The sequence below is a fragment of the Pristiophorus japonicus genome, chromosome 3 (genome assembly GCF_044704955.1).
Source record: "Pristiophorus japonicus isolate sPriJap1 chromosome 3, sPriJap1.hap1, whole genome shotgun sequence".
NCBI lineage: Eukaryota > Metazoa > Chordata > Chondrichthyes > Pristiophoridae > Pristiophorus > Pristiophorus japonicus.
In genome coordinates, this window is record NC_091979.1 from 40,751,736 (window position 1) to 40,823,824 (window position 72,089).

Here is a 72,089-nt window from a genome sequence, read left to right on the forward strand (position 1 = left end):
AACATTGACCACAAGGGGGTGAACTTGTGGGAGACATTCCTAAACTGGACTTTCAGGTATAAAAGGGGAAGCTCCACCCACCTTCATCACTTGAGGTCTTGGTAATAAAGGTAACCGGTCACAGAGTGATCTTTTCTCAAGTATGGGCCTCGTGTGCATTTATATTGTATAGTAAGGACGAGAAACTGGGATTTGAACCACGCGAGCATGGCCACTAGCAGCACAGAAAAGAGGTACTGTGTTGGTGATGATTGGGACAACTTTATTGAGAGACTACAGCAAAGTTTTGTCACTAAGGAATGGCTGGGACAGGATTCGGCCGACAAACGCAGGGCTCATCTCCTGACGGTTTGTGGATCCAGAACGTACTCCCTGATGAAGGACCTTCTAGCGCCAGAGAAGCTGGCGGACAAGACATTCAAAGAGCTCAGTAAGTTGATCGGGGAACACCTTAAACCGGCGAGCAGCATCCACATGGTGAGACACCGGTTTTACACGCAACGGCGGCAAGAAGGGCAAAGCGTTCCAGACTTTGTGGCAGATCTCCGGCGACTGGCGAGCCTATGCAAGTTTCCAGGTGCATGCAGAGCAGAGATGCTGCGAGACTTTTTTATTGAGGGCATCGGGCAGGCTGGGGTTTTCAGGAAACTGATTGAGACAAAAGACTTGACCTTGGAAGCGGCGCCTCTGATAGCCCAGACATTTATCTCAGGGGAGGAAGAGACCAGAATGATGTATGACAAAAATCTTGGCTCAAATGCGGCAAACGACCAGGGAGTCAACATTGTTAACACGGCACACAGTTCTCCAGGCAGACAAGGGCAATCGGACATGCCCCAGCATGTAGTCGAACCCAAAGGGGGAATTCAACAGAGACAATGGCTAGCTGAACGGCGATTCATGCCATCGCAATGGACAATACGGCCAGTAATGGGGCCATCAACACTTGTTAATGGTGCGCTTAAGGACAGTCACAGAGACAGTCAGAGATGATCGACTGGTAATGGACCTTTTGTTTCCAACAATGGGGCCTCCAGCTCATGCTGGAGGTGTGGAGGCAAACACCCAGCCAGAGCTTGCAGGTATCAGCAACATACCTGCAGAAACTGCAACGTCAGCGGTCACTTGGCGCATATGTGCAGGAAGCCTGCAGCCAGGTTGATGTACGAGGAGGACGGGCCCGATGTAAGCCCTACGAGGCCAAAAGAATACTGGGGGAAATCGCTGGAAGCTGAAGTTCAGCGAGTTCATGTGGAGCACATATACAGTTCATATACAAGGACGCCACCGATAATGATGAAAGAGCTCCTCAATGGCATCCCAGTATTAATGGAGCTAGATACGGGGGTCAACCAGTCCCTGATGAGTACCAAACAGTTCGAAAGGTTGTGGGTGTCCAAGGCCAGGAGGCCAAAATTATTGCCGATTGACGCACAGCTACGGACATATACAAAGGAAATCATTCCGGTGCTAGGCAACGCCACGGTAGTCGTGACCCACAAAGATTCGGAGAACAGGTTACCACTCTGGATTGTCCCAGGGGATGGTCCCGCACTACTGGGGAGGAGTTGGCTTGCTGTCATGAACTGGAAATGGGGCGACGTCAATGCAATTTCTTCTGTGGAGCGAGTATAATGCTCACAGGTCCTGGACAAATTTGACTCATTATTTCAACCCGGCATCGGCACTTTCATGGGGGCCAAGGTAGTGATTTACATAAACCCAGACGCCAGGCCAGTACACCACAAGGCCAGAGCAGTGTCGTACGTGATGCGGGAAACGATAGAATGTGAATTGGACCGCCTGCTGAGGGAAGGCATCATCTCGCCAGTCAAATTCAGTGACTGGGCGAGCCTGATCATGCCGGTGCTCAAGGCGGATGGGTCGGTCAGGATATGTGCCGATTACAAGGCCACCATCAATCGGGTGTCACTTCAAGACCAGTACCCGCTACTGAGAGCGGAACACCTCTGCGATGCTATCCAGTGGCAAACTTTTTTCAAAATTGGACCTGACCTCAGCTTACATGACCCACGAGCTGGCGAGTGAGCTGAAGAAGCTGACCACCATCACGACACACAAGGGGTTGTTTGAGTATAATAGATGTCCGTTCGAGATTCGTTCGGCCGCCGTGATCTTTCATCGAAATATGGAAAGCCTCCTCAAGTCGATTCCAAGGACGGTAGTTTTTCAAGATGACATCCTCATCACGGGTCGCGATACTGAAGAACACCTCCACAACCTGGAGGAGGTGCTACGCAGACTGGACCGGGTAGGGCTGCGACTGAAAAAGGCAAATTGCGTCTTCTTAGCTCTAGAGGTAGAATTCCTGGGGAGGAGAGTAGCAGCAGACGGGATCAGACCCACTGCCTCCAAAATGGAAGCGATCCAGAGAGCACCCAGACCCCGTAACACGATGGAGCTGCGTTCGTTCTTGGGGCTCCTGAACTATTTTGGTAACTTTTTTCACAAATTGAGCACGCTGTTAGAACCGCTACACGTGCTCCGACGCAAAGGTCGCGATTGGATCTGGGGGGACAGCCAGGAAAGGGCTTTTGATAGAGCACACAATTTGTTATGCTCCAACAAACTGTTAACGTTATATGACCTGTGTAAGAAACTTGTTTTAATGTGTTATGCGTCGTCCTATGGGGTCAGGTGTGTGTTGCAGCAAGTGAATGCCAATGGTCAGTTACAGCCGGTAGCTTATGCCTCCAGAAGTCTGTCCCAGGCAGAAAGGGGCTATGGGATGGTAGAAAAGGAAGCGCTAACATGTGTATATGCAGTAAAAAAAATGCACCAGTACCTGTTTGGCAGGAAATTTGAGCTGGAGACAGATCACAAACCCCTAACGCCCCTTTTGGCCGACAACAAGGCCATAAATGCGAATGCATCAGCCCGCATACAGAGGTGGGCACTCACGTTAGCCACCTCTAACACGGCACAGCCGTGCACTGAAAACTGTGCCGATGCACTCAGCAGGCTCCCACTAGCCACCACTGAGGGGGCAACTGAGCATGATGCTGAGATGGTCATGGCTGTTGAAGCTTTCGAAAGCGAAGGCTCACTTGTGACAGTCTGTCAGATTAAATTCTGGACAAATAAAGACCCGCTACTGTCTTTAGTTAAGAAATGTGTCCTTAATGGGGACTGGGCAGCCACGTATGGGGCATGCCCTGAGGAATTTAAACCGTTTCATAGGCGCAAGGATGAACTCTTGTTTCAGGCCGATTGCCTACTGTGGGGAAACCCAGATGGGCAGAGAGGTGTTTATCAGAGAACTTCACAATGCACCCGGGCATTGTCAAGATGAAGGCAATTGCCAGGTCACACGTTTAGTGGCCAGGGATAGATGCAGGTGCAACACGTGTGCTCAGCTCGGCAACGCACCCACCAAGCCATGGTCATGCATCCATGTGGACTATGCAGGTCCTTTCATGGGAAAAATGTTTTTGGTTGTAGTAGACGCCTACTCCAAATGGATTGAGTGTGCTATTTTAAATTCAAGCACATCCTCTGCCACGGTAGAAAGTCTACGGGCAATGTTCGCCGCCCATGGTCTACCGGATGTCTTGGTCAGTGGCAATGGCCCGTGCTTCACAAGCACTGAATTCCAGGACTTCATAGCAGGCAATGGAATCAACCATGCCAGAACGGCACCATTCATGCCGGCCTCAAACGGCCAGGTGTAATGGTTGTAAAATCATGTGTGGCATACATGCGGCAACGTCTCGACATACGTCGTTGGCAAACGAGGCAAGCAGCACAAACAGGGAATGCTACATATGTATCACTGGTAAATATGGTGCTGGTTAGCCTAAAGTACAGTAACTCGGTGCAGCACTGAGTGAAAGATGTAGGTTCCAGATTGTGAAGAACGCAAACCATGTATTTCATTGGGCTGTTTGCACGAGAAAGTAGTGTTTGAAAAAATCCTGAATTGCAACAACGGGATGATGTTAACAGCAAAGAGGCAGCCCTAAGTTGGCAAAGATAAATGAGGCATTAGTATTGCTAGGAACGATGAGTGAGATTCCTGCTACATAGTGATAGAAGCATTTCCTGTTAGCATCCTTGAATGGAAGCCAAGGTTACGATGCTAAATACTTTTTAAGGCAAGATGGATGATCCATTAGTCTTTTTCACCCCAAGGTAAGTTGCCTCGCTGAAATCTTTAATAATGTATATTAGTGTGTCGACAAGTCCAGGGACTCAATCTGCAACCACAGCACTGTACCTGCAACATTATTGGTCTGCTGGGCTTTCCTCTTGGTGTGATTAAACTACGGTACTGTAATCACTGAAAGAGTCCATTCAGTTCTGATTATCTGGAATATTACCTCACAGTGGAAATGGAAAATGAATTAAAATTTGGCTTCAGTGGGATTCTATCCCCGACAGTCAGCTCTACCTGGGAGAAGACTTGCTCTGTGAATATTGTATATGTGTCAAGTAAATAAAAATGCAAATGGAGGAAACATTTTCTTGCTCCATTCATTGCACTCACTCCTGTTAACTTAAAAAAATAATCTGTAAAATCTTTTGCAGCAATTTTCTTTTGACACAGATACTATTTTGTCATGTTTCCTACATTACAACAGTGACTACGCTTTTAAAATATTTTGTTGGTTGTAAAGCACTTTGGGACGTACTGAGGTCCTGAAAGACGCTATATAAATGCAAGTCTTTCTTTATGGTTAGAGTTCAATAAAGTCATGTTCTGAATATTGTCTTTATGTTCTACCTACAGCAGGTAATAAAGTTAACAGTGATTTTAAACCATCTACATTTCAGAGAACTACTGTTGGAAATATATTGTAACAAAACTATAGGGTGACGTCACAAAATATATGTATTTTTCTGAATTATGTTTTTTTAAATGGCTATACCCCAGCATGAGTCAATAGGAATGATTCCTCACTCCCAATGGGGAAGTCACATTCACAGGGAGCATTGGTTGGGAATTGGGATTACAATTCCACTATTGGGAAATTGCAATCACCCAACCTGCCCATTAACTATAATGGATGGAAAAGATGTGCACCCAGTGTGCAACGGGTGCAAAGCAATGGAATCTTCACTCCATTGTAGTCGCTTTTCTGCATAGAATTGCATAGAATGTACAGCACAGGAACAGACCTTTCGACCCAACTAGTCCATACAGGTGTTAATGCTCCACATGAGCCTCCTCCCACCACTCTTCATCTAACCTTCATTGGCAGTAAAGTGCTTTGGGGTGTCCTGAGGTCGTGAAAGGTGCTATATAAATGCAAGTCTTTCTTTCTTTAACCTTATCAGCACATCCTTCTATTCCTTTCTCTCTCATGTGTTTATCCAACTTTCCTTAAATGCATCTATGCTATTCGCCTCAACTACTCCTCCGAGATTCACATTCTAACCACTCTCTGGGTAAAGAGGTTTCTCCTGACTTACCTATTGGATTTATTAGTGACCATCTTATATTTATGGATGTAATTCTGCACTCCCCCACAAGTGGAAACATTTTGTCTACATCTACCCTATCAAACTCCTTCATCACCTTAAAGATCTCAATTAGGTCACCTCTCAGCCTTCTCTTTTCTAGAGTAAAGAGCTCCAGCCTCTTCAGTCTTTCCTGATAATGATAACATTTCAGTTCTAGTATCATCTAGTATGATTCTCCAATTTACGCTACTCCCAAGGACAAGTGTCGATCGCAGGATCACCCCAATTATCTTCAGAAGAGGAGAGATCAAACAGAGTTCTTGATCCCAAATGTTCACAAGAGACTCCTGCTGGAAGCGACATGTGTACAGATGTTGGATAACTACAGGATCAAGCTTGACTGTGATGCCCCTCTTACCTGCAATGATTGACCTGCCTGTGTTACGTCTAGACTCACATGTGAAGGATAGTCACTTGGATGAGATACAGGGACAGTAGCTGGTCAACAAAGAACTTGCATTAATGAAGCACCTTTCACATCTTTAGGACATCCCAAAGCACTTTACAGCCAATAAATTACTTTTGAAGTGCAGTCAATGTTATGTAGGCAAATGCTGCAGCCAATTTGCACACAGCAAGGTCCCACAGATGATCCCACAAAAAGATAAAGGGCTGTATTTTCGGGTTTTTGGGCTTTTGGAATTTGCGGTGGATTCAAAAATTTAATGCCAGGATAATGTTAGCGCCACAGCACACAACTTTCGCCAAATAATACTTCACAAGGAGCATTCGCGTTAACTCCGACGTTGCACCACACAATTTGTGTGCCAGAGTCAAAAGTACCGGCGCTGAAAAAAAATCGTCCGTTCTGCGCATATGCAATTTTTTTTTTCTTCCCGTGCTTCTGGTCTGCTGTCCGATAGCAAATGCTAATGCAGCGCATGGCCCCGCACATGTGCAGTACACCCGGGGCTGAATCAGCCATTTAACTTTGGGATTCTGATTATATTATCTGAATGGTGACAGATTAGGAAAAGGGGAGGTGCAACGAGACCTGGGTGTCATGGTCCATCAGTCATTGAAAGTTGGCATGCAGGTACAGCAGGTGGTGAAGGCGGCAAATGGCATGTTGGCCTTCATAGCAAGAGGATTTGAGTATAGGGGCAGGGAGTTTTACTGCAGTTGTACAGGGTCTTGGTGAGGCCACACCTTGAATATTGTGTACAGTTTTGGTCTCCTAATCTGAGGAAGAATATTCTTGCTATTGAGAAAGTGCAGCGAAGGGTCACCAGACTGATTCTCAGGATGACAGGACTGACATATGAAGAAAGACTGGATCAACTAGGCTTATATTCACTGGAATTTAGAAGAATGAGAGGGGATCTCATAGATACCATATAAAATTCTGATGGGATTGGACAGGTTAGATACAGGAAGAATGTTCCCAATGTTGGGGAAGTCCAGAACCAGGGGTCACAGTCTAAGGATAAGGGGTAAGCCATTTAGGACCGAGATGAGGAGAAACTTCTTCACTCAGAGAATTGTGAACCTGTGGAATTCTCTACCACAGAAAGTTGTTGAGGCCAGTTCGTTAGGTATATTCAAAAGGGAGTTAGGCCGTTACTGCTAAAGGGATCAAGGGGTATGGAGAGAAAGCAGGAATGGGGTACTGAAGTTGCATGATCAGCCATGATCATATTGAATGGTGGTACAGGCTCGAAGGGCCAAATGGCCTACTCCTGCACCTAGTTTCTATGTTTTCTATGTTGTTAATGTTGTTAAAAAATTAACTGCATCCGGCAGAGTGATCAATGTAATTTTATTAAAGTTTCATAATTAAGTTTACAAAGTTGTCAAAGTTTACAATATTTAATTATTATTTTGTTCACCATAACCATTCCTGTGTAGTGTCTCATTTGCAGAATAAGAGGGGGAATAGTCAAGTGGTGGGATAGAGTGGCCAGGCAATGGTCAAACGTGCCGTTCACTCTTCAAGCAAAGTGTTCAATTATGAACTGCTGACGTAAAACTTTTGAAGCAGAGAAATATCCACAATGCCTCCCCTGTGGTTGTGGTGGTGGTGGTAGTGGTGGTGGCATGGGTTCCTCACCAAGCTCCTCTTCCTCGTCTTCCTCCTCCTTCCCCCCTCTCTCCTGCAATCCCCATTGGCAATTCCTGTCCCCTCATGATGGGTAAGTTGTGTAGCATGCAGCACACCACAATGAACTCAGAGACCTGCGGAGGGGAGTATTGCAGGCAGCCTCCAGAGTGGTCCAGGCATCGGAAGTGCTGCTTGACAATGTTGCGTGTGGCTGCCTGGCTCTCAGTATAGCGGTGCACGGCTTCTGACTGAGTGCTCCGGAGGGGAGTCATGAGCTAAGTGGTGAGGCTGTAACCTTTGTTCCCCAGCATCCAGCTCTGGCCTAGTGGTTGACGCTGGAACATACGTGAGACACAGCTCTCATGCAAGATGAAAGCATCATGGATGCTTCCTGGATATTGGACATTGACTGCTATGATGCGCTGAGTATGGTCGCAGACGAAGTGAAATCCCTTTCAGTTTTGGTAAACCTCTGGAGTGTGTAAAGGTGCTCGCAGGATGATGTTCATATAGTCAAAGGCACCCTGAACCTTGGGGAAGTCAGCCCTCTCATTTTGGGTCTCCTTGATCATTGAGAAGATTATGAAGTCTACACTGCAGTAGCCACCTGGCGAATGCAACAATGTGTAGCATGCTGCGAGATTGAGCATATCTCCCGCTGATACCTGAAAGGAGCCGGAGGCATAGAAGGCAAGTGCCACAGTCACCTTCACCTTGACGGGCAGTGCAGTCCTGTTGCCACTGGAGGTCTGCCTGTATGAGCTGGCATATCTCAGTGACCACCTCTTTTCAGAAGCGCAGCCTTCTAACACACTGTGCCTCAGAGAGCTGGAGGTATGAGCGATGTTCCCTGTAAACTCATGTGGGGTAAGGCCTCCTCCTCATATGTCTGTGACCTCTTCGATTACGTTGAAAAAGATCATCAATAAGCCTTCTTCCAGCTCGACACCATATGAATATAGCAGCCAGAATTACTGGCTCCCGACATAGCATGGCCCCCATCTTTTAAAATGTCCTTGAAAACAAACTAGAAACTCACATAAACTTCACAATCTAAAGTATGCAGTAACACAGCGTTCTTTTCCCAAAGCTTTTAATCACTCACAACTGCGACTTCCTCCTCCGTTTTCAAGATGGCGCCGTTAGCACTTAGTGCACCCTGGGTCCGACTGGTTTTTCTTGGCGGGTTCTCGGGCGGACGTTAAATCGAGCAAAATGCTTGACAGTTCCGCCCGGGGCGCCAGCGCAGCGATTCAAGATGAGTTATGTCATCCAGACGGTCAAAACAGCGGTGGGCGCTAAGTTTTGGTGCCGCCGCGAAAACAGTGCCGAAACTTCTGCCCGGGCGCAAAATCTTGTGTACCTCGTTTCACACCCAAAAAATCATTTTTGCGTCCCGCCGAGGCATTAACTGAGGCGCAAATGAGCCGAAAATCCAGCCCAAAAGATCATTAACCTGTTTTTTTTATAGGTAATGTTAGTCAACCCCCTTGCTCTTGTTCTCTCGCCTCCTGCTTTTTGTGCTTGACCTTCGCGTGCACCCAGCGAAGAGACTCAAAGTGTTCGGTGCCTTCTCGGATGCTCCTCTTCCACTTTGAGCGGTCTTGGGCCAGGGATTCCCAAGAGTCGGTGGGGATGTTGCATTTTTTTTTAAGGAGGATTTGAGGGTGTCCTTGAAGCATTTTCTTTGCCTTTCTGTGGCTCGCCTGCCGTGACGGAGCTCGGAGTAGAGTGCTTGTTTCGGGAGTCTAGCGTCGGGCATGCGGAAGATGTGGCCCGCCCACCAGAGCTGTTTGAGCGTGGTCAATGCCTCGATGCTGGGGATGTTGGCCTGAGAGAGAACACTGATGTTGGTGCGTCTATCCTGCCAATGAATTTGGATTTTGCGGAGGCAGTGTTGGTAGTACTTCTCCAGTGCTTTGAGGTGCCTACTGTACATAGTCCATGTCTCTGAAGCATATAGGTGGGCAAGTATCACTACTGCTCTGTAGACCATAAGCTTGGTGCCGGGTTTAAGATCCTGCTTTTTGAAAATTCTTTTCCTCAGGCAGCCGAAGGCTACACTGGCACTCTGAAAGCGGTGTTGGACTTAGTCATCGATGTCTGTCCTTGCTGATAGTAGGCTCCCAAGGTATGGGATGTGGTCCACATTGTCTCATCGTGGCTCTTGATAACGGGGAGTAGTACTGTGTGGCAGGGCAGGTTGGTAGAGGACCTTTTTCTTACTGATGTTTAGTGTGAGGCCCAGACTCTCGGAGGCTTCAGTGAAGGTGTCAACGAAGGTTTGGAGTTCGGACTCCGAATGTGTACAAACGCAAGTGTCATCCGCATATTGTAATTCAAAGACAGAGGTTGGAGCAACCTTGGATCAGGACTGGAGGCGTCGGAGGTTGAACAATTTCCCGCTTGTCCTGTAGATTAACTCCCCAGCGGGGAGCTTGTTAAGGGTGAGATGAAGCATTGTAGCGAGGAACATTGAGAAGAGCGTTGGTGTGATGACACAGCCTTGCTTGACCCCGGTCTATACTTGTATTGGGTCTGTGGTGGATCCGTTTGTAAGAATCACGGCTTGCATGCCATCTGAAAGACATCACCTCCAACAATGCGGCATACTCTCAATTACTGCACTGAAGTGTCAAGCCTAGTTTCTGTGGTCAAATCCTGCAGTGGGGCTTAAACCTACAAGCTTCTGACCCAGAAGAGAGAGTGTTACAAACTGAGCCAAGGATAACACTTAGTAACTATAGCCATTCATTCATTCATTCATAGGCAACACCTCGAAATCGAGGAAGACTTGCTTCCACTCCTAAAGTGAGTTCTTTGGTGGCTGAACAGTCCAACACGAGAGCCACAGACCCTGTCACAGGTGGGACAGATATTTGTTGGGGGAAGTAGGGTAGCACTGATTCGCCACATGCTCCTTCCGCTGCCTGTGCCTGACCTCTTCATGCTCGTAGTGTTGAGATTCGAAGAACTCAACGCCCTCCCGGATGTACTTTCTCCACCTTGGGCAGTCTTTGGCCAGGGTCTCCCAGGTGTCAGTGGTGATGTCGCACTTCACCAGGGAGACTTTGAGAGTGTCCTTGTAACGTTTCCGCTGCCCACCTTTGGCTCGTTTGCCATGAAGGAGCTCCATGTAGAGCAATTGCTTAGGGAGTCTCGTGTCTGGCATGCGAACTAAGTGGCCTGCCCAACAAAGCTGATCGAGAGTGCTTGGGATGTTAGCCTGGGCGAGGACACTGATGTTGGTGCGTCTGTCCTCCCAGGGGATTTGCAGGATCTTGCAGAGACATCGTTGGCGATATATCTCCAGCGACTTGATGTGTCTTCTGTACATCGTCCATGCCTCTGATCCACACAGGAGGGCAGCCCTCCTACAGCCCTGTAGACCATGAGCTTGGTGGTAGGTTTGAGGGCCTGGTCTTCGAACGCTCTTTTCCTCAGGCGACCATTCCTGCTGACTATTTCCAGATTCTCTCTGTTCTGAGTAGAAAGAAAGAAAGACTTGCATTTATGTCGCGTCTTTCGTGACCACCGGATGTCCCCAAAGCGCTGACAGCCAATTAAGTACTTTTTGAAATGTAGTCACTGTTGTGATGTGTTTGAGTGATGTTAATTGAGGGTATATCATTGGCCAGGACACCAGGGATAACTCCCCTCCTCTTCTTCGAAATAGTGCCATGGGATCTTTTATGTTGACCTGAGAGGGCAAATGGGGCCTTGGTTTAACGACTCATTTGGTTTAACAGTGGAGGTGCCACCTTTCTGATGAGACGTTAAACCGAGCACTCCCTCAGTACTGCACTCCCTCAGTACTGCACTATCAGCCTAGAGTTTTGAGCTCAAATCTCTGGAGTGGGAGGTACAACCACAACCTTCTGACTCAGAAGCGAGGGTGCTAACAACTGAGCTACGGCTGACACTGAGATTGGAGTAACTTGAATTATGAGAGAAAGGCCACCATTAACCCTGTTAACCTCTATTCACCTTTATACGTAATATAATTAATATAACCTTATTAAAGCAATTATAAATTTATCCCATGGGATTCAACAATTTAGCCAACAGGGTAGAAAATAATTATTAGATGTTAAAAATTCCCTAATCTTTTAGTTAATTATTGGACAAACACTTGAAAAAGAAGCATTATACCCTTTGGGGAAAACTTACTTACTTTAATGGAAATTAATTTTCAGTTCTCTTCCCTTTTTTATGACAGTTAAAGAGCAGCGTTAATGAGCCGTGACTTGGGGGCTGAACTGATCTAAATGCCTTGTTGAAACTGTGACTTCCACAACAACTAAAATGCACCAGTGAATAATTTCCCTGGGAGGCTTAGATTATCATTTTTAAGGTTTCCAAGCTGCCATCATTTCCTTCCATTCCCACTCCCAGCATCAGTAAGCTCAATACAGTGTGATTTACTTTTATTTTCTTCCTAATTCCTCCCCACTCATCTAATCATAGAGTCTTACAGCACAGAAGGAGGCCATTCGGCCCATCGTGCCCATGCCTGCTCTTTGAAAGAGCTGTCCAATCAGTCCCATGTCCCTGCTTTTTCCCCATAGCTCTGTGAATTCCTCCCCTTCAAGTATTGATCCAATTCCCTTTTGAAAGTTACTATTGAATCTGTTTCCTCCACCCTTTCAGGCAGTGCAGTCCAGATCATAGCAACTCGCTGCATAAAAGAAAAATTCTTCTCATCTCACCTCTGGCTCTCTTGTCAGTTTACCTTAAAATTGCTCCCATTTTCAATTTCTCCTTTCATTCCAGGTTCTTGCCTATCCTCCCTTTTTTCTCCCATCCCATTCACCAATGGCTGAGAAGCCAGGCTGGCAGTCCTAAAAGAAAGAAAGACTTACATTTATATAGTGTCTTTCACGACCACCAGACATCGCAAAGCGCTTTACAGTCAATGAAATACTTTTGAAGTGCAGTCATTGTTGTAATGTGGGAAGCGCGTCTGCCAATATGCGCACAGCAAGCTGCCACAAACAGCAGTGTGATAATGACCAGATAATCTGCTTTGGTGATGTCGGTTGAGTGATAAATATTGGCCAGGACACCAGGGATAGCTCCCCTGCTCTTCTTTGAAATCATGCCATGGGATCTTTTACATCTCATCTGAAAGACAGCACCTCCAACAGAGCAGCACTCCCTCAGCACTGCACTGGAGTGTCAGCCTAGATTTATGTGTTCAAGTTCCTGGAGTGGGACTTGAACCCACAACCTTCTGACTCAGAGGCAAGCGTGCTACCCACTGAGCCACAGCTGACACTGCAGTGACACTAAGTCACTCCCTGGAAGCAGGCCTAGGTTGATGTTAGCTGTTGCTTTGTCCTCCCTATTAATGATTAATGATTTAGACGAGGGGATTAAATGTAGTATCTCCAAATTTGCGGATGACACTAAGTTGGGTGGCAGTGTGAGCTGCGAGGAGGATGCTATGAGGCTGCAGAGCGACTTGCATAGGTTAGGTGAGTGGGCAAATGCATGGCAGATGAAGTATAATGTGGATAAATGTGAGGTTATCCACTTTGGTGGTAAAAACAGAGAGACAGACTATTATCTGAATGGTGACAGATTAGGAAAAGGGGAGGTGCAAAGAGACCTGGGTGTCATGGTACATCAGTCATTGAAGGTTGGCATGCAGGTACAGCAGGCGGTTAAGAAAGCAAATGGCATGTTGGCCTTCATAGCGAGGGGATTTGAGTACAGGGGCAGGGAGGTGTTGCTACAATTGTACAGGGCCTTGGTGAGGCCACACCTGGAGTATTGTGTACAGTTTTGGTCTCCTAACCTGAGGAAGGACATTTTTGCTATTGAGGGAGTGCAGCGAAGGTTCACCAGACTGATTCCCGGGATGGCGGGACTGACCTATCAAGAAAGACTGGATCAACTGGGCTTGTATTCACTGGAGTTCAGAAGAATGAGAGGGGACCTCATAGAAATGTTTAAAATTCTGACGGGGTTAGACAGGTTAGATGCAGGAAGACTGTTCCCAATGCTGGGGAAGTCCAGAACCAGGGGACACAGTCTAAGGATAAGGGGGAAGCCATTTAGGACCGAGATGAGGAGGAATTTCTTCACCCAGAGAGTGGTGAACCTGTGGAATTCTCTACCACAGAAAGTTGTTGAGGCCAATTCACTAAATATATTCAAAAAGGAGTTAGATGAAGTCCTTACTACTAGGGGAATCAAGGGGTATGGTGAGAAAGCAGGAATGGAGTACTGAAGTTGCATGTTCAGCCATGAACTCATTGAATGGCGGTGCAGGCTAGAAGGGCCGAATGGCCTACTCCTGCACCTATTTTCTATGTTTCTATGTTTCTATGCTTCTATGAGGAAGTGCCTAAACTTAAAGCCTCCTCTGAGGTCAGGGCCATAATCTGGAATTCATCCTATGGGTAATTGTGGGAGTGGACTGATATATTTCTGTGTCACAGTATCTTAGACCTCCAATGTGATATGCCCCCGCACTGCAATTCTGATAGTGAAATGTTGGTGAGAATTTTCCGTGGCGTGATCTATTGAATATTTTTTTGTCTCCCCACCTCTTTTGGAGTTGCTGTCACAGGCATGGATTATGGTTATATCCTGGAGTTCAGCCTCAGAATGTGCGCAGACACAGGCATCATCCGTGTACTGCAGTTCAACAACAGAGGTTTGGGTGATCTTGGACTTTTCCTGGAGGTGGCGTAGGTTAAGCAGCTTCCCACTGGTTCTGTAGTTTAGTTCCACTCCAGCGGGGAGCTTGTCGTCAGTGAGGTGGAGCATGGCAGCGAGGAAGATTGAGAAGAGGGTTGGAGCGATGACACAGGCCTCACGCTTAACATCCGTAAGACAAACGTCTTCCACCAGCCTGTCCTCACTGCACAGCACTGCCTCCCAGTCATCAGGATTCACGGCGCGGCCCTCAACAATGTGGACCACTTCCCATACCTCGGGAGCCTCTTGTCAACAAAGGCAGACATTGATGAGAAGATTCAACACCGCCTCCAGTGCGCCATGACATGATGATGATTTGTTCCTCAGTCACGACCAGAGTACCTAAACATCAATTATTTGGGGCAGGAGTGTGTTTTTGCTGAAGTACTGGAAAATCAACTGACGTTGTGGGTTGAGAGTCCAGCACACAGCTGTCGGTTTTCCATAACATGCTTGTTTCAAGTCACCTCAATGAAAACAGGCCCCATTGGGAGGCACGTACCTGCTGTGCCTTTCATCTATGCCCAGGTAGTTTATTTACAGAAGAACATTGTTATCAGGCTACAGTACAGTCAACCCACCTGTTGGAACTCAGGTTCATACCATGAAGCCACATCTCTCAACTGCCCCTTTTAAAATTGGGACGTCCCAACATTAGACGGCACTGCAGAGAAAAGCAGCATCAACACACACGACTCCTAAAACTGGCAAACTCAGCTGATTCCCACAGAAAACCGCAGTCCTGCCCGACTGTTGACCTAGATTCTCATTCTTTCAACATAATGACAGGTATGCAGCGGAGGTCAGAGGCTAAGGGAATGGGTTGATCCAAAATGAAACCGATTTAGTAATAAACTGTAAGACCAACTGTTTATTATTTTCAGACCTGGATAGAGAGAGAATGAGGAGCGTTGTGTTAACTTGTGAATATCAAAGCACAAGTACTTTTATAGTGATGCATAATATCTGTTGGACAGCAAGATCATACACCGGAGAAAGCATGCAGCAAGTCACTGTAGGGGAAACATTCCACCGATTCTTTGTAAGTCGGTTACATTCCACTTGGCTACACCAGAGAATCAGGTAGATTCACATGTTTGAGGTTGTATCCGAAGGTTATCTCAGGACAAGAGAAATGTTCTAAATCAGGACACTTTGGCCATCTGTCTCTAACTGTCAGATATATGCAAGAGATCAATTCATAAAATTACATCATGTTATAGCATAGAAAGAGACCATTGGCTCATTAAGTCTGGGCCTATCTCTCCTCAAAAGACTTATTTGAATCCTATTTTCCCCCCACACTCTCCAAGTCCTTTAATATTCCTATTTTCAAGTGACTAATTCAGTTTTGAAGGATTTTATGGACTCTGCCTCAACAACAAATTGAGACGGAAATAACATTATTGTAATCGCCCTAATACTACAATATCTGATATACACTATTAAAGTTCCTTAGTACTACAAAATACATATAAAGCATACATTTTATGGGTTCCCGTATGCCTCAGTGGGTAAATGCGCTACCTAGTGTGACAATGAACATTATGGTGTCTATGTTGGATCAATGATAGCACCTTTGCCTCGGAGTTAGAAAATGATAGATCAAGGTCCATTCCAGAGACTTGAGCATATATACTTGAAGGCAGTACTTAGGGAGTGCTGCATTGTTCAAGGTGCTCTTTCACTTGAGATATTAAACTGAAGCCGTGTTTGCCTGTTCAGATGGATATAAAAGATCGTAGCAATATTTGAAGAGGAACAGGCGAGTTCAATTGTCTTGCTCAACATCTATCCCTCGATCAACATCACCAAAACACTATGGGCTCAATTTTCCCCAGTGATTTTTGCCGTTTTTTTGGAACAGGCTGCTCTTTTTGGCCTAAGTTGAAAAATCAGAGTTTCCCCAATCAATTTGCAGCAGCGTAACTCACTTAGTTACGATTTTTTTCGGTCAGTTTTTATTTCAGCCAAAGGGGGCGTAACCAGCCACCTGCGCCAATTCTGGTCATTTATCGAAGTTTGGCCAGCTGAGAATTACGCCAGTTCTGCTTAGGCCACCATATGTGGCCTCTCCAGAAAACCCTGGGGAGAGTTAAATAAATTGGCACAAGTAAGGAAATCGACGCAGCAAAAGAATTGAAAAACACATAGCAGCAACTTATCTCCAACCCTGCCCAAAGGCTGTCCAGTCCCATTCTACGTCCCCATTCTCCTGTTCCGGTTCCATTCTAGGTCCCCGGTTCACACACACACACACGAGAGAGATGTTGATGGGAGAGAGAGAGAGAGAGAGAGAGAGGACCAAGGCCAGCAAGCCCTTCAGGCCGGGGTTGGAGGTCATTGCAAGTTGCTGTTATGTGTTTTTCAATTCTTTTAATGTGTTGGGAGCTGGCTGTATGCTTCACTTTGCAGCCTCAGTTCACATTGTGTCCTTGGTTACCATGGCAGCCTGAGCTTTTTGGCGCAGATCAAGGCTCCACCCCCAAAACTAAAGGACAGGTTAGGCCACGGCAAAATGAAGATATCCAACGGGGAAACTTAAAACATTTTTTTTTTGGAGTACTTGGGCCCCCCAAAAAATCGGGCGTAACTCTTCAAGTACGCCAAAAAAAAGCTTTAGAGAAAATTGAGCCCATTGTCTGGTCATTTATCTCTTTGTTGTTTGTGGGACCTTGCTGTGTACAGATTTGCTGCTGTGTTTGCCTGAATTACAACAGTGGCTATACTTCATTGGCTGTGAAGTGCTTTGGGACATCCTCAGGTAGTGAAAGGTGCCATGTAAAGAAGGTTTCCTGCCCTTGGCCTCTATCCAGTGGCTGCTGCTGGAAAGTGCACATATACGGATGCCAGGGTGAGGATAGGAATAGGCTCAGAAACCTACTACAGTCAAATATCCTAACAGCCACCCAATGTCTAGGCTCATATATGAAGAATGGGAAAGGTATTTGTGGGCTGCTTAACAAGAGTCACAACCTTCAGGAGAGGAGGTACAAGAGCACTGAACCAAGCCGTCACATTTTACAGGCTCTAAATGGAAACCCACCTTCCATGACCGAATCATCTGTCGGTCCAGTAAAAAGGTCACGCCCAGATTGGTAATCTTTCTTTTTCAAAAGCGGGTAGACCTGCTATTCATTTCAACCACTTTCTGTTTTTTATTTCAGAATTGCATCATTCACAGCTTTCTGTTTAACTGCTCCTGTCCAGTAAAATTTCACTTCCTGAATTTCTTCAGTCTTCTTCTTCTTCTTCTTCGGCAGTCCCCCGGAGTCGAGGATGACTTGCTTCCACACTAAAATGAGTTTGAAGGTGACTGATGAGGCCAATGAGGGCCTGATGTTCCAGGTCCTGAACTTCAAATTGAAGGATGGAAGATGCGTGTGCATGATTTTTTTTTAACGTGGGGTGGTCTTTGCACACCAGCTACCACACAAACTTGACAGAGCAAGGTCTTGGTCCAATGGCAAGGGGATTCAAGATGATTGGAGACCAGGTTCTGCTGCATGGGCCTAGCACACACACACACACACACACACACAACACATAGACACACACACACGCTCCTACTGACCCCCTCCTTCCCTCTTCATTTTCTTCAGTAAAGATAATGTGCTGACAGTTTTATCACAAAATAACCTATAGAGAGCCAGAGGGAGGGGAGAGGTTAAAAGGCGTCATTTCTGACTCGTCAAGCTAATTAAACCAATTACTGTAAAAAAAAACATGCTTTGACTTGATAATTTAACTTAGTATGTCACCAAACAAGATCATCATATCTTTACCATATCTGTACATGGTTTGAGCCTACAAATCGAAAGACATAAATTCATCATTCTTAACCTTCTCAAATAAAGCAAGAACTGAGCTGTCTGCTGTCAGCCATTGCACCTGCTACAGGCATAAAACATAGAATGAAACCACCTTGCTACGAATTCCTTTTTATCTATTATATTGACTAACATAATTTAGAATGTGTTACAAGGGATAAATTGACTATACTTCAAAAAAGTACTTTGTTGGCTGTAAAGCGCTTTGGGACATCCTAAGATTGTGAAAGGCGCTATATAAATGCAAGTCTTTCTTTTCTTTAACACGTCTCAAGACTCAGATGATATTGAGAACTGATTGGTTGGGATTAAAAGGATTGGAAGCTACAGGGATAGGCCTGGCGATGATTCATTGCTACAAGGAGCATGATGGTTCATACGATGTTGGGGTCAGTGAAGTTAGAGGGAACTAGGCCAGGATTCAGTAATGGGGATGGGGAATGGATGTGTATTCAGCAGTTCTGCTTAGCTATCTTTGAGGGATCAGAGAATATTCCCATTTAATTGGGTTGCATATGTTGATCAAAGGAGGGAATAGCCTTGATGGGCCAAACTGCTTTCTCTCATTCGATGCTTTTTTATGCCCTTATAAAGGTTTGCTATTGTGATTTATGGGATCACCTGAGTTCCTTAATGCGTCACCAACTTGTCACGCTGTGTGATATCCTATACGTATGCAATGTGAAAGTTAATGATCTTCCCATAGAGTAACTCTGCATGAAAGAACTATGAAATAGCACTGTTGTATGAAAAGAAAATCATATTAATAAGAGAATGAACAGCCAGTGTCACATCAGACAGATAGCTTGAAATATCCAAATCTCTTTCACTTGCCCTTCATTCCTCTTTCACTTATTTTAAAGTTCACTTCTGATCCTTTTGTTTTACTTTTTAGTTCCCATCGCTGTCCTTATTTAGAAAGCACACGCAAATGATCTGGAAACTATTGCCTTGAAATTGCACTGTGCAAATAGCAGTACACTAATGCTTAAAATAAAGTAAAACAAGTTAATGACGGTTAAAAGAGGAGACAAAGGAATTGCATTAGGGATTTATGCACTGATATTCCATAGTGCAATTTCGAGACCAATAAGACAGGTGTTCATTCCTTTAAATGTAACCAGGGAAAGCAGATTGATTCCGAAACACTGATCCAACATTTTATGTCTTCCCAAGAAAGCACAATACAACAAAGAGCGCAGAATGAAGCTGTGAGAAGCAGAGTCGCCAATCACCGGTGGGATTTCTTCAGTGTCGCGTGTCATGGGAATGTAAGTTGTGAGGAGGACGCAAAGAGGCTTCAAGAGGATATAGACAGACTAAGTGAGTGGGCAAGAACATGGCAAATGGAATATAATGTGGAGAAATGTGAAGTTATCCACTTTGGTAGGAAGAATAGAAAAACAGAGTATTTTTTTAAATGGTGAGAGATTGGAAAGTGTTGGTGTTCAGAGGGACCTGGATGTCCTTGTACACACATCATTGAAAGTTAACATACAGGTACAGCAAGCAATTAAGAAAACAAATGGTATAGTGACCTTTATTATAAGAGGATTTGAGTACAAGAGTAAAGGCGTCTTACTGCAATTATACAGGACCTGGTGAGACCGCACCTGGAGTACTGTGTACAGTTTTGGTCTACTTACCTAAGGAAGGATATACTTTCTAGACAGATTCCTGGGATGGGGAGATTGTCCTATGAGGAGAGATTGAGTAGACTAGACTATATTCTCTAGAGTTTAGAAGAATAAGAGGTGATCTCATTGTAACATTCTTACAGGCTTGACAGGATAGATGCAGGGAGGATGTTTCCCCTGTCTGGGGAGTCTAGAACCAGGGGTCACAGTCTCAGAATAAGGAGTCGGCCATTTAGAACTGAGATGAGGAGAAATTTCTTCACTCAGAGGGTGGTGAATCTTTGCAATTTTCTACCCCAGAGGGCTGTGGAGGCTCAGTCGTTGAGTATATTCAAGACAGAGATCTGTAGATTTTTGGATATTAAGGGAATCAAGGGATATGGGGATAGTGCAGGAAAGTGGAGTTGAGGTAGAAGATCAGCCATGATCTTATTGAAGGGTGGAGCAGGCTCGATTGGCCAAATGGCCTACTCCTGCTCCTATTTCTTATATTCTTATGTTCTTCTCTGTGTTATTTGCCTCTTCGTTCCACACCTTACTGATAGCTCATCTCCACACAGCACAGCCAGGAGACAGCGATCTAGTGAAACACAGAGGGTCATTTTAACCAAACCCGCCTGTCGGGAAACCCACCCATCGGGTGGGACGATGGTTTTACACCTCGCCCAATATTACTCCCCACTGACTCTAATAAAGAGCAAAATCGGGCAGGGTGTAAAACCACCAATTGCTGGGATATGGGGAAAGAGAGGGGGAATGGAACTAACTGGATTGCTCTTCGAAAGAGCGGCACAGACTCGATGGACCGATTCAGTCAGTTTCCCGATGGGCAGGATAGGTTAAAATTGTCTGCCATAATGTGAGATATGGTAAAAACAATTAAAATTATTCTAATGCAGGGCTGAATCTTGATATCGCCAAATAACGGTTGAGGAGAAAAGGGATAAGGGTATAAATTCATAGCTAAAATGCATTTGCTTTGCAATTCATAACACAAAAACACCTTTCCAAATAATCTGATTTATTTTGCTCCCAGTGCCCTCCTCTAACTCACTGTATCGTCTCTTTCATGGTGCGTCATAAAACTAGACACAAACTTTCACCCTATTTTTCAGGTGATGCCAGCATCAGTATATATACAAAAGCAAAATACTGCAGATGCTGGAATCTGGAATACAAACCGAAAATGCTGGCAATCTCAGCAGGTCAGGCAGCATCTGTGGAGAGGAAGCAGAGTTAACGTTTCGGGTCAATGACCCTTCGTCAGTATGCTGTTCTATATTCCTCACTCCTTTATAATGACTCTTCTCAAACAGACTTTAAAAAAAAACAGATTGGTCATTCGTGTCACCTGGGAGAAACTACGGTTGTTCTCCTTCGAGCAGAGAAAGCTAAGTGGAGATTTGATAGAGGAGTCTAAAACCATGAAGGATTTAGATAGAGTAAATAAAGAGAAATTATTTCCAAGGGCTGAAAAGTCGATAACCAGAGGGCACAGATTTAAGGTGATTGGCAAAAGAACCAGAGGCGACATGAGGAAAAACTTTTTTACGAAACGAGCGGTTAAGATTTGGAATGCAGTGCCTGATAGGGTGGTGGAAACAGATTCAATAGTAGCTCTCGAAAGCGAATTGGATAAATACTTGAAGGAGAAAAAATTGCAAGGATATAAGGAAAGAGCGGGGGAGTGGGGCTAACTGGATTGCTTTTCAAAAGAGCCAGTGCAGACTTGGTGGGCCGAATGGCCTCTTTCTGTGCTGTACTATTCTATGATTCTATGGTCACGTGTCAGAAACGTTGACTTTGCATAGAGTTTAATTTTAATATTTTTTGCCCCCACCCACAATTTTCCCTCCTGAAGGGACAGGCTCCTCTGTTGGGGGGCCAGTTTCTCAGGGGCAGCTGACCTCCAATACCCCAGGTCATTCTTCATGTCTGAGTTCAGACAGTAGGGGTCAATGGGATAGTTGGCCATTGGGAGCATCATAACCGGGCATGATCCAGCCCTCAATGGGGGGTGCATTTCCAAATCAGCAAAGCTCAGATTCTGTTTATTTTAGAAACATAGAAACATAGAAAATAGCTGCAGGAGTAGGCCATTCGGCCCTTCGAGCCTGCACCACCATTCAACAAGATCATGGGGGTCTTGTCTTGCATCATCACGTCCTACATTTGTTCCAGCGCCATTTTAAGGGGGTTAATACCTGCCCAAAAATGGCGCTGGAACAAATGTAAGACGAGCACACTAAGTGGTCAGACCCAAACTTTGCCGGTCAGAAGATATGCGCTCTGTTGTGCTGGAGAGCAATCAGCAATGGTAAACCCTGGCTGATTTTCCCCTCCTGAGCAGTGAGCCTGCCCATTGCTCCCCAGCTCACATCAGATAACTGGCCACAGAAGGGAGCTTGTTAAAAGAAATAAGAGTTTAATTTTTAATCTCCCAGGAAAGAAATGCTCTTAACATTGATCTTTCACCATACCCTTCCCAATCCTCCTCCAGTGCACAGCAGCAAAATTGTGCCGCAAATTGATTTTAACGAGCTCATCAATATTGATTCGGTAGCACGAAATAGAGCATTGCGGCAACGGATATGTAACAGAAAACAGGGCCTCAGGGCACAGGGCATTAGCATACACAGGCAGCATAGGCATGACAAATAGAATCCTATCCGCAGGGCACAAAGTGGCAAGGACAAGGGGCTACTTTAAGAAGGTTTTTTTTAATTTCAAAATATACTTTATTCATATAAAAATTTGTACAGTACATTCAGAAGCAGTTCAGTACATTTAGCTGCGGTCAGCAATCCCATACACTACATTTGGGTGCTGACGGCAGTTCCGTTCGATACATTTCCTTGCTTTTCAGTTCAAGTACAATTCGGTACAATACGGGCTACTTTAAGAAGGTAGTTTTTTTTTAATTCGTTGCCAATCTTTCCAATTCTTTGTCAAATCACAAACGCCAGAGGTCACCCTGCACCTGTCAAGGATCACTCTGCGCCAATGCTCTTAGCCAAAAGGCCTAGAGCCACTGCACCGTTCCTGGAAGTACTGCAATACCAGGTTCGTGCCATGGAGGTGGGTGTGTACCCCCCCACCCACCTCCATGGAGATGGATGGGTCAAGCCACCCCACCCACCTCCTATTTCCAAAAAGCATAGGAGAACCACCTTCCTGATCCAGGGAGAACCACTTTCTGGTCATGGTTACTCCCCTGTCAGGTCAGTTACACATGATCTTAGCCAAAAGGTTAAGAAGGTAGTTTATCTTAGGCAGGAACTATTTTAAATGAGCTATTCTTTTTCCCATGGCAAATGCAGGTTTTTGAAGATTTGATTCCATTTCCAAGTTAACAGGGGGATGGGGGTGGGGGAGGTGTACTGTGAACACACATGTCAGACTCTGGAGTTAGAAGATAATAATGGACTGTACACGGGTGTGAAAAGTTCAAGTTGAAAGAATAAGTAACGTGAGAATTGATAATAAAAATTAAATAACATGTTAATTAGTTGAAAAGAGCTGAAGCTCTCAACAAAGCAAGTGATAGTAACAGAGGCAAAATGAACAGAGACTACCTTAACAAAAATGTTGGTGTGAATTTGAAATCGTGGCCTAGAAATTGGCTCACTTACCGCCACGAGTTTCCGCCGCGATTCGGTCTAAAAATGGGGGCTGCCACTCTGGCACCCTTCAGTGGCACGGGACTCGGCAGCCACCATTTTGGTGAAGACTGTAGCACTGCCGATTGCAGCGCTCACCCTGGAAATGCAAATTAAGAGAGGGTGACGTCAGTGAGGCAGCAACATCGACTTAACATTACCTCAGCGAACTTTGACCTTCGCATTGAGTTCAGCGCTGAGTTAAGCTCGCCATGAAAACCCAGCGTTCAGCAGACTGACAGAGACGCTGTCAGCACCTCTTAAAGGGACACACACATCTTTCAGGTATGTTTACATTTAAACTTTTAGACAAGATTTTTAAAATGTTATTGCAGTAGTGCAATGCAAGTTAAAGTTTTTTGAATGTGCAAGGAGTGCAGGGTGTGCTGCTGGAAGCATGCAAGGCCACAGATGTTAAAGGAAGGCCTTTGAAAAGACAGAAAATGCTGGAAATACATCCATGGAGAGAGTAATAGAGTTCATGTCTCAGGTCAAGATGCTGCCTAACCAGCTGAGTATTTCCAGCATTTTCTGCTTTTATTTCGGATTTCCAGCATCCGCTCACAGAGGGAAGAGGAAGATGCAGAAGGGGAGGAAGCCGAAGAGGAAGAAACAGAAGAGTAGGATACAACCCAGACAGTCTCTTTCTGTCCAGGATATCCAGGATGGAATCACCTGCCTGCGGTCCCAGTGACCATAACTCCATTTCCCCTTTCAACATTAGTCCCACACCTTACCTTCCCTCTGTTACTGACCATCACACCATCCTTTAGGACACAGTGCTGAAATTAAAGCTACCACAAAGCAAATGTTGCAATCCAACTTTAACATCTATCCATCTAATACGATGTCAAGAAATCAACTCATTACCCTTATGCATTCCTTTAGTCACTGTCTTGTGTGTGCCTTTGTCTATCCGACTGATGTCATGCAGTGCTACCCCTGTAGCTGCAACATGGCTGGTGGAAGGTTGCTGACTTTCAGTGGGGAACACTGAAATGGCTTTGTTGGTCGACCTTGAGGAGCTGGTGGCTGGGAGTGTCAAATCAAGTGATGGGTATTGTTTTTTTGTTGTTGTTTATTTCTTCTTCTTTCCTCTCCCTCTTCTCTCTCTCCTCTCCCTCTTCTGGTCATCCCTAGGTTGGGCAGGCTGCATTTCTTTGGTGTGTGAAATGAGGAAAGTGTAAGGGTGGAGTTGTGGTGAGGGAAGGGCGGGAAAGCAAGAGGTGCATGCGAGAAGGAGGATAACATATGAGGATACCAGCATCTTGTATCCTTTCATATATTCAATGAACCAGCCTCTGGCTCTCTGGGGCAGAGAATTCCACAGATATACGACCCTCTAAGAGAAGAAATTCCTCCTCATCTCAGTTCTAAATGGGCGGCCCCTTATTCTGAGACTATACCCCATAATTCTAGATTCCCCCATGAGTGGAAGCATCCTCTCTGCATCTACCTTGTTGAGCCCCCTCAGTATCTTATATGTTTCGATATGATTACCTTTCATTCCTCTAAACTCCAATGAGTATAAGACCAACCTGCTCAACCTTTCTTCATAAGTCAACCACTTCATCTCAGGAATCAACCACCTTGGGAACCTTCTCTGAACTGCCTCCAATGCAAGTATATCCCTCCTTAAATAAGAAGATCAAAACTGTGGTCTCACCAATACCCTGTACAGTTGTAGCAGGACTTCTCTGCTTTTATACTCCATCCCCCTTGCAATAAAGGCCAACATTCCATTTGCCTTTCTGATTACTTGTTGTACCTGCATACTAACTTTTTTTGTTTCATGCCTCAGCTCCCTCTCTTCTGCAGCATTTTGTAATCTCTCTCCATTTAAATCATAATTTGCTTTTTTATTTTTCCTATTAAAGTGGATAACCTCCTACTTTCCCACATTATACTCCATCTGCCAAATGTTTTCCCACTCACTTAGCCTGTCTGTATCACGTTGCAGATTTTGTGTCCTCCTCACAACTTGCTTTCCCATCCATCTTTGTATCAGCAGCAAACTTGGCTACATTACACTCGGTCCCTTCATCCAAGTCATTAATATAGATTGTAAATAGTTGAGGACCCAGCACCGATCCCTGCGGCACCCCATTAGTCACTGTTTGCCAACCGGAAAATTACCCATTTATCCCGACTTGCTGTTTTCTGTTCGTTATCCATGCTAATATATTACCCCCAACCCCGTAAGCTCTTATCTTAGAAACATAGAAACATAGAAAGAGGCCATTTCGGCCCATCGAGTCCGCGTCAGCTGATAAAGAGCCACATGGCCTTCAGTCAGCAGCCCTGAAGGATACATGTAAACCTATGAACAATGAACAATGGCGGACAGGTAAAGAGCACCCGACCCAACCAGTTCGCCCCACATAACTGCGATACCCCATGTATCGCAACATTTTACACTCCACGCCACCCAGAGCCATACGATCTCCTGGGAGAGGCAAAAAAACAGGTAAAAACCCAGGAAAACCAAATAAAAATCTTGTGCAGTAACCTTTTATGTGGCACCTTATCGAATGCCTTCTGGAAATCCAAATACACCACATCCACTGGTTTCCCCCTTATCCATTCTGCTCGTTACATCTTCAAAGAACTCCAGCAAATTTGTCAAACACAATTTCCCTTTCATAAAACCATGCTGACTCTGCTTGACTGCATTATGATTTTCCAAATGTCCTGCTACTGCTTCCTTAATAATGGACTCCAGCATTTACCTAATGACAGTTGTTAGGCTAAATGGTCTATAGTTTCCTGTTTCTGACCCCCTCCTTTTTTAAAATAGGGGTGTTACATTTGCAGTTTTCCAATCTGCTGGGACCTCGCCAGACTCCGGGGATTTTTGGCAGATTGCAACCAATGATCCACTAACTTTGCAGCCACTTCTTTTAAGACTTTAGGATGCAGGCCATCAGGTCCAGGGGACTTGTCCACCTTTTGTTACTTTATTTTACCGAGTACTTTTTCTTTAGTGATAGTGATTGTATTGAGTCACCCCCTGCACCCCCCCCCCCCCCCGCCCCTTACAATAGCCCCTTGATTATCCATTATTGAGATGTTTTTAGTGTCTTCTGCTGTGAAGATCGATATAAAATATTTGTTCAAAGTCTGCCATTTCCCTGTTCCCCATTATTAATTCCCCAGTCTCATCCTCCTGGGGACCAACGTTTATTTTAGCTACCCTCTTCCTTTTCATATACCTGTTGAAACTCTTACTATCTGTTTTTATATTTCTTGCTAGTTTACTCTCATAAACTATCTTCCCTTTCTTTATTATATTTTTAGTCGTCCCTTGCTGGGTTTTTTTAAATTCCCAATCCTCTGGCCTTCCACTAATCTTGGCTACAATGTATGCCATTGCTTTCAATTTGATACTATCCTTTACTTCCTTAGTTAGCCACAGATGGTCCCTTCTCTTAAAGTCTTTCCTTCTTATTGGAATATATTTTTGTTGAGAGTTATGAAATATCTCCTTAAATGTCCACCATTGCTCATCTATTTTTCCAGTCCACTTTAGCCAACTCTGCCTTCATACCTTTGCAAGCGCCTTTATTTAAGATCAGGACACTGGTTTGAGACCCAAATTTCTCATCCTCCAACTGAATTTGAAATTCAACCTTGCTATGATCACTCTTTCCTAAAGGATCCTTTACTAGGAGATCATTTATTAAACCTGTCTCATTTCACATTACCAGATCTAAGATAGCCTACTCTCTGGTTGGTTCCACAATGTACTGCTCAAGAAAACCATCTCGGATACACTCTATGAACTCATTCTCAAGGCTACCTTGGCCAATTTGATTTGTCAAATCAATATGAAGATTAAAATGGCCCATGATTATTGCCATACCTTTCTTACAAGCCTCCATTATTTCTTGATTTATACTCTGTCCAACAGTGTAGTTACTGTTAGGGGGCCAATAGACTATGCCCACCAGTGACTTCTTCCCCTTATTACCTCTTATCTCCATCCAAACTGATTCTGCATCTTGATCTTCTAAGACAATATAATTTCTCACTATTGCACTGATCTCATACTTTATTAACAGAGTTACCCCACCTCCTTTTCCTTTCTGTCTATCCTTCCAAATTGTCAAATACCTCTGAATATTCAGTTCCCAGCCTTGATCACCTTGCACCCACATCTCTGTAATGGCTATCAGATCATACCCATACATATCTATTTGTGTTGTCAACTCATCTATCTTGTTACGAATGCTGTGTGCATTCAGATACAGAGCTTTTAATTTTGTCTTTTTACCATTTTTTCCTGCTTTGACCCCACTTTCTGATACACTCTTATTTTTATACATTCTGTCCCTTCCTGTCACGCTCTGGTTATCATTTCCCCCAGGCTACCCTGCTCTATTGCCTTCTCCTTGCTCTTTGACTTTTTAAATTTCCGCTCATCTGAACCCTCCCCTCCCCCACTATTTAGTTTAAAGCCCTCTGCAGCCCAAGCTATTCGATTCGCCAGGACACTAGCCCCAGCACGGTTCAAGTGAAGCCTGTCCCAACGGAATAGCTCCCTCTTACCCCAGTACTGGTGTCAGTACGCCAGGAATCGCAACTCATTTCTCCCACACCAGTCTTCAAGCCACGTGTTCATCTCTCTGATCTTATTGACCCTATGCCAATTTACTCGTGACTCAGGTAGTAATCCAGAGATTATTACCTTTGTGGTTCTGCTTTTTAATTTAGCCCCTAGCTACTCATACTCGCTCAGCAGAACATCTTTCTTTGTTCTACCTATGTTGTTGGTCCAGGCCAACATCCCCAGCATTGAAGCACTGACCACACTTGATCAGCTCCGTTGGGCAGGCCACGTAGTTCGCATGCCAGACACAAGACTCCCAAAGCAAGCGCTCTACTCAGAACTCGTCCACGGCAAACGAGCCAAAGGCGGGCAGAGGAAACATTACAAGGACACCCTCAAAGCCTCGCTGATAAAGTGCGACATCCCCACTGACACCTGGGAGTCCCTGGCCATAGACCGCCCTAAGTGGGGGAAGTGCATTCGGGAGGGTGCTGAGCTCCTCGAGTATCGTCGCCGAGAGCATGCAGAAATCAAGCGCAGGCAGCGGAAGGAGCGTGTGGCAAACCAGGTTCCCTGCCCACCCTTTCCCTCAACGACTATCTGTCCCACCTGTGACAGAAACTGTGGTTCTCATATTGGACTGTTCAGTCACCTAAGAACTCATGCTAAGAGTGGAAGCAAGTCTTCCTCGATTCCAAGGGACTGCCTATGATGATGATATGTTGTTGGTACCTACGTGGACCACGACAACTAGATCTTCCCCCTCCCACTCCAAGTTCCTCTCCAGCCCAGAGGAGATGTCCTTAGCCCCGTCCAGCCGCATAACAAATGAAAACTGTCAGGTTCTACAGCAACGGCAGTTTTACACCTGGCAGCAAGTTGAAAAGCTACCGCACGGAGTCGTGAGTCTCCACTCCCTGGTCACAAAGCTGAGGAAAAGCAGCCCTCATTGTGGGTTTCCTCTTAGACCGTGGGCTGAGTCTCAAAAAAATGCTTTTCTGTAGTTTCCGCTGTGGAACTACTTCATATTGACACCAATATTAGTTTAGGATACACTTATCACAAAAATCAATGTTCCTAACTTCAAAAGGTGAGCATTTTGTAGAAATTTTCATTAGAAAATAGGCAGAAATCTCACCAAAACCCAGAATGATGATGTAATTGCGTCACTTAAATGGCCAATCACAACTGCTGTATTTGTCAGTACCGCAAAATCAACCGAAATAATGGCGAGCTGCATGCACTTACTTGTGGGAACCAAAGGCAACAGAAGTTATTTTTCAAACTCTAGCTGGATAGCATTTTTCACGAATATTCATCAGTGGAAATTTACTGGAACTAGAGAAGCTAAAATTGCAGAGAATGCCGTCGAAAGCTTAGATCTGGAGCCGATTATTGCAACAGAAAGACTCGCAACAATCCCACATTCGATTGGATATCATCAGCAGTGCTACAAGCATTTCCCTTGATCAACAAAGCCAAGAAACGATTGGAACATGAAAATCACATGCATATCCAAGAAGATACACGCAGTTTGGATAGTGCTTACTTCCTCTTCAAGTTGCCAGAGATGAACGATGATGTCTTGCCAGGATGGATTGATTTCAATACCCAGCTACCGAAAACTTCAATCTCACCCAAGTCAAACATTGGCTACCTTCCAGTCATCAATGCCAGCCCTACTGAGCTTAGTACAGTGTTCACAACGAAGTGTTGATATTGCAGAGAAGCTCGGACTGGACAAGATTGTAGTGGTACAGGTTGGACCTCCCAAATCCGGAGTTCCAAACTCCGGAATGTTCCGAAATCCGGGCATTTGCTTAAATGGCGACAGCGGTACTTTTTCAGAATTTTGCTCCCAAAATACCACTAATCACTCCGCTATTTTTATTAAAGGCCCAGCGGTAAAAATCAGCGGAAATTGCAGTCGGTCCTCGCCAACTTTACTCCGAGGCCGATTACCGCTGCGAGTTGGGCCTTGGAAGGGGGAAAACACAAAGAAAATTACAAAAATAAAACATTTAAAAATCACAAAATATTCACAAGACACTTCACTATCTGATCGCTGCAAAAGAATTAAAAAATAAAAACTTTAATTTACCTTTTTTGCAGATTTTCATACTTACCGCTGTCCTTGGGGCTGCAACGCATGTTTTCCTCAGGTGTTTTTTTCCCCCCCAGTATACGGCCGGCCGAAGGGTTCTGAAATCCAGAAATATCCAAACCTCGGCCTGGGCGTTTCCGGATTCGGGACATCGGAAAGACGTTCTGAAATCCGGAAATACCCGAAATCCAGAACGGCCTCGGTCCCCAGGTTTCCGGATTTCGGAGATCGAACCTTAATGGACCAGGCAATTTATGCAAAAGCCCAGATGATTTGTTGGATGAATGCTCTCTTCCTGCAGAGACCTATTCTTCGCATGGGGGAAGCAATGATATGCATAGCTTGCATCGGGAAAAGATTCTCAGATGCCAGTCTTCAAGACATTGTCATCGAATCTGAACTAGTTGTGGCAGGATCTGCCAATGGTGTTATAAGTGGCCATCATTACAACAAGGGGGTGAGAACTCACAAGATAGTGTGTGAAGCTCTGCAGAGATTGAGATGGCAGACTTGCCAGAAATCCCATCTCCAAGGGACCATGGGTGGAAGCTTGCTGGTGCTGATGTACTTGTCACAGACTGTACATCAGCACCAGCAAGTGTAATGGAGCTTTCACGTTGTTCATGCAAAAAGACCCAGTATCCACAAGGAAGGTGCTCTTGTCTTCTCAACAAGATACCTTGCACCAATATCTGCTCGTGTGTAGGTTGTGAGAATGTTGCATCTTTGCCCGAGACTTCTAGGGCTAAGAGAACAGATACCCTTGATTCTCACGATGGTTCATAGATATGCGTTCCTTTTCAGCCTCAAATTTTTTTCAGATCTATTTTGTTTTTGCAGTACTTCTATCTTGAAAACAAAATCAATACATTTACTTTTATTATTATAATTATTATTAAAATTATACGGTTGAGAAACGAGTGCGGGTGTCTGTCTGAAATGTCAATAAGTGTGCATGAAATAAATGGTTCTATGGTAGATTTCTTTCTTAGCAACGGATATGAAAACAAAATTTAGATGTATGCACAACTGCACCCAGACCTCAGGGGCCAAAATTCAGTCTCTCGATCAGGCCTGTTGCTGGCGGAAAGCGATGGCCACGCGATGCTGTCGAACAGGCGCAGATTTTTAATCGGTGGTTTTTCCGGTGGTCCCCACTTCTGCCCCGTTTCTGCTGAACTCTCCTATGTGAATCATCAAAGCGCGCACCGCTGATGTCCTGCCCCGCAAGCAAAATTCACCTTAGAAAATCTTCCGTCCACCACTCCGTGCCCCTGACAGTTTTTCTGTCGGTGCACTGTGTTCGGAGTGTGTGTAAACTGGTGGTGCGGCCGCCATTAAAGGGGAGAGCGCACTGCTGTGGCTGTCATCTTATTTTTTTTTGTCTAGGTCGGCCTGACAATTATGCCCCCAGTTTCGGCCGGGCCGCCAAAATTGGGTGCCAGGCCACCGGCCCAGCCAAAACCCGTCCTGTGGCCCAGTGGACCTAACTAAAATAATCGCAGAGATCGCAGCGGCTCTCCACTTTGTGAAGAGGGAAGACGTGGTGACGCACCAGCGTGATGATGACATCAGCGCTACGCTGATGACTGACAGCGCAGGACATTCCGCCCTCCCCCCCCACCTCCGCCCCTCTTATGACAGACACTTCGCTCCCGTCCCCACTTCTGTCCCTATTATGACCGACTTCCGCCCCGCTCGGAAAAAAATGACAAAGAGCTGAATTTTGCAAGATGGGCCGCACATCCATTGCGGCAGCCAAAATACAAGAAAAATGGTCGGTGCGACCCGTTTCCAACGGGGGTGAATTTCGGCCCCCAGATGTCCTCAGTGATACTTCTTTTTACCAATCCTTTCACTATCCATGCTTAAAATTTACCTGCAGCATTGATATGTCACTGTTGCTCGGGAAAAGAAAGTCCATAGCAACCATTTTAATGGATTTTTTTGTTTTTGGCCATTTCTCAGAAACACTCAATTTTCAGACTTGGGAACAGTTGTTTTTTGCTTCAGATACATATGTTTAACATATTTAGGGCTCTACTTTCCTCTTTGCCAATTTTTGGCACCCAATAAAAAGGAATACAACTTTCGCCAAAATAAAATGTAATTTTGGCGCTGCGGTACCCAAATTTAAATCTGGGGGTGGAGCTCCAAGTGTGCACCGAAAAGTCAGTCCACATGGGCCGAAAAAAAAAAAAAATTTCCACGTGACGGTAGTGTCCGCACATCCACGGTGAACTTCCTGGTCTGGATCAAGAGCTTGTGGGATCATAGAAACATAGAAAATAGGTGAAGGAGCAGGCCATTTGGCCCTTCGAGCCTGCACCACCATTCAATATGATCATGGCTGATCATGCAACTTCAGTGCCCCACTCCTGCCTTCTCTCCATACCCCCTTATCCCTTTAGCCGTAAGGGCCAAATCTAACTCCCTTCTGAATATATCCAAAGAACTGGACTCAACAACTTTCTGGGGTAGAGAATTCCACAGGTTCACAATTCTCTGGGTGAAAAAGTTTCTCCTCATCTTGGTCCTAGATGGCTTACCCCTTATCCTTAGACTGTGACCCCTGGTTCTGCACTTCCCCAACATCAGGAACATTCTTCCTGCATCTAACCTGTCCAATCCCGTCAGAATTTTAAATGCTTCTATGAGATCCCCTCTCATTCTTCTAAATTCCAGTGAATATAAGCCTAGTCGATCCAGTCTGATATGTCCTTACTATACAGTACGAATGCACACGAGGCCCATACTAGAGAGAAGGTCACACTGTGACCAGTCCTTTATTAGCCAGCACTGAAGTGAGGAAGGTGGGTGGAGCTTCCCCTTTTATACCTGAAAGTCCAGGTTAGGAATGTCTCCCACAAGTTCACCACCTAGTGGTCAGTGTTCTCATGGTGTACAACTTAGGTCAGTTTATACATGGATTACAATGGCAGTTGAATACATGACATCACCTCCCCCCCAAAGTCTTATTGGGATCACAGGTTAAGTCTCTCTGGTGGTTTACGCTCCCTTGTAGAACGCCTGAGTTGGGGCTCCGGTTGTTGGGCGCTGGCCTGACTGTCTGCTGTTTGCGGTGCCTCAGGCCTGTCCGGACTGCCCACAGTGACTGGGCTCTCCTCCACTTGGTTCCGCTGTTCGGTCACCTGTGGTGGAGTGAACTCTACATCATGTTCTTCCTCTGCTTCTTTTATGGGGTTGCTGAACCTCCTTTTTGTTTGATACATGTGTTTGCGGCAGATTTGTCCATTGGTAAGTTTAACTACCAGAATCCTATTCCCCTCTTTGGCAATCACGGTGCCTGCAAGCCATTTGGGCCCTGAAGCATAGTTGAGGACAAAGACAGGGTCATTGACATCAATACATCGCGCCCTCGCATTCCCGTCATGGTAGTCACATTGTGACCGGCGCCTGCTCTCAACAATTTCTTTCATGGTGGGGTGTATAAGGGATAGCCTTGTTTTGAGCGTCCTTTTCATTAGAGTTCTGCGGGTGGAACCCCTGTGAGAGAGTGTGGTCGGGATCTATTGGCCAACAGGAGGCATGACAAGCGGCTTTGCAGGGAACCCCCTTGGATTCTGAGCATCCCCTGTTTGATTATCTGCACTGCTCGTTCCGCCTGGCCGTTTGAGGCCGGCTTGAAAGATGTCGTTCTGACATGGTTGATACCATTTCCTGCCATGAAGTCCTGGAATTCAATGCTTGTAAAGCACGGGCCATTGTCGCTGACCAAGATGTGCGGTAGACCATGGGCGGCGAATATTGCCCGTAGAAGTTCTACCTTGGCAGAGGATGTGTTTGAATTGAGAATGTCACACTCGATCCATTTGGAGTTGGCGCCTACTACAACCAAAAACATTTTTCCCATGAAAGGACCTGCGTAGTCCACATGGATGCGTGACCATGGCTTGGCGGACCAGGACCAGGGGCTAAGGAAGGCTTCCCTGGGTGCATTGCCCAGCTGGGCACACGTGTTGCACCTGCGAACACAAAGTTCCAGGTCTGCATCTATCCCTGGCCACCAAACGTCTGACCTGGCAATTGCCTTCATCATGACAATGCCCGGGTGCTCATTGTGGAGTTCTCGGATGAACGCCTCTCTGCCCATCTGGGGCATGACTACTCGGTTTCCCCATAGTAGGCAATCGGCCTGAATCGAGAGTTCATCCTTGCACCTATGAAATGGTTTAAATTCCTCAGGGCACGCCCCGTACATGGCTGCCCAGTCCCCATTCAGAACACATTTCTTGACTAAAGACAGTAGCGGGTCTCTATTTGTCCAGACTTTGATCTGACGGGCTGTCACGGGTGAGCCTTCACTTTCGAAAGCTTCAACAGCCATGACCATCTCAGCAGCATGCTTGGTTGCCCCCTCGGTGGTGAGTAGTGGGAGCCTGCTGAGTGCATCGGCACAGTTTTCAGTGCCCGGTCTGTGCTGAATTGTATCATCATAGGCGGCTAACGTGAGTGCCCACCTCTGTATGCAGGCCGACGCATTTGCATTTATGGCCTTGTTGTCGGCCAAAAGGGACGTTAGGGGTTTGTGATTTGTCTCCAGCTCAAAGTTCCTGCCAAACAGGTACTGGTGCATTTGTTTTTACTGCATATACACATGCAAGCGCTTCCTTTTCTACCATCCCGTAGCCCCTTTCTGCCTGGGACAGACTTCTGGAGGCATAAGCTACCGGCTGTAACTGACCCTTGGCATTAACATGCTGCAACACACACCCGACACCATAGGACGACGCATCGCACGTTAACACAAGTTTCTTACATGGATCATATAGCGTTAACAGATTGTTGGAGCATAACAAATTGCGTGCTCTATCAAAAGCCCTTTTCTGGCTGTCCCCCCAGACCCATCCACGACCTTTGCGTAGGAGCACGTGTAGCGGCTCTAACAGCATGCTCAATTTGGGAAGAAAGTTACCAAAATAGTTCAGGAGCCCCAGGAACAAATGCAGCTCCGTCGTGTTACGGGGTCTGGGTGCTCTCTGGATCGCTTCCGTTTTGGACACAGTAGGTCTGATCCCGTCTGCTGCTACCCTCATCCCCAGGAATTCTACCTCTGGAGCTAGGAAGACGCACTTCGCCTTTTTCAGTCGCAGACCTACCCGGTCCAGTCTGCGTAGCACCTCCTCCAGGTTGTGGAGGTGTTCTTCAGTATCATAACCCGTGATGAGGATGTCGTCCTGAAAAACCACCGTCCTTGGAATCGACTTGAGGAGACTTTCCATGTTTCGTTGAAAGATCGCGGCGGCCGAGCGAATCCCGAACGGACATCTGTTGTACTCAAACAACTCCTTATGGGTCGTGATGGTGATCAGCTTCTTCAACTCACTCACCAGCTCCTGGGTCATGTAAGCTGAGGTCAGGTCCAATTTTGAAAAAAGTTTGCCACCAGATAGCGTCGCAAAGAGGTCCTCCGCTTTCGGCAGCGGGTATTGGTCTTGGAGTGACACCCGATTGATGGTGGCCTTGTAATTACCACATATCCTGACCGATCCATCCACCTTGAGCACCGGCACAATCGGGCTCGTCCAGTCACTGAATTCGACTGACGAGATGATGCCTTCCCTCAGCAGGCGGTCCAATTCATCTTCTATCTTTTCCCGCATCACGTACGGCACCGCTCTGGCCTTGTGGTGTACTGGTCTGGTGTCCGGGTTTACGTGAATCACTACCTTGATCCCCATGAAAGTGTCAATGCCGAATTGAAATAGTGAGTCAAATTTGTCCAGGATCTGTGAGCATGATATTCGCTTCACAGAAGAAATTGCATTGACATCGCCCCATTTTTCAGTTCATGGCATCAAGTCAACTCCTCCCCAGCAATGCAGGACCGTCCCCCTGGACAACCCAGAGTGGCAACCTGTTCTCCGAATCTTTGTGGGTCATGACTACCGTGGCGCTGCCTAGCACCGGAATGATCTCCTTTGTATATGTCCGTAGCTGTGCGTCAATCGGCAATAATTTTGGCCTCTTGGCCTTGGACGCCCACAACTTGTCGAACTGTTTGATATTCATCAGGGACTGGCTGGCCCCCGTGTCTAGCTCCATTGATACTGGGATGCCATTGAGGAGCACTTTCATCATTATCGGTGGCGTCCTGGTGTATGAACTGTACATGTGCTCCACATGAACTCGCTGAACTTCAGCTTCCAGCGATTTCCCCTAGTGTTCATTTGGCCTCGTAGGGCTTACATCGGGCCCGTCCTCCTCGTACATCAACCTGGCTGCAGGCTTCCTGCACATACGCACCAAGTGACCGCTGACGTTGCAATTTCTGCAGGTATATTGCTGATACCTGCAAGCTCTGGCTGTGTTTGTTTCCACACCTCCAAAATGAGTCATTGTTGGAAACAAAAGGTCCATTACCAGTCGATCATCTCTGACTGTCTCTGTAACTGTCCTTAAACGTACCATTGATAGGTGTTGATGGCCCCATTACTGGCTGGATTGTCCCTTGCGATGGCATGAATCACCGTTCAGCTAGCCATTGTCTCTGTTGAATTCCCCCTTTGGGTTCGACTACATGCTCGGGCATGTCTGATTGTCCCTGTCTGCCTGGAGAACCGTGTGCCGCGTTAACAATGTTGACTCCCTGTCCATTTGCTGCATTTAAACCAAGATTTTTGTCAAACATCATTCTGATCTCTTCCTCCCCTGAGATAAATGTCTGGGCTATCAAAGCCGCCGTTTCCAGGGTCAAGTCTTTGGTCTCAATCAGTTTCCTGAAAACCCCAGCGTGCCCGATGCGCTCAATAAAAAAGTCTCGCAGCATCTCCACTCTGGGAACTTACATAGGCTCGCCAGTCACCGGAGGTCTGCCACGAAGTCAGGAATGCTTTGCCCTTCTCGCCGCCGGTGCGTGTAAAACCGGTGTCTCGCCATGTGCATGCTGCTCACCGGTTTAAAGTGTTCCCCGATCAACTTACTGAGCTCTTCAAAAGTCTTGTCCACCGGCTTCTCTGGTGCTAGAAGGTCCTTCATCAGGGAGTACGTCCTGGATCCACAAACCGTCAGGAGATGAGCCCTGCGTTTGTCGGTCGAATCCTGTCCCAGCCATTCCTTAGTGACGAAACTTTGCTGTAGTCTTTCAATAAAATCGTCCCAATCATCACCAACACAGTATCCTCTCGTCTGTGCTGTTAGTGGCCTTGCTCGCGTGGTTTAAATACCAGTTTCTCGTCGCCAATGATATGTCCTTACTCTACAGCACAAATGCATTCGAGGCCCATACTAGAGAGAAGGTCACTCTGTGACCAGTCCTTTATTAGCCAGCACTGAAGTGATGAAGGTGGGTGGAGTTTCCTCGTTTATATCTGAAAGTCCAGGTTAGCAGTGTCTCCCACAAGTTCACCACCTAGTGGTCAATGTTCTCACGGTGTACAACTTTGGTCAGTTTATACATGGATTACAATGACAGTTGAATACATGACACAGTCTTTCTTCATATGTCAGTCCTGCCATCCCGAGAATCAGTCTGGTGAACCTTCACTGCACTCCCTCAATAGCAAGAATGTCCTTCCTCAGATTAGGAGCCCAAAACTGCACACAATATTCAAGGTGTGGTCTCATCAAGGCCCTGTACAACTGCAGCAAGACATCACTGCTCCTATACTCAAATCCTCTAGCTATGAAGGCAAACATGTCATTTGCTTTCTTTACTGCCTGCTGTACCTGCATGCCTACTTTCAATGAGTGATGTACCATGACACCCAGGTCTCGTTGCACCTCCTCTTTTCCTAATCTGTCGCCATTCAGATAATAATCTGCCTTCATGTTTTTGCCACCAAAGTGGATAACTTCACATTTATCCACATTATACTGCATCTGCCATGCATTTGCCCACTCACCTAACCTGTCCAAGTCATCCTGCAGCCTCTTAGCATCCTCCTCACAGCTCACACTGCCACCCAGCTTAGTGCCATCTGCAAACTTGGAGATATTACATTCAATTCCTTCGTCTAAATCATTAATATATATTGTAAATAGCTGGGGTCCCAGCACTGAACCTTGCAGTACCCCACTTGTCACTGCCTGCCATTCTGAAAGAGACCCGTTTATTTCCACTCTTGCTTTTTGTCTGCCAACCAGTTCTCTCTCACATCAATGCATTACCCCCAATACCATGTGCCTTAATTTTGCACACTAATCTTTTGTGTCGTCATCATCATCATTATCATAGGCAGTCCCTCGGAATCAAGGAAGACTTGCTTCCACTCCCAAAGTGAGTTCTTTGATGGCTGAACAATCCAATACGAGAGCCACAGACCCTGTTACAGGTGAGACATACATTCGCGAGGGAAGGGATCGGTGAGGCTGGTTTGCCGCGCGCTCCTTCCGCTGCCTGCGCTTGGCTTCTTCACGCTCTTTGAAGAAGCCCTCCCGGATGCACTTTCTCCACATAGGGCGGTCTTCGGCCAGGGGCTCCCAGGTGTCAGTGGTGATGTCGCACTTTACCAGGGAGGCTTTGAGGGTGTCCTTATAACGTTTCCGCTGTCCTCCTTTGACTCGTTTACCACGAAGGAGCTCCGCATAAAGTCTCGTATCTGGCATGCAAACTATATGGCCTGCCCAGCAAAGCTGATCGAGTGTGGTTAGTGCTTCAATACTGGGGATGTTAGCCTGGTCGAGGACACTGATGTTGGTGCGCCTGTCCTCCCAGGGGATTTGCAGGATCTTGCGGAGACATCGTTGGTGATATATCTCCAGTGACTTGAGGTGCCTTCTATACATCGTCCATGCCTCAGATCCATACAGGAGGGCGGGTATTACTACAGTCCTGTAGACCATGAGCTTGGTGGTAGATTTGAAGGTCTTCAACCACTCTTTTCCTCAGACGGCCGAAGGCTGCACTGGCGCACTGGAGGCGATGTTGAATCTCTGCATCAATGTCTGCCTTTGTTGTGTGCGACCTTGTCAAAAGCCTTTTGAAAGTCTAAATACACCACATCCACTGGTTCTCCCTTATCCACTCTACTAGTTACATCCTCAAAAAATTCTGGAAGATTTGTCAAGCATGATTTCCCTTTCATAAATCCATGCTGACTTGGACCGATCCTGTCACTGCTTTCCAAATGCGCTGCTATTACATCTTTCATAATTGATTCCAGTATTTTCCCCTCTACCAATGTCAGACTAACCGGTCTATAATTCCCTGTTTTCCCTCTCCCTCCTTTTTTAAAAAGTGGAGTTACATGAGCTACCCTCCAATCCATAGGAACTGATCCAGAGTCCATGGAATGTTGGAAAATTACCACCAATGCATCCACTATTTCTAGGGCCACTTCTTTAAGTACTCTGGGAACACATTGGGGTCAGAGCCGGAGCTGGACATTTAAATTTTAGCTGCAAAATATGGGTCCAGGGGAAGGGGAAGGAGAAGAACAAGGAGAAGGAGAAGGAGAAGGGGAAGGGGGAAGGGCCAAGTGATTTCTAGCAGAAGAAATTGAGCCTCTGGTAGACATCATTGAGAGGAGAAGGGATGTGCTTGAGAACAAAGGGTGAATGGGACAAAAGAAATTGAAACCCTCTCTACTAGCAAAACTTTGGGACCAAGTGCAGAAGAGTTCAATGCAGTGGCCATGACCCCGAGAAGCGGCACGCAGATCAAAAAGAAGTGCAGGACCTTGGCCAAGCAGATACTGCAAGTAATATTTTTATTTATGCACTGCAATTACATTTGTAAATGTGACTAATATGCGTGTGTGTGTGTGTGTGTGTGTGTGTGTGTGTGGCCACCATAGCAGAAGGACCCTCTCTTAAAAAGTTCTAGTTTCATCTTTGCAGAGGAAGTTGTCACAGATCAACCGAGAAAGGTCAAAAGCTGGAGGAGATGCACCAAGTAGGCTGCAACCAACAGCTGTGGAATAGAGGATCGCTGATATGATTCAATCCCGCAAGAGAAGATCAACCAGCAATGTGAGAGAGGGTAAGCCCTGCCACGTACTCATGTCACCCTGCCCCCTCTGCCCCCTCCCCTGCTGCTACCCAAACATCTGCTCTGTTATGTTTTGCAGATGTTGCGCATCAGGAAGAGACAGAAGCTGAAGCAGAAGATCAAGAAGCCGTCAGTCCAGATATTCTTCATCAACTTCAGGATGAGGCTGAGCTGGACAATGAAGGGCAGCAGGAAGACACAATACTGATATGGTTACATTGGAATTGTAGCCAGTGAACCCCATGAGGATGCCAAGCCCTTTGCTGAGCGATAAAACCAACATGACAATCCATGGGGCACAGTCTGAGGCTGCAGGTCCCAGTGGGTTGCAGCAAGCCATGCCTGGGAGACGGCTGAGGAGGATGGGAAGGAGAGCTCAACCTGAAATGCAGGATGCAGGGGACATAGGACAGATCATGGGAATGAGTAGGGAGAGCATTGAGCTAACGAGATCGCTCCTGTTCACCATGGGTGGCGTGAGAGTAGACTTAGCGGGGCGGTCAGTAGAAGCAGCAACACTGTCTGGAGGAATGGGAGCAGTGTTGGAACAGATGAGGGAGGGGATGTCGGAGGTTAGGGAGAGAATGTTGGAGATTAGGGAGGGAAGGTCAGAGGTAGCTGATGCAGTGTCGGGTCAGATTAGGGAGGGAATGTCAGAGGTAGCTGATGCAGTGTCGGGACAGATTAGGGAGGGAATGTCAGAGGTAGCTGATGCAGTGTCAGGACAGATTAGGGAGGGAATGTCGGAGATAGCTGCTGCAATAAGTGGGCACACCCAGGCTGTCATTGCCCAACAGCAATTAGCAGCATCAACTCGTGACACTCACTTTCCAATCGGCAGACCAACCTCAGGTAGTGTGCCGAGGGTTGATCCATAGACTGAAGAAGCGGCCGAAGAGGAACCCGGGCCTTTCACAATGCTGTCTGATAGGTCTGTCCCTCTCCAATCCCACCAACAAATGCACCTTTGCGCAGAAAGCAGAAAAACCTTGGGGTCAGGGTGAGGAAGCAGAAGTCTGAGACAACGGACACGGTGGGGGTAGAGGCAACAACAGGGGCAAGAGGGGCGCACAGTGCTAAGGTCTTTGAATAATAGGGAGGAGAGATGGCTACAGCTAGAGTTTGTTTGTTTGTTTGTTGCTGCTACTTGTTGTTTTCTTCATTGAAAAGTTTAATATGATACAAATTTTTTAATTAAATTTAAGTAAAACTGTACAAATAAAGCAAATTATTTTTTAAATTTAAGCAGAAACCTGCACATTATTTTTTTAATTAAAGCAACATAAACAAACACAACATTATGTACATTATTATGTACATTATTTTTTCACACGAACAGGTACAAAGAGTCAACACTGTGGGGCCGTTTAGCCTTCAGACAGCAAAGCGATCATGGATTAGCCACTGACGCAAGTCTCCAGCTATGGCTATAGGTGCACAAGGCCACCTCTTCCGCCGTCGTCCTGTGGGTTCAGGTGGTGGCATCGGTTCGTCATCGTCCTCCTCCTGCTGATGGTCCTCCTCGTCCTCCTGCTGCTCCTCCTCCTCCTTCTCCTCATCCTCGTTGTCAGCCTCCTCGTCCTCCTCTTCACTCCCCTCCCCCCTTCTCCCCTCAGGAGGATCTTCAATGTCCAATTGCTGCACAATTTGGCCCCATACAATGGCCAAATTGTGCAGCATGCAGCACACAACAGTGAACTGACTGACCGGTGAGGGGCGTATTGCAGGTAGCCTCCAGAGTGGTCCAGGCATCGGAAACGCTGTTTCAGTATGCCAATTGTCCACTCTATGATGCTCTGTTTCGTTATGTGCGACATGTTGTACCGACGCTCTGGCTCAGTGCGGGGATTGCGTAGGGGGGTCATAAGCCAGGTGGAGAGCCCGTAACCTTTGTCCCCGAGCAAACAGCTGTGCCCTTCTGGCAGCTCCTGAAACATTGCAGATATAACGCTTTCTCGTAGGATGAAAGCATCATGGATGCTACCTGGGTATTTGGCATCCATTGCCATTATCCGCGACGATCTGCACATTTTAGGGAATGGAACCCTTTCCTGTTGCGATAAACCTCGGAGTCATCCAAAGGTGCTCTAAAGGCGATGTGGATACAGTTGATCGCATCCTGTACCTTTCGGAAGTCAGCAATTCTGGAGAATCCCACAGCCCATCTCACGTTGCCTGTGTGGTCATAGGGAAATTGATGAACTGGTCCCTTTTGGCATATAGTGCAGCAGTAACCTGTCAAATGTGTGGCATGCTGCGAGATGCAGCACAAGTTCCCAGTTGATGCTTGAAATGAGCCAGAATCATAGAAGGCAAGTGCTGCAGTGACCTTCACTTCCACAGGTAGGGCAGTCTTCCTGCCACTTCTTGGCTGTATGTCTGCCCTGGCTAGCTGGCAGATCTCAGTGATGACCTTCTTCCTAAATCGCAGCCTGCGAATGCAGCCTGCCTCACTCAGGTGTAGGTATGAAAATAGGACCTCAAAAGTATTAATCTCAGGATTGCTACCAGTGCCACGTGCTAGTCAGAGTAGGAATCGCAGGATAGCTCAGATGAATACGTGGCTTGAGGAGTGGTGCAGAAGGGAGGGATTCAAATTCCTGGGACATTGGAACAGGTTCTGGGGGAGGTAGGACCAGTACAAACTGGACAGTCTGCACCGAGGCACGACCGGAACCAATGTCCTAGCGGGAGTGTTTGCTAGTGCTGTTGGGGAGGGGTTATACTAATATGGCAGGGGGATGGGAACCTATGCAGGGAGACAGAGGGAAGTAGAATGTGGGCAGAAGCAAAAGATAGAAAGAAGAAAAGTAAAAGTGGAGGGCAGAGAAACCCAAGGCAAAAAGCAAAAAGGGCCACATTACAGCAAAATTCTAAAGGGGTAAAGTGTGTTAGAAAGACAAGCCTGAAGGCTGTGTGCCTCAATGCGAGGAGTATTCGTAATAAAGTGGACGAATTAACTGCACAGATTGCAGTTAATGGATATGATGTAATTGGCATCACGGAGACATGGCTCCAGGGTGACCAAGGCTGGGAACTCAACATCCAGGGGTATTCAACGTTCACGAAGGATAGGTAGAGAGGAAAAGGAGGCGGGGTGGCATTGCTGGTTAAAGAGGAAATTAATGCAATAGTAAGGAGGGACATTAGCATGGATGATGTGGAATCGGTATGGGTGGAGCTGCGGAATTTCAAAGGGCAGAAAACGCTAGTGGGAGTTGTGTACAGACCACCAAACAGTAGTAGTGAGGTTGGGGACAGCATCAAACAAGAAATAAGGGATGTGTGCAATAAAGGTACAGCAGTTATCATGGGTGACTTTAATCTACATATTGATTGGGCCAACCAAACTGGTAGCAATGCGGTGAAAGAGGATATCCTGGAGTGTATCAGGGATGGTTTTCTAGACCAATATGACGAGGAACCAACTAGAGAGCAGGCCATCCTAGACTGGATGATGTGTAACGAGAAGGGACTAATTAACAATCTTGTTGTGCGAGGTCCCTTGGGGAAGAGTGACTATAATATGGTAGAATTCTTTATTAAAATGGAGAGTGACACAGTTAATTCAGAGACTAGGGTCCTGAACTTAAGCAAAGGTAACTTCGATGGTATGAGACATGAATTGGCTAGAAGAGACTGGCGAGTGATACTTAAAGGGTTGACGGTGGATAGGCAATGGCAGACATTTAAAGATCACATGGATGAACTTCAACAATTATACATCCCTGTCTGGAGTAAAAATAAAATGGGAAGCTGGCTCAACCGTGGCTAACAAGGGAAATTAGGGATAGTGTTAAAGCCAAGGAAGAGGCATATAAATTGGCCAGAAAAAGCAGCAAACCTGAGGACTGGGAGAATTTTGTAATACAGCAGAGCAGAACAAAGGGTTTAATTAGGAGGGGGAAAATAGAATATGAGAGGAAGTTTGCTGGCAACATAAAAACTGACTGCAAAAGCTTCTATAGATATGTGAAGAGAAAAAAGATTAGTGAAAACAAACGTAGGTCCCTTGCAGTCAGATTCAAGTGAATTTATAATGGGGAACAAAGAAATGGCAGACCAGTTAAACAAATACTTTGGTTTTGTTCTCACGAAGGAAGACACGAACAACCTTCCGAAAATGCAAGGAGTCCAAGGGTCTATTGGGAAGGAGGAACTGAAGGAAATCTTTATTAGGCGGGAAAATGTGTTAGGGAAATTGATGGGATTGAAGGCCGATAAATCCCCGGGGCCTGATAGTCTGCATCCCAGAGTACTTAAGGAAGTAGCCCTAGAAATAGTGGATGCATTGGTGATCATTTTCCAACAGTCTATTGACTCTGGATCGGTTCCAATGGACTGGAGGGTAGCTAATGTAACACCACTGTTTAAAAAAGGAGGGAGAGAGAAAACAGGTAATTATAGAACAGTTAGCCTGACATCAGTAGTGGGGAAAATGTTGGAATCGATTATTAAACATGAAATTGCAGCACATTTGGAAAGCAGTGACAGGATCGGTCCAAGTCAGCATGGATTTATGAAAGGGAAATCCTGCTTGACAAATCTTCCAGAATTTTTTGAGGATGTAACTGGTAGCGTGGACAAGGGAGGACCAGTGGATGTGGTGTATTTGGACTTTCAAAAGGCTTTTGACAAGGTCCCACACAAGAGATTGGTGTGCAAAATTAAAGCACATGGTATTGGGAGTAATGTACTGATGTGGATAGAGAACTGGTTGACAGACAAGAAGCAGAGAGTCGGGATAAACGGATCCTTTTCAGAATGGCAGGCAGTGACTAGTGGGGTGCCGCAGGGCTCAGTGCTGGGACCCCAGCTATTTACAATGTACATTAATGAATTGGATGAGGGAATTGAGTGTAATATCTCCAGGTTTGCAGATGGCACTAAGCTGGATGGTGGTGTGAGCTGTGAGGAGCACACTAAAAGGCTGCAGGGTGACTTGGACAGGTTAGGTGAGTGGGCAAACGCATGGCAGATGCAGTATAATGTGGATAAATATGAGGTTATCCTCTTTGGTGGTAAAAACAGGAAGGCAGAATATTACCTGAATGGCGGCAGATTAGGAAAAGGAGAGGTGCAACGAGACCTGAGTGCCAAGGTACATCAGTCATTGAAAGTTGGCATGTACAGCAGGCGGTGAAGAAGGCAAATGGCATGTTGGCCTTCATAGCTAGGGGATTTTAGTATAGGAGCAGTGAGGTCTTGCTGCAGTTGTACAGAGCCTCAGTGAGGCCTCATCTGGAATATTGTGTTCAGTTTTAGTCTCCTAATCTGAAGAAGGACGTTCTTACTATTGAGGGAGTGCAGCGAAGGTTCACCAGACTGATTCCCGGAATGGCAGGACTGATATCTGAGGAGAGACTGGATCGACTGGGCCCTGTATTCACTGGAGTTTATAAGGATGAGAAGGGATCTCATAGAAACATATAAAATTCTGACGGGACTGGACAGGTTAGATGCAGGAAGAATGTTCCCGATGTTGGGGAAGTCCAGGGCCAGGGGACATAGTCTAAGGATAAGGGGTAAGCCATTTAGGACTGAGGTGAGGAGACAGTTCTTCACTCAGAGAGTTGTTAACCTGTGGAATTCCCTACCGCAGAGAGTTGTTGATGCCAGTTCATTGGATATATTCAAGAGGGAGTTAGATAAGGCCCTTACGTCTAAAGGGATCAATGGGTATGGAGAGAAAGCAGGAAAGGGGTACTAAGGTGAATGATCAACCACGATCTTATTGAATGGCGATGCAGGCTCGAAGGGCCGAATGGCCTAATCCTGCACCTATTTTCTATGTTTCTATGTTTCTTTGTCCCTGTAGATTTGATCAGGGTATGGCCTCCTCCCCATTAATGCTCGAGGGATCTGATTTCTGTGATGGTGGCGTCGTATTAAACATCGCCTCTGCATGGCATGCATGTAAACCGACCTTACTACATGAAGCATTGTAATATTTGCACCCATAGTTATTATTCTTAATTTTATTATTATTGTTATTGTGAGACAGTACTTACTGAAGCACAGCACACACACCTTTGCTGGGTGACGCCCTAGTAGAAAGTACCACACCCTGGTCTACGCGCATGCGCAACACTAACCTCTATGGAGAGGCGACGCACTGTGATTTATGGCACGAAGAGCTTTTGTCGAAACGCATCCGTTTGCTGTTGTGTTGTGCCATGTCCGATGCACAGTTTGGAGTGCATGTGGGCCGGAACGCTCCCTCGGTCAGACAGAAACACAAAAGCTCGGCGCTTGTATTTCACCCGCCCCCACCCGACGCTTCTTCACAAGCTGAGCCCGGGGGGTGGAATCCAAGTGCTGAGCTCCTGAGCTTGTGTCCGGCCGAGGGAGCGATCCTGCTGCCAGCTGGTGGGCACTCCTCGGATCCGTGCCTGGAGCCCGGTGAGCAGAGTCGCAATTTGCCTTCCCACATAACATGGAAAAAATTTAATTTCTAACATTCTGTGGGAAAAATTAACTTTCCGTGTTATTCCAAGTTCCCTCTGCAAAAATAATCAGGAATTTTTGTTTTAAATTGTCATCTTCCCTCGCTCCAAGAACTCAGAAATATACTCAGCGGCGATTTCTTTAAGTTAATGTAGGGTTTTTCTGATCAGTACTTAAGGCCACTGTGTGCCATCCTGCGCTGGTGAAAATCGATTAAATGGCCAAAAAGGGCCAAAAACAGCGCGGAAATCAGTTTTCAACCAGACCTGTGCCAAAAAATCTGCCGTCCAATGGTGGCGAAAATAAATCCTTTAGCATGGTTCTAGGTACTTTCCACACGGAGACTACGGAACTAAAAATCTAGACAAGAAAACAGGCTTCGGCCCACGGACTATCTGTGTATGTTTCCTTTGTATCTCCCAGACATCCTTTCGATCCATATTTGTTCGCTCTCTACATCCTTATAGCTCACTGTCGTTATATTCTGGATATCCAAATGACCAAACTCTCTCAAATTTCTGCACATCCCTCCTGATGTATGTTTTACATGCCAGATTTTCCCCAATTTCCATCTGTTCTGTATTCCACTCAAAGTTCTTATTATGTATTCAATAGATTTTCCTGGAATAGATAGATTATTGCAGTATTGTCACTGAATGCTGCAGTAGATATGAATTTGAAAAATATGAAATGCTAGTATCAGTAATAGTGACCATGAAGCTATCGGATTATCAGAAAAATTCAACTGGTTCACTGATGTCTTTTAGGGAAGGAAATCTACCGCCCTTACCTGGTCTGGCCAATATGTGGCTCCAGACCCACAGCAATGTGGTTGACTCTTAACTGCCCTCTGAAATGACCTAGCAAGCCATCCAGTGAGGGAGTACATTCACCACAAGGACTGCAGCGGTTCAAGAAGGTGTCTCAGCACCACCTTCTCAAGGGCAATTAGGGATGGGCAATGAATGAAAGCCTTGCCAGTGACACCCACATCCCGTAAACATACCAAAAAAATTTAAATTTGTTTGTGTATTCCCATGTATTCGGGAAAGATGCTAAAAGAATTTGAACAGAGCTTTTAAAATGATAAAACAAAACATGTTTTGCTCTTGCAGATGGAGCAAGTTGCCTTTACTTCATTGACTAGTGGAGTGCCGCAGGGCTCAGTGCTGTGACCCCAGCTCTTTGCAATATACATCAATGATTTAGATGAAGGAATAGAGTGTAATATCACCAGGTTTGCAAATGACACTAAACTGGGTGGCGGTGTGAGCTGTGAAAGGGACGCTAAGAGGCTGCAGGGTGACTTGGACAGGTTAGGTGAGTGGGCAAATGCATGGCAGATGCAGTATAATGTGGAAAAATGTGAGGTTATCCACTTTGGGGGCAAAAACGCGAAGACAGAATATTATCTGAATGGCAGCAGATTAGGAAAAGGGGAGGTGCAACGAGACCTGGGTGTCATGGTTCATCAGTCATTGAAAGTTGGCGTACAGGTACAGCAGGTGGTGAAGAAGGCAAATGGTATGTTAGCCTTCATAGCTGGGGAATTTGAGTATAGGAGCAGTGAGGTCTTGCTGCAGTTGTACAGGGCCTTGGTGAGGCCTCACCTGGAATATTGTGTTCAGTTTTGGTCTCCTAATCTGAGGAAGGACATTCTTGCTATTGAGGGAGTGCAGCGAAGGTTCACCAGACTGATTCCCGGGATGGTTGGGCTGACATATGAGGAGAGACTGGATCGACTGGGCCTTTATACATTGGAGTTTAGAAGAATGAGAGGGGATCTCATAGAAACATGCAAGATTCTGACGGTACGGGACAGGTTAGATGAGGGTAGAATGTTCCTGATGCTGGGGAAGTTCAGAACCAGGGGACACAGTCTTAGAATAAGGGGTAGGCCATTTAGGACTGAGATGAGGAGAAACTTCTTCACTCAGAGAGTTGTTAACCTGTGGAATTCCCTGCCACAGAGAGTTGTTGATGCCAATTCATTGGATATATTCCAGAGGGAGTTAGATATGGCCCTTACGGCTAAGTGGATCAAGGGGTATGGAGAGAAAGCAGGAAAAGGGTACTGAGGTTCAATAATCAGCCATGATCTTATTGAATGGTGGTGCAGGCTCGAAGGGCCGAATGGCCTACTCCTGCACCTATTTTCTATGTTTCTATATTTCTATGTTTCTATGCTAAAATGGCTAAAGTAGAACACCATGCTATTCATACAACATATTTCCTAAATTATAGGGTATAGTCAAATAGATCAGTCGGTGTGCTTTATTTCTGATTCATACCAAGAGGCATTTACTCACTCCCGGTCTCATGCCATGTTTTGAAAATCTTTTGCAGACTTTCCCGTAAGGTTATCAGTGAATCTTCTGTCTGCTGCAGAAAAGATAAAGCCTCAAATTACCCATAACATATGTGAAGCAGACACCTGCCAGACTGCTGCTCTTTTCTTCAACACGGCAACTTGTTAAACAGGTTTTTCCATGTACAGAGCATTAATGGGATCCAAAGGTCTCCATCATTATGTGGGTGAGAGACAACAATCGATGTCAAGAAAGAGGAGGAGGATGTAAATGTAGATTTACCTGCTTTCAGTTGCTTAGCTTCCACCTGCCAATGTACACAAGAAAAAAAATGGCAATTTGGCAAAAGTCTCAAACTTTCATTTAAAAAAAAAAGCAACCCCAAAACTACTTCCCATGAAGATCTAGTGAGTGTCTCTGCACAAGTATTACTCACGCCTCTCCTGGACCCCGATCACATCGTTCTGCAATCTCGCGCCGCACCTTCGCCCCGACCTCGCCGCTCCTACTGTACCTGCTCACGCTCCAAACTGCCCAGAAGAGGCGAGGGCCCAGGGGCAGCACTGGCCAGCCCACACTGCGATAAGTGTGCGCGCTAGTCGTCTTGGTTAATCCTTGCCACTGGACCAAAACTTAGCTCAGTCAAGCCCGTGTGGTGGCTGGTGTGCAATGGCCACCACACGTTAAAAAAATACATGCACAGGCATCTTCCCCTTCAATATGCTGTTCGGTACCTGGAATATTAGGTCCTTCATTGAAACACCTGTGGTCTCATCCCTTTTTGGCGTGGAAGCAAGTCATCCTCGACACAAGGGACCAACTAAGAGAAGAGAAGACAAGTATTAAGTATCGAGATAACACTGTTTGATTCCTATGTCAGGCCATTGAACCTATTGCAGAAGTTAATTGGGTAGCAGTATCACAGGGAATGAATTGTGATTCAACATTTGAAATAAAAAGATGATAATGAAAGAGCTTGCATTTATGCAGTGCCTTATCACACTGGGCCATAATTTGCTGTCAAAATAAAGGCGAAGCTCGCCATTATTTATATGCAAACAGTACAGCAACTTTGAAAGAACCAGATGCCCGGTTGCTGTCCAAGATGCGCCGCTCTGCCGTTAACTTTGCGAAAAGGGCATTTTGCTGTCTGGGTCACCATTCCTTGAGTGACACGAAGCTGTTGCATTTGTGTGGTAGATACGAACTAAACTCGCCACAGAAAGTCAGAGCTGGTCTGAAGTGATGCAAGGAGCCGGTCTTGGAGTGATTTTAGGTCCATGCATATTTAATAAAGCTTGGATTAATTGTCAGAGATTCTTTTAACGATGTGCTAAGTGTTCATTACTGCCAATGAACCTCTCTGGCACTGAAAATTAACTATTATAGGTGTGCAGTCTTATTCCTTCAGGTTTAATTGTTGGATATTTAAAAAATGTAAAATTTAACATTTTAATTTTTGTTTACTTTTCCTTTCTGAGCTTTTCTCTCTCTCAATCCAATTTGCTTTCCTCCTATTTCGTTTCCCCTACCTGATTTGCCATTGATTTCACCCACTTTGATTTTCCATTTGCTTCTCAATCCTTGCGCTCTTAATTTCACAATCCTTCAATCTGATTGGTTAAGAGGATACCCAGTTGCTTGTCCTCTTCACTCAGGTCCCAGATGCTCGGTTACCCTCAATGTGACGTTATCGGCTCGCACTTTCAACAATTTACGGTGCGAAATATCGTCAGGACTAAATGGGCAAGGGCAAGTCTAACTTACTGTGGACACCATTCTTTGCCCTGCTATAACTAATTGTTGGCCAATATGCTTTTGTTTCTGTTTGCTCTGGGGGAGGAAAATCCGGTGCTGTTGCAGTGATGAAGTGCCTGCAGTAAAGGAAAGAAAGACTTGCATTTATATAGCGCCTTTCACGAACACCGGACGTCTCACAGCGCTTTACAGCCAATTAAGTACTTTTTGAAGTGTAGTCACTGTTGCAATGTGGGAAAAGCGGCAGCCAATTTGTGCACAGCAAGCTCCCACAAACAGCAATGTGCTAATGACCAGATAATCCATTTTTGTTATGTTGATTGAGGGATAAATATTGGCCAGGACACCGGGGATAAGTCCCCTGCTCTTCTACAAAATAGTGCCATGGGATCTTTTACGTCCACCTGAGAGAGCAGAAGGGGCCTTGGTTTAACGTCTCATCTGAAAGACGGCATCCCTCAGCACTGCACTGGAGAGTCAGCATGGATTTATGTGCTCAAGTCCCTGGAGTGGGACTTGAACCCACAGCCTTCTAACTCAGAGGTGATTGTGCTGCCCACTGAGCCACAGCTTCAAGCAGCAACCCACTGATTACTTGGAAGCAGGGAATTGGAAATTGAAGCGCAAAAGAAGTGTTTCAGAGGTGGCTGCATCAGGGCCAAGAGCTGTAAAGTTTTCTGACTCCGCTGGAGGGATTTCCTTGGCCCAAGTATGAACAAGGATAATGCAAATAATTGCAGGCTCAGTGGGAAGAGGTGAGTGCCACTTCCATAAACCCCCTGGACAACAACTTTGTGCTGGAAGAAGTTCAATAACCGCGTCAGATTAGCCAAGGAAAGAGGTGACACTCACACTTTGTACCAATGCAATGTAGCTAGTATGGTTCATATTTCCATGCACCTCCTTGATTTGAATATCATCTATTACTTACCTGAAATGTTCATGAGTTACCTCAATACCCTTCACACTTCCTTCCTTCATCTAGAAGTGTTCCTTCACTAAGCCTAACATGAAAACAAGCCATGAAAGCTCACCTGATAAAGATGCGCTTGTTTCCTGCACTTATTACCATCCCTATTAGCATGCCGGGAGATCTCAGAGATGCAGTGATCGTGACCATCTTTAAAAAAAGGGAAAAATCCGACTGCGGCAACTACAGTTGTCAGCCACTCGGAAAGTCGTCGCGAGAGTTCTCCTCAACCGTCTTCTCCCTGTGGCCGAGGAGCTCCTCCTGGAGTTACTGTGCTGATTTCGTCCCCTACGGGGCACAACGGATATGGTTTTTGCAACGCGACAGCTGCAGGAAAAATGCAGGGAACAGCACCAGCCCTTATAAATGGCCTTCTTCGACCTCACAAAGGCCTTTGACACTGTCAACCACGAGGATCTATGGAGTGTCCGCCTGCATTTCAGATGCTCCCAAAAGTTCATCGCCATCCTCTGCCTGCTCCACGATGACATGCAGGTCGTGATCCTTACCAACGGATCCATTACAGATTGAATCCACGTCCGGACCGGAGTCAAACGAGGCTGCCTCATCGCCCCAACCCTCTTCTCAATCTTCCTCGCTGCCATGCTCCACCTCACGGTCAACAAGCTCCCCGCTGAAGTGGAACTAAACAACAGAACCAGTGGAAACCTGTTCAACCTTCGTCGTCCAGGCCAGGCCAGGTCCAAGACCACCCAACCTCTGTCATCGAGCTACAGTACATGGACGACGCCTGCGTCTGCGCACATACAGAGGCTGAACTCCAAGTCCTAGTCAAAGTACTTACTGAGGCGTATGAAAGCATGGGCCTTACGCTAAACATCCGTAAGACAAAGGTCCTCCACCAACCTGTCCCCGCCGCACAGCATTGCTCCCCAGTTATCAAGATCCACAGTGCGGCCCTGGACAACATGGATCATTTCCCATACCTCGGGAGCCTCTTATCAACAAGAGCAGACATTGACGACGAGATTCAACTCCAGTGCGCCAGTGCAGCCTTCGGCCGCCTGAGGAAAAGAGTGTTTGAAAACCAGGCCCTCAAATCTGCCACCAAGCTCATAGTATACAGAGCTGTAATAATACCTGCCCTCCTGTATGGCTCAGAGACATGGACCATGTACAGTAGACACCTCAAGGCGTTGAAGAAATACCACCAACAATGTCTCCGCAAGATCCTGCAAATCCCCTGGGAGGACAGGTGCACCAACGTTAGCGTCCTTGACCAGGCCAACATCCCCAGCATTGAAGCACTAACCACACTTGATCAGCTCCGCTGGGCAGGCCACATTGTTCTCATGCCAGACACGAGACTCCCAAAGCAAGCGCTTTACTCAGAACTCCTTCACGGCAAACGAGCCAAAGGTGGGCAGAGGAAACGTTACAAGGACACCCTCAAAGCCTCCCTGGTAAAGTGCAACATCCCCACTGACATCTGGGAGTCTCTGGCCATAGACCGCCCTAAGTGGAGGAAGTGCATCCGAGAGGGCGCTGAGCACCTCGAGTCTCATTACCGAGAGCATGCAGAAAACAAGCGCAGGCAGCGGAAAGAGCATGTGGCAAACCTGTCCCACCCACCCTTTCCCTCAAAGACTATCTGTCCCACCTGTGACAGGGACTGTGATTCTCGTATTGGACTGGACAGCCACCTAAGGACTCATTTTTAGAGTGGAAGCAAGTCTTCCTCGATTCCGAGGGACTGCCTATGATGACCATCCCTATGAAGGAATGCTTGCTCACACCTAAGCTGCATTCCATGTGCTGACAAGCAGAGGGCTCTCACATTCTCTGCTGTTTTACTAAATTGGCCCACTACCAACTCCAGGGAGAAGTGACAGATGGTGGAACACCAAGCCTCTGGCTTTTCAACCCACAAGAAGAGTGCACTGAAATCAATGGGCAAGCAGAGAGGAGAAGCAGTAGGGGATGGCACATTAGAACAGGAGGTGCTTGCAGCAGATTGTGCAAGCAGTTCATGTCTCATCAGTTTCTGCTACTACTTATTGGCCCTGAAATTCCGATGTCCCGGGTCCGTACGAAGTTTCTATGGACCCGGGAAGGCATTGGAAAAGCCGGGTTTCAGCACGTAATGCGCATCCGCTGAAACCGGCTTTTCCGATCTGTCAAGTTTCTGGCTTGACAGATCATCCGCAGATCGGGAGCGAGGACACTTGCAGGGCAAGATTTCCGATATTTACGAATATCTTGCCCAGCAAATGTCCTTTAAAATCTTGCGCCTGAAAAAGCAGGCATATAGCCTACTTTTACAAGCGCAAGTGTTTAAAAATACACAGAAACATTTAAAAATAAAATTATAAAAACACATTTTATTTTTAAAAACCCTCCCCACTATGGTAAATTTATTTTAAGGCTTAATTAAAAAAACTTATAAAAAAAATATTTTCCTGACTTTTTTTAAAGAACTTTTATTTAAATGAATGTTAAATATGTAGTTTATTTTCTATTTTTTATTGTGTTTTGGGTGTTTGGGGGGTGGGGGGTTTCTCATTCATAGTAATAGGAGTTCCGGACTTACAGAACTCCTATTACTATGAATGAGAATCTATACCACACCCGATTGGCTGCTGTCTCCAGATCCCGGCCTGCGCACGTTCCCACATGCATGTGCTGCGATGTGCAGTCACCAGAGGCCTCAGGCTTGGAAGTTCGAACGGGCACAGCAGCAACAGATAAGTACGCATCTTTTTCCCTATTTCACTCGTTTGCCCGTGGGAAGAGCTCAATCGGAATTTCAGGCCCAATTATCTATTATCATAATAGACTGATAATGGCCACATCTAGCACTGAAAGTACTATAGCCAATGTGCTGCTCATCTACTCCTGTGTATCTGTGCATGGCTAAGTGTGTCACGGCAAGAAGCAGAGGTAGAGCAAAAAAAGGAATCGGAGTCGTTCAGGATCACCCAGCCACTCTTCACAAACTCCATCATTCACTGTCTACTCCAAATCATTCATCACTTGACCTGGACGTTTCAAATTGCGAGAGGTAAAATGGGTAGGTCTATACCCAATATTTGTGATATCTTGTATAATAAAATCCATACTATCACCATTTTCAAAAAGACAGACTTGCATTTACATAGTGCCTTTCACAACCACCGGCTGTCCCAAAGCGTTTCACAGCCAATGAAGTACTATTGAAGTGTAGTCACTGTTGTAATGTAGGAAACGCTGCAGCCAATTTGCACACAAGCAAGCTCCCACAAACAGTAATGTGATAATGACCAGATCATTTGTTTTTTTGTTACGTTGATTGAGGGATAAATATTGGCCAGGACACCGGGGGATAACTCCCCTGCTCTTCTTCAAAATAGTGCCATGGGATCTTTTACATCCATCCGAGAGAGCAGACGGGGCCTCGGTTTAATGTCTCACTCGAAAGATGAAAAACCTTCATTGTCACCTGTTATTTAAATATTGGTATTCCAGAGGCAGGTTTTCCTCTGTACAGTGTTTGCTAAATAGTTGTTACTAATTTTATTGCATGTTGTGCACTGAGGTGACCTTCTCCAGGCTTGCTCTCTTAGAAACATAGAAACATAGAAAATAGGTGCAGGAGTAGGCCATTCGGCCCTTCGAGCCTGCACCGCCATTCAATGAGTTCATGGCTGATCACCCACTCCAGCAACCACCCCCACCACCCCCCCCACGCCCCCCGACCCCTCCCCCAGCCACAAGGACCACATCTAACTCCCTCCCGAACACATCCAATGAACTGGCATTAACAACCCTACAGGCCAACAACTCCCCGTGTGAAGAAGTCTCTCCCCATTCCAGCCCCAAACAGCCCACCCCCCATCCCAAGAGCGTGCCCCCCACCCCCCGGCTCCAGACCCACCCAACACCGGGAACACTCCCCCCACACCCAACCCGCCCCGTCCCGTCAGAACCCTTCCCAAATGCCGAACACCCCCGGATGTCGAGCCCCCAGCCCCGGCCACCCCGGAGCCACGCCCCCGCGACGCCAACCACACCACATCCACCAACCGCCATCTGCGCAGTCAACCCGTCCACCCCACTCCGAACACTCCCCGCACCGAGACCTCCGCTCCCATCCCCTGCCCTGGGTTTCACCGCCCCCCCCCCACCTCCACCACTCTCCCCTCCATCCCCCGCCCCCATCCCTCAGGATGGCAGGCAGCGACCAGCGGAGGCACATGATGCATGTTGAAATCATAAGGAAAGAGTTTTGAAAACTCCTACTGTGACATTCCCAGTGCTCTGATATATTGGATTGTAATTACTTTTGGATCTGTATGTTTGGCAAATGATAGGAAATAAAAATTCTCCTTTTTTTCGGAGACATTTTATTCTGCTGAATCGGTCTCCGGTGGTTCATTGGGCTTGGAAAAAGTAGCTCCTTGATATTTACTAAGCGACTCTGTCGAATATACCCAACTTAACTTTTCACTCACCAAGAACATTCTGAAATGGGTGGAAATGGCTCCTGATGCAACTTTGCGTACAGATGGGTGCTGGTTACTAGGGTTGTTGGCAACAGTTGCAGCAGGCATCAAGGGATCAATTACTCTTCTTAGTAATTCAGTATTTATTTCTGAATTTATTGGTGCCACCAATCTGTGGCATTTCCCCACCGTTAGTCAGGCAGGAGAGTGGAGGAAGGGTCTGGTATTAGCCAGCACCCAGATGTGGACCAGTCTTCGTCAATAGTTTTTGTGGGAACTTTTTGGTCTGATAGACCTCGTATGGTAGCTTCCGGGGGCATGGCACACCTCCGCCCACCCCCCCCCCCACACCAACTTGAACGGGCAGCCTCCGCAGCATTTTGTGGTCTTCCCCAACTGGTGGATGCCCAGATGCGCCTCTAGTGGCTTGAGCAGCCATCCAGAGGGAGCCTATCCCTGACCCAGGAAATTTGGCATTTACACCGGAATGTTGCCCACACAGATTCTTGGGAGCACTACTTTCTTTTTCAAAGCTTAGAGCGCAATTGTCTGAAAGCAGTAACAAAAGAATTAGAAGCGGGAGTAGGCCACACAGCCCCTTGAGCACGCTCCGTCATTCAAGCAAGTATGCACGGTAGGTGGAATTTTTTACTTTTTCCTATGGTAATATACTAGCAACAACAAGTTAAGCCATCCAATGGAATGCAACACATAATATTGCAAATTAAGCAGCTTAACTAGAAATGGTATACTTCACCTTTGGTAATGAGTGAGACTTTGGCAGGAACTGAAGAAAAATGGGATGTAAACCCCCAGAAAGGAGTAAGTCATATTTCATCGAGCATTAGCTTTCTCTTTTACCAATCCAGTAAAATTAAATTATAGGCGCCAGAAACAATTACCCATAGCAAGCAGGCAGAAAAAAAATGACTGGGTTCAGATCACTGAAAAAATGTAACAAGCTTTCCAAATGTCCAAAGAGATGCAGAAAAAGAGAGGGATTTAATAACCTCAGACTGAAGAGTTTTAAGTGTGATGATTATGAATCTCTCTGAAGTAAGGACAAGTTTAGAGCTGTGTCATCACAGAAATTTTGAATGCGTGAAACAGACTGCCCTAGGGTGTTGTGGAGGTGGATCATTTCCACGCATTTTATTTATTCATTCACAGGATGTGGACATCGCCGACTAGATAGTTGTTAACTCTGGTTGCTTTTTACAAGTGTTGACTGGACTGGAGTGCTGATTGGGTTGCATTAATTGACAAGCTAAATTGTTACTTCAATGTGAAAGTATTGATGGGATTTCTCATTGACTTGGCTGTTTTGGAGTGCTACCCATGTCTGAATTGGCTATTTTTTGTGTATGACGTTATTTTGAGAAGATTGAAGTAGATTGTACAAACAATAATTAAATGTGTTTGAGAGGACTTTGAAGTGAGAAGGTAACTGAGTACAAAACGTTTGGCCTAAATTGGTGTTTGGTACTGAATTATAATTGTCTGGAAACTACTTTCAGCTATTTGAGTTTCTTAAACCTTTGAGTCAATTTATTCTGGTAAGACAATGGAAACCAGTATTATGCAGAGTTTGCATGATGTGATAGCATCAACTCACACATGAGGAAAAGAGTGTTCGAAGACCAGGCCCTCAAATCTGCCACCAAGCTCACGGTCTACAGGGCTGTAGTAATACCCGCCCTCCTGTATGACTCAGAGACATGTACAGTAGACACCTCAAGTCGCTGGAGAAATGCCACCAACGATGTCTCCGCAAGATCCTGCAAATTCCCTGGGAGGATAGACGCAATAATGTTACCGTCCTCGACCAGGCCAACATCCCCAGCATTGAAGTACTGACCGCACTCAATCAGCTCCGCTGGGCAGGCCACATTGTTTGCATGCCTGTCAGGAGACTCTCAAAGCAAGCGCTCTACTCAGAACTCCTTCACGGCAAATGAGCCAAAGGTGCGCAGAGGAAACGTTTCAAGGACACCCTTAAAGCCTCCTTGATAAAGTGCAACATCCCCACCGACACCTGGGAGTCCCTGGCCAAAGACCACCCTAAGTGAGGAAATGCATACGGGAGAGCACTGAGCACTTCGAGTCTCATTGCCGAGAGCATGCAGAAACCAAGCGCAGTCAGCGGAAAGAGCAGCAAACCAGTCCCACCCACCCTTTCCCTCAACGACTGTCTGTCCCACCTGCGACAGGGACTGTGGTTCTCATATTGGACTGTTCAGTCATCTAAGAACTCATTTTTAGAATGGAAGCAAGTCTTCCTCGATTCCGAGGGACTGCCTATGATGATGACTATGAGTGTCCAGGATAACTACAGATGTAAAGCGTGTCTACCAGTAGCCTTGCTCAAAGTTACTGAACTCAAGAAAGGATTGGAGGCACTCTGCATTATACAGGAGGAGGGAGGGTTGCTAGAGCAAACACTGCAGGAGCTGGTCACCCTGTAGCTAGAGAGGAATAGTGACGCAAAGAAAAGAAAGTGGGTGACCATCTTGTGTGGGGTAAGGAGGACTCGGGGAGAGGCAGTGCAAGAAACTCCTGAAGGCCTTAAACGGCCAGAGAGATATGCAGGACTGCAGAAATTAAGGATTCTGAAGACCTGAAAGTGGACAGCCCTCTGGTCTGTCACACATCAGTCATAAATATTATTTTAGCCTGAGGAAAGATCAGGTTGTCGCATAGATTACCTGAGAGAGCTGTATTGCTGGCATGCTGAGAAATTGTGCACATTGTACGTGCTCAAACTGTGATGTGCTGGGAATCACATGTGCAGAGTTTGCATGATGTGGTAGTTTCCAGGTGCATCCTGGGAATTGTACTTGTTAACTCCCTTTGACAGGACTGAGTCCACGGCCAGATCAGCCATGATCTTTTTGAATGGCGGAGCAGGCTCGAGGGGCTAGATGGCCTACTCCAGTTCCTAATTCTTATGTTCTTATGAAAGCTCTTTGAGCTTATCTTGATAACTAAGATGCTTTAAACTGGAAATGAGTCTAGTGGCCCTCCTGTGCAACATTTCCAAAGCCTCAATATCACCCACCATGTGAAGAGACCAAAACTGGACACAGTACTCTAAGTACGCCTGACTAAGTTCGTGTACAAGGACAAAATAGTATGCCTCGTCATATACTCAGTTGTCCCACGGATACACCCCAACACCATATTTGCTCTAGCTATCGCTTCACGGCGTTACTCATGTACCTTTAAGGATGTATGCACTAGAATGCCCAAATCTCTTTCTATTTCCACCTTCTTTAATGCCTTTCCCTGAACAGTGTATGAATGTTGAGCATTTTCCCTGCCCACATGCATAACACTGCACTTATCTACGTTGTACATAATTTTCCAGTCATGAGCCCAATCTCCCACCACATTAAGATCCTGAAGCAGACGAGCATCATCTACAGTCCTAATAATCACACTCACCTGCAAATTTGCAGATTGTGACCCCAAAACCTACATCCAGGTCATTACTAAAAATAGTAAAGAGCAAGGGTCACAAAACCAACCCTGCGGGACACCACTGCTGACCGGTCTCCAAGCAGATCCAAATCCATCTATAACTACATTTTGCTTACGTCCTGCCAGCCAGTTCTGAATCCAACTCAATATATTTCCATTAATACCAGAGGCTTTGACCTTATAGAGAAGTCTCTTGTACTGCACCTTATCTAAAGTTTTTTGGAAGTCGAAGTAGACAATGTTTACTGGACCTCCTTCCTCCATCAACTTTGTAACTTCTTCAAAAGATACAATTAGGTTTGTAAAACATGACCTCCTTTTTATGAAGCCTTGTGAGGTGTCCCGATAAGCAATTAAGTCATAAAGCCATTGGGGTTGAAATTGGCTATCGCCCCGGTTGGGGGCAGTAAGCTCTCCAGGACCAGATATTCTGCGCCCGCTGCAGAAGTCCAGCCCCGGAAGCGAAATTCATGTTACTGTAATATCGCGCGCTAAACTTCATCTCGGGGTGGGATCGGGGGAGCTACCCGGATGCATCGCAGCGCATTACTAGGCCTCTCCCCATAGCGCTGATGCGTTTCAACACCCCTCCCCCTTCCGATAAAGGGGAGAGACGCTACAAGCTCTGCAGGCCTTTTGACACCTTGCACTGGGCCATCAGGGCTAGGGGCTGTCGTGGCCGCAGCCCGGCAATGAAATGGAGTGCTGGGCTGCATGATCGTGGGACGGACCCTGCAACAGCTTTACACAGTGGCCTGACAGGTAAGTCTGGAAGAAATAAAAATGGTGGAGTGCAGCTCAGCGCAACTCCCCTTTAACCTTCGCCCCGCGATGGGTGTGCGGCCCAGTTCGCGACCTGTGAGGCTGCCACGGGGCATAAAGGGGCCGCCATGCACGGCGATGATGTCATCACCTACAGCACAGCGGAACGGGGTGCTACAAGCGGGGCACGTTGCTAATAAATTCGTACCTCGGCTAACACCCGCACAATTTTGCGGGATCCAGTAACCGCCCCCCCCCAACGAAAACACTTTTGCGCCCATTAGCGTCTCCCAGTGTCGCTAATGGGAGGTGCACAACAGAGAAATTTTGGCCCCATTATTCCGAGCTCAAGTTCGAAGAAGAAATACTTAGTGATTCATAAACAGGTCACGGTCATTCATATTTTCATGGTTCCCTTTGTTAAAAGTAAGACTAAAAGCTAATAGGGTTTGCAAGTTTAGAGCCAACCTGTGTGGAAATCCATGCTTCAGTACTAATTTGTTCAGGATTTTCTCCGGTCACAGTTAATATGGTGATGATTTGACTTCACTCTCTCTTTCCATCTTTCTGAGATACTGCTAACTCCAATAAAAATATCTGGTCAACTCCAGCTCCACCCACAGTAACACACCACTGATGGTGCGTAACACAATGATTGAGACAAAAAGGAGTAAGTCCTTCTGACACATGGGTCACCCATAAAAGTTATTCTTTGTTACTGGTAGAAGTAGCAGGGACTTTCTTACTCATTCTGTGTAACCGAAAGGAGACTTCTATTTCCTCTATTCTTCTTCCATAAGAATGTTTACCTAGCAAGTGTAAGAGGTATCCATACCAGTACTACGTACCTTTTAGGACAGAGTTTCAGAGGTTAAGAGCTAAATTATGGCTACACTAGCTCATTACAGGCAGAGCTAAGAGTATCACTTAATTGTGAGTAGTCTGAGATTGAGAGAAGTGACAAGGAAGCTAGCTCAGATATTGTCACTTAACATGTAAAAGGGGAAGGAGGAGTGGAGGGGGTTTCAGTCGGATCCGAAGCTCCAAGTGAAACTGATAACCCTGCCTCATCATCATCATCATCATCATCATAGACAGTCCCTCGGAATCAAGGAAGACTTGCTTCCACTCTTAGCATGAGTTCTTAGGTGGCTGTACAGCCCAATACGAGAACCACAGTCTCTGTCACAGGTGGGACAGACAGTGGTTGAGGGGAAGGGTGGGCAGGGAGCCTGGTTTGCCGCATGCTCCTTCCGCTGCCTGCACTTGATTTCTGCATGCTCTTGGCAACGATACTCGAGGAGCTCAGCGCCCTCCCGGATGCACTTCCTCCACTTAGGGCGGTCTTTGGCCAGGGACTCCCAGGTGTCAGTGGGGATGTCGCACTTTATCAGGAAGGCTTTGAGGGTATCCCTGTAACGTTTCCTCTGCCCGCATTTGGCTCGTTTGCCGTGGACGAGTTCCGAGTAGCGCGCTTGATTTAGAAGTCTTGTGTCTGGCATGCGAACAATGTGGCCTGCCCAGCGGAGCTGATCAAGTATGGTCAGTGCGTCAATGCTGGGGATGTTGGCCTGGACGAGGACGCTCATGTTTGTGCATCTGTCCTTCCAGGGCATTTGCAGGATCTTGCGAAGACATCGCTGGTGGTATTTCTCCAGCGACTTGAGGTGTCTACTGTACATGGCCATACAGGGGGGCGGGTATTACTACGGCCCTGTAGACCATGAGCTTTGAGGGCCTGGTCTTCAAACACTCTTTTCCTCAGGCGGCCGAAGGCTGCTTTGGCGCACTGGAGGAGCACTGCCTCATAGGAGTTCATTGGCTAAACACTCCGGAAACCAGCACCTGCAAGCCAGGGAAGGAAGGAGTTTGAACTCTGAACATTGTTAATCACACACGTAGATTTGACCTATTTAATAGACTGGCTAGTCAAAGCTGTTAACTTGTCAGTTGTCTAAGGAATTAATTTTAAAGTAATCTCACCAGTTGAGAACCTGAGACTCTGGTCGCTGCTATAGTTAATAATCTGTTAGTGCTGATCTACAGTGGAACACAGTATAACCTTTGCTAGTCATTTTGTTAAGTACCCCTGCCCATTAATGATTTGTTACTCGGCTGCTAGATAACTCTGCTTACATTTCTGCATGTCTATTCAGTGTTTGTGTACGCAATTTTAACTTTAAGTTGTGATTAGTAACCAATAAATAGTGTTTAGTGTACAACCTGTGGATTTAACTTCTTCCTTGATGATTTGGCAAGAAAGAGTTAATTTATTCACTCAACAGCTTGAGGGGATCCTAATTGAAGGTTGGTAAATTAAATTCATTTCGATCCAAACTAATTAGTGCAAAATGGTTCAGCGAGTCGAGTCAGGGATCATTCACCTGGACCTACGCTGGGAAGTGAAACCACAGACAGTTCCTTAGTGAGTAGTTAAAGGTGGCTGTTAAGGATTCACTGGGTTCCTTGGCATATATTTGTCAGAGTACCAAAATCCAGCTTTCTCACAAGCTGCATAGTTTGATTCTGGTTTAAAACACCCGAAAGATTCTGCAGTAAACATGCTTTAAAAGGAAAAATGGGGGAACTTACGAGAATGAATTCCAGGGTAAGGAGGAAGAGAAATGTTTATACATAACACAGGATGTAGACTTATTTTTTCCATTGCCTTAAAATATTCTAATTATAAAAATAATAATTTTAGTTTAAATTAAAACTGCAGGGTTATTTTTCCCCTTAGCATCAATCTTAATCCTCCTGTAAAGTTTTACTTTAAAGTTAAAGCTGAGGACACTGACCTGCAAGTGCTGATAGGCTTGCAATCTCAACAAGATGTTCAGTGTGGAGTGATATATAGAAGTGAGTCACCTGGACCTTTAGTGACCAGCTGCAGAATGGAATGAATACACAGCAACATTATTTTCTACTTTCCACTGCTAAGCAAGTTTTTGATCTTGTTACTTGAATATATTCAAGGCTGAGATAGACAGATTCTTGAAATGTAGGGGAGTCAAGGGTTATGGGGAACAGGCAGGAAAGTGGAGTTGAGGCCAAGATCAGATCAGCCATGAGATTTGTGATATATTTACAGAGCACAGCACACAACACAGCTTTCTAACATGGCAGGCAGCTCTCGGAAGTCTCCGGAACTTCCTGCTTCTTTTTATTATCAACTCTGTAGTTGCAGTACACAATATGTCCACATCCACAGTGTGGCGCTACAAACATTACAAGCTTACAGACATTACATTTCTCCCTCCTTAATGCAGAAGTTATTATAACAAACATCATGCATAACTTCAATGTTTATACATAATACAGGATGTAGACTTATTTTTTCCATATTTACAAATTTAACTTAACCATTTGTTTTCTGTTTCGAAGAGGATACCTTCGTTCTCGAACAGAACCTTCCAAACATGATGTCGAATTTAAACTCATTCAAGGCTCCTCCTGAGGAATGGTTTTCTACAAGGAATTTCCTTGATTTTCATTTGAACTCACTCTAACTTCAAGCTGTTTGTTTTACTGACTCGGACTCAGACTTAAATTATGATTTTCTCTTGGATTTGTTTCTGGTACATTGGATGTAAGATATGCTACTGGTGTATCAAAACTATCTGATGAGTCAGAAATAATTGAATCATTCCCATCTTCAACTCCTTCCATGTCTGCAGGTAAAATATGATCAATGTGAACAAACCTAACGTGTCCATTATCAAACATCTTAACCAAGTATGTGTGAGGACCACATATCTTCACCACTCTTCCTGGTAACCACTTTAACCATTTATGGTGATGGTTCTTCACTCTCACCTTCTGATTTAATTTCACACTTCTCTCTTTTACTCTCTCATGATTCTCTTTCTGTCTTAATTGTGTCTCTTCGACAGACTGTGCCAAATTTGGTTTTAACAACGAGAATCTGGTTCGTGGCTGTCTTTTGAGAAACAACTCTGCTGGTATTCTACCAATAGTTGAGTATTATGATACATAATTAGAAAATTAGCCAATTTGTGATCCAATGACAACTGTCGTTTCTTTGGATTTGGATCTAACATTTGTTTTATGAGGGCACGTTTTACATTTTATACAGTATGCTCTGCTGCACCATTCGAAGCAGGGTGGTACGGTGAAACCTTGAAATGTTTCACCCCATTTTTGCTCGTGTACTGTGCAAATTCTTTGGAACGAAATTGTGGTCCATTATCCGAAACAATTTCCTCTGGGAGGCCAAATGAAGAAAATAAACTTCATAAAACGTCTAATGTTTTATTGTTGTTATTTTCCACATTGGAAACACCTCAACCCACTTCGAATGGCTATCAATCACAATGAACAATTGTTGCCCTTCTAACTCAGCAAAATCAATATGTAGCCTTTGCCCCACCCTGGGAGGCCATTTCCATGGCTATAATGATACTGATGGTGGTTGCTTGCTTACCGATTGACATGTTGTACACTGACTCACGTTGTACTCTATATCTTTGTCAAGACCTGGTTACCATAAGTAACTCTTGGTCAAGCACATTCTCAGACGTTGGTCATGGAGGTCTCCTAATAATTTGGACCTGAACTTATTGGTATAACCACTCTAGCACCCCACATTATACAATCTTTATCGACTGATAATTCATTCCTTCGAATGAAGAATAGATGAATATCTTTGTCTGTTACAAGGTTTGGCCATCCATTTGCAATATAATCATACACCTTTGACATCGCTGGGTCATGTTTGGTTGCTCTGCCAATCTCTTCAGCTGTGACTGGCAGTTCATCAATGTATGAAAAATAGAACACTTCTTCCCTATCGGGTGTAACTTGTGATGGGGAAGGCAATCTAGACATTGCATCAGCATTTCTGTGATCATCTGATCATCTGTATTCAATATCATAGTATATGCTGACAAAATCAAAGCCCATCTCTGCATTCGGGCTGCAGCTATTGTTGGAACTGGGGACTTTGAATGGAGGATTGTTGTCAGGGGCTTATGGTCTGTAACGATGGTAAACTTATGACCATACAAGTATTTGTGAAACTTCTTGACCCCAAAAATTAATGCCAAAGCTTCCTTTTCAATTTGCGCATAATTACTCTCACTGGCACTGAGAGTGCGTGAAGCAAAAGCAATTGGTCTCTCCTCCCCACTACATGATACATGAGAGATCACTGCTCCAAATCCAATCGGAGAGACCTCACATGCTAGCTTAATCTCCTTAGATATGTCATAGTGAACGAACATGGCGCTCTCTACCAATTTGCTTTTACACTCCTTGAATGCTGTATTGCATTCTTTTGGCCACTTTCAATGGACCTGTTTTTTCAACTGTTCATTCAATGGATGTAATACTGTAGCCAAATTTGGTAGAAACTTCCCATAATAGTTCAAAAGGCCCAAGAATGAACAAAGTTCAGTGACATTCCTGGGAGTGGGTGCATTTCTGATTGCACCAGTTTTTCCATGGTTGGATGTAAACCATCTTTGTCTACTCTGTACCCTAAGTACTCCACTGAGTTTTTAAATAACTCACACTAACAAGCTGACACTCGTACTCTGTGCTTCTCTAGCCGTTTGAGGACTTCATTCATTATGTTATTATGAATTTGCCTATTTGGTGCTGAAATTAGTATATCGTCTAAATAACATACTACCCCTTCAATACCTTGCAAAATCTGGTTCGTCACCCCTTGGAACATGGCAGGAGAGGAAGACACTCCAAACGGTAGCCTATTAAATTGATACAGGCCTAGATGAATATTTATAGTCAAGTATGACTTGGACTCCTCATCTAGTTCAAGCTGTAAGTAAGCATTCGTAAGATCCAGTTTTGAGAAGATCGGACTACCTGTCAGTGCTGTGAACAAATCTTCTATATTTGGCAATGTATTGGGGACATTACCCTCTAGAACCTGGTTTACGGTTACTTTATAATCACCACACAATCTTACTTTACCATCGGACTTAAGTACAACAACAATGGGTGTAGCCCAATTACATCGATCTATCTTAGAAATAATGTTCTCAGTCGCTAGTCTTTTGAATTCTTGCTCAACTTTCTCCTTGAGTGCATATGGTATGGAACGTGGCTTGCAGTAAACCGATCTAGCATCCTTCTGTACTCGTCTTGAAGCCTTGGATCGGACTGCCTGTTTCGCAGAACATCTTCGGATAACTCTTGATATCATCCGTTGATGCAAATCTCGGTTCCACATGGAAAATTTCACTCCAATCCAACTTCAGTGATATCAACTAATTTCTTCCTAGTAAGGCAGGCTTGTCTCCTTTCACTACAATTAGAGGCAAGTTCTGAAATTGATCCTTATATGTTACCGGTACGGTGATACGACCTACCACAGGAATTTTCTCTCCCAAGTAGCCTCGCAGCTCCATCTTGGATTTCTCCAATGGGAAATTACGCAATTTGTCGCGATATAGTGACTCCGGTACTACACTCATGGATGCACCCGTGTCAATTTCCATGGGTATCCCGCAACATCTATGTGGATTATGATACTTTTCGAATTGCTGTCCGTTAACCTCGTGCTCCTGATGACATGTAACTCTAACATCTCCTCATCCTTGTTGTTCTTCCATGCTCTGTAGTCTCTGGGGATTTCTACTCATAGCTTTAAAAGCTGGTTTATCCTTCAGTCGACATGCCTTTGTAAGATGCCCAGTCTTTCTGCAGAAGAAACACTCTGCCTTCACATATGGACAACTTTGAGCAATGTGTTGTCCCATGCACCTATAGCACGACTTTGGCGTTCTGTTAGAATTTCCAGTTTCTGAGACTTTGGGCCCCCACCGTCTTTTACTTTGACGCTGCAAGCGATTCACCTCGGTTGACTGACAACCGTAATTATTATGAAATTCTCGGATATATTGATCGGCCATGACCATCGACCTCGCTGTCTGACAAGCAATCTCAAAAGTCAAGTCATCCATCGTCAATAACTTTCTTCTGATCACATCATTTTTCACCCCACAAACTGAATGGTCCCGCAATGCTCGGTTTTGAAAGTTTCCGAAATTACAGTGAATAGATAGCTTTTTTAATGCCACAATGCAATCACTGATACTATCATCAGTCTTTTGATTTCGTGTCCCAAAACGATAGCTTTCAACAATTTCTAACGGTACCAGGTTGTAGTGTGGCTCCAGCTTCTTTAAAATCTCTTTAAGTGTCGTGTCCTTTGGCTCGTCAGACACAAGCAGATTTATCAGCGTTTCATACAATTCCGGACCTGCCTCCACTTCTGTTCCAACACAGTCCAGTTCTGATCTGCATTCTCTGGAACTTCGATTATATTATTTGCAGTGAAATACATTTCTAGCCGGTCCACATATGCTTTGAACCTTTCCTGGTCGTGTTTATATTCACCTAAGTGTCCCATTACTGCTATGAGTGCCGCCATTTTAAACTCTGCAGTAACTAGTGTGCTCATTTTTTACCTCGGATTTTGTAGCTGTTTCCAAAGACAGAGAAGCTTCCAAAGTCTCTCTGTCGGCTGGCTGAATCCTTCGCCAACAAAAATTTCAACTTTAATTCATCTGAAAAATCCCATCTTGCCGCCAAATGTGATATATTCACAGAGCACAAGCACACACAACTTCCTAACATGAATGCAGCTTCGGAAGTCTCCGGAACCTCCTGCTTCTTTTTATTATCAACTCTGTAATTGCAGTACACAATACGTCCACATCCACAATGTGGAGCTACAAACATTACAAGATTACAGACATTACAAGCTTATTGAATGGTGGAGCAGGCTCGAGGGTCCATATTGCCTACTCCTGCTCTTATTGCTTATGTTCTTATGTTTCTCATTCATTCTGAGCCTTAATTTTCTTTAAAAGTCTCATGCATGGAACATTATGAAATAGCTTCTATAAATCCAAGTAAAATATGTTCACTGGATAGCTCTCATCCACTACTGTATACTCTTAATTCAAAGTTTTTAAAAATAATTATTTTTTTAATGCTAAATTTCCACTTTGCTTTGTTAATCATACTTCTTAATTTAAATTCTTAGATTATTCATACGTTTTTAGTGAAATAATAAATTATCAGGAATAGATTGTAATTTACTTATTTCATCAAAACAAATGTTGTAGGTTCATGGGCTGTGACTTATTGTTTCTAAATCAATGTCAGTTATTCCTTTTGACCTCCATCAGTTCTGCTTTATAGCCAGCAGCCAAGAGGTGGACGCAAACAGCCCACGGTGACCTTGACATAATGGCAGATTTGAAACGGGTAGTTAACTATGCAGAGATTAGTGGTACCACTCAGTGGAAGAATTCGTTGGTGATTCACTCTTAACGCTACATTAATACTGCACAACGCAAGCAATCTCATGGCACTATTTCAAAGAAAAGCAGGGGAGTCCTTCCCGGTGTCCTGGGGCTAACATTTTATCCCTCAGCCAACATCACTAAAGCACAGATTATCAGGTCATTATCATGTGGCTGTTTGTGGGATCTTGCTGTGAGCAAATTGTATGCCCCATTCATCATCATCATCATAGGCAGTCTGTCGGAATTAAGGAAGACTTGCTTCCACTCTAAAAGTGAGTTCTCAGGTGACTGAACAGTCCAATATGGGAATTACAGTCTCTGTCACAGGTGGGGCAGACAGTGGTAGAAGGAAAGGGTGGGTGGGGAGCTTTGTTTTCCGCACGCTCCTTCCGCTGCCTGTGCTCCTTTTCTGCATGCTCTCAGCGACGAGACTCGAGGTGCTCTTCCTCCACTTAGGGCGGTCTTGGGCCAGGGACTCCCAGATGTCGGTGGGGATGTTGCACTTTATCAGGGAGGCTTTGAGGGTATCCTTCAAACATTTCCTCTGCCCAACTGGGGCTCGCTTGCCATGTAAGAGTTCCGAGTAGAGCGCTTGCTTTGGGAGTCTTGTGTCGGGCATGCGGACGATGTGGCCCGCACAACGGAGCTGGTCAAGCGTGGTCAGTGCTTCGATGCTGGGATGTTGGCCTGAGCAAGAATACTCCCAGTGGATTTGCACGAGCTTGCAGAGGCAGCGTTGATGGTACTTCTCCAGCGATTTGAGGTGTCTACTGTACATGGTCCACGAATCTGAGCCATATAGGAGGGTGGGTATCACTACTGCCCTCTAGACCATAAGCTTGGTGCCAGATTTGAGATCCTGGTCTTCAAACACTCTCTTCCTCAGGCGACCGAAGGCTGCACTGGCACACTGGAGGCGGTGTTGTACCTCGTCATCGATGTCTGCCCTTGCTGATAGTAAGCTCCCGAGGTATAGAAAATGGTCCACGTTGTCCAAGGCCGCGGCGTGGATTTTGATGACTGGGGGGGGCGCAGTGCTGTGTGGCAGGGTCAGGTTGGTGGAGAACCTTTGTCTTTCAGATGTTTAGCGTAAGACCCATGCTTTCATATGCCTCGGTGAAGGTGTTGACGATGGTTTGGAGTTTGGTCTCTGTGTGCGAGCAGACGCAAGCGCCGTCCGCATACTGTAGTTCGATGACAGAGGATGAGATGACCTTGGATCTAGCCTGGCGGCGAATGTTGAACAGGTTCCCATTGGTTCTATAGTTTAGTTCCACTCCAGCGGGGAGCTTGTTGAGAGTGAGATGGAGCATTGCAGCAAGGAAGATCGAGAAAAGCGTTGGTACGATGACACAGCCCTGCTTGCCCTCGGTCTGGACGTGGATTGGGTCTGTGGTGGATCCGTTGGTCAGGATCACGGCTTGCATGTCGTCGTGGAGTAGGCGGAGGATGGTGACAAACTTTTGGGGGCAACCGAAACGAAGGAGGACGCCCCATAGTCCCTCGCGGTTGACAGTGTCAAAGGCCTTTGTGAGGTCAAAGAAGGCCATGTACAATGGTTGATGCTGTTCCCTGCATTTCTCTTGCAGTTGATGTGCAGTGAAGATCATGTCCGTTGCACCCCTTAGTGCACAGAATCCGCATTGCGACTTTGGGAGGAGCTCCTCAGCCACGGGGAGAAGACGATTGAGGAGGATTCTTGCGATGACTTTCCCAGTGGACAGCAGGGAGATTCCTCTGTAGTTACTACAGTCGGACTTGTCCCCTTTTTTGAAGATGGTCACAATAACGGCATCTCTGAGATCTCCTGGCATGCTCGCCTCCTTCCAGATAAGAGAGATGAGATCATGCATAAGTGCCAATAGTGCTTCTCAGCCATACTTTAGTGCCTTGGCGGGGATTCCATCTGCTCCTGAGGCCTTATTGTTCTCGAGCTGACAGATGGCTTTTTCTACCTCAGGTTGGGGTTGGGGTTTGAGATTGGGGTTGCTGAGATGGTGGCGGGTAGCATGCTGTGGGCCGGAGTCGAGGACACTTGCGTTGAAGGCAGAGTCTTGGTTAAGGAGATCTTTGAAGTGCTCCGTCCAGCAAGCCCTGACTGCCTCAGTGTCCTTAATGATTGCCTCTCCGTTCTAGGCCAGCAGTGGGTTCTTGGGCCGTAGGTGGACTTGATTGCGCTGAAGAAACCTCGCACGTCGTGGTTGTTGGCCAACTGCTGGATCTCCTGTGCTTTCTCCACCACCAACACCTTGTTCCGTCAAAGTATCATGGCAACACCCTCGCTCCAATACGAGGGATCTGCTCCACTATGTCATCGTCCGAGCGAGGGACCGCAAGGACGTGCGCATCACCCGAACCATGGCAGGAGCTGACGACTGCTGGACGGACCACCGCCTAATCCGCTCCGTCATTAATATCAACATAGCCTCAAAACAGCGACGGCAACAGAAACAATGCCGCAGAAAAATCAATGCTGGGGCACTCAAAGACCAGATTAAGAAAGTCCTATACAGCCAGCGCCTCACTGCCAACCTGGTGGCCCTCGACGACCTCGAGACACAGAGTGTCCACAGTGCCTGGTCTGCCCTCAAGCCTCCATAACCAGCGCCTGAGAAAAGACGCTCGGTCACTCAACCAGGAAACACCAAGACTGGTTTGACGAGAATGACCAGGAGATCCAGGAGTTAATAAGCTGCAAGCACAAGACATTTCTGAACCTAAAGCAGCAACCCAATTCGGGAGCAGCAAAGCAGCTCTACAGACGGCTGAAGGCCGAGGTCCAAAAAAAAACTCGCGACCTAAAGAATGCCGTATTACCTACATTGCAACAGTGACTACACTTCAAAAAGTACTTCATTGACTGTAAAGTGCTTTGGGACATCCTGATGTCTATATCAATTCAATTCAGTCTATTCTTTCTCTGTATAAATCGTGCATGTTACCATAGTCAGGCACAATATGGACCTGATACACATGTGGGATTGGTCTACACGTTGCACAAAAATGGTGTCGCTCCAGTAGCCATTAGCAGCCTCCACACAATAAATTTTTGTAGCAGCAACAACAACTTGCAGCTATATAGTGCCTTCAATGAAATATAACATCCCAAAGCCAGGAGCGTTATCGGACAAAATCTAACACCGAGCCACATAAGGAGATATTAGGATGGGCTTGCTCAAAGAGGTAGGTTTTAAGGAGCATCTTAAAGAAGGAGAGAGAAGCGGAGAGGTTTAGGGAGGGAATTCCAGAGCTTGGGGCCCAGAGAGCTGAAGGCATGGCCGCCAATGGAGGGGAAAAGGAAATCAGGGATGCACAAGAATCCAGAATTGGAGGAATGCAGAGTTCCTGGAGGGTGGTAGGGCTGGAGGAGCAAGGGGAATTTGAACACCAGGATGACAATTTTAAATTTGAGGTGTTGCTGGACCAGGAGCCAATGTAAGTCAGCAAGCACAATAGTGATGGGTGAACAGAACTTAATTAAGACATGGGCAGTAGAGTTTTGGATGAGCTCAGGTTTACTAAGGGTGGTCAGGAGAGCATTGAAATAGTCAAGTGGAGGTAACAAAAGAATGGGTGAGAGTTTCAGCAGCAGATGGACTGAGGCAGGGGGTGAGATGAGCAATATTACAGAGGTGAAAGCAGGCAGTCATGATGATG